Raw genomic sequence first — 57186 nt, 5'->3', positions numbered from 1 at the left:
TTCCGTACTACAGTCGTATTTTTTCGACATTTTGCAGGATAATTCAAAAACTATGATACATAAAAATAAATAAAAATCTGTTTTAGAATGCTCAGGTGAAGACCTTTCATATGAAACCCCACTTGATATAGTTATCTTACTTAGAAAATTGAAAATACTAATTATTAGTTCATGACCACAATTTTTCTTGACAGACCGACAGACAGACAGACAACAAAGTGATCCAAAGTGTTCCGTTTTTCCTTTTGAGGTACGGAACCCTAAAAATCCACGTGGAGGTAGAATTTCTAAAAAATCCTGAAACATGTATTTTGTCTTTTTTAACCGAATTTTCATGGAAATAACTTGAATTTTGGACTTATTACGGACTTTCATACGAACTTTCATCCCCCATTTTCACCCCTTTGCGAGTAGAATTTTCAAAAATCGTGAAATACGTATTTTTTATTCTTAACCAAAACCTTAAATATCAATTTTCATCAATGGGGCTAATTCCTTTGTACACAATCTCTAAACTAAACTAAAATGGCACGTCTAAATCTATTGCTATCCCTTTCATAATGTTGCTTGCGGAAAAGGATAGCACTAGATTTAGACCTGTTAATTTAGTTTAGTTTAGAATCCGAGAATCGGCCCCAATGTAACTTTAAAAATTACGGACTTTCATACAAATTTCCAATCCCCATTGAACCCACTTAAGGGTAGAATTTCAAAAAATCCTTTTTTAGAGGATACTCTTTAAAAAGAACACGCCCTCCATATTTCATGTGTCTAGGATCATCAGTTTAGGCTGTGCGTTGATATACATAAGTCAGTCAGTCAGTCAGGACTTTGAATTTTATATATACCTACAGATTTTTAGGATTCCGTAGCGGAAGGGTGCCAGCGGGACCCTGTTACTAAGACTCCGCTGTCCGTCCGTCCGTCCGTCCATCTGTCTGTCAGTGGGTTGATCTCGTGAACCATAATTTCATGATTGAATAAGACACATGTAGGGCGATTGTCTAAAACCTGCAACAATCATTATTACAATCTCAATTGTTCTGATTGGCTGAATTTGTGCGATTCTTGTTGCAACAATGCATTGTGGCCAATAGTGAGCGAGCATTAACCAATCAGAGATGATTGTGACATTGTAGCTGTCAAACAACGTCGGTAGAGCCACTGAAATTTTCACAGAATGTTTATTTCCATTGCCGCTATAACAACAAATACTAAATATTCCAAAATAGGGTCTTTGACTGTAGTAATATAATGAAGTGATTTTTTTGTTTAGCGGTTGTTTATGGGGTTAGATTTCAATATTAAAGAGACTAATTAAAAAAACATGAATTGTTTGCAGATTTTGATTTTGAATTTTACTTGTAATAATTCCAGACTATGTCCAGCCTATTCCTGGAATCTTCCACGGCTCCTAATCCACCACCAGGTCCAGGCTTAGATGACACGGTCAAAATAGATGAATCCATAAAACAAGAAATCTACAAAGCCATTGAATCTAGTGACAACGCTTTAGCGCGAGCTAAACAAATTATAGCAAGAGCCCAGCTTAAACCTGGTAATAAAGATAATCTAACCGAAATTAGTGCTTGGTTGGACAATTTAGAAGGTATTTCCAACCAACTACACGAAGAAATCAAAGATGCGATCACAACAGGCTCTGTTAAAAGTATCAAGAAAATTATACCAGAAATATCTAATGCTATTGAGCAAGTTAACGCCGCTTTTATTGAATATACTAAAGTACTTAAAGGCAAAATTAAGGCTGGTTTTAAGAAGGAAATAGAAACTATTGAGGCTAACGCTGCTTATGTTAGAGATTTACTGAAGAATGTTATTGCTTAAGAAAAGTTGCCATAGCACGGCTCCCGTTAGGGGGCCGTCTGAAGCGTTAGCTTCAGATACAAAAGTAATTTTGAGAAGCACGCTCGCCAACGCTCATAAAAAAGTAATTTTGAAAAGTACGCTTTAGATACAAAAGTAATTTTGAAAAGCACGCTCGCCAACGCTCAAAGAAATTTAGTAATTTTGAAAAGCACGCTCCCCAACGCTCATACAAAAGTAATTTTAAAGAAAGAAGAGAGAAAATGCATTTATGTGTTGTTAGTGTCACAAATCAAAAGAAGAAATTTACACAGCGATTGAGACTAGCGAAAACGGTATCGAAAGCTAACGCTAGCGAATCGAGATTCGCTAGCGTTAGCTTTCGATAGCTTTAGGTTTAGTTTTGTTTAGCTCGAGAGCTAAACAAATTATAGCAAGAGCCTTACATAAACCTGGTAGTAAAGATAATCTAACCGAATTTCGGTTAGATTATCTGTTGTGATTATCTATTAGTGCTTGGTTGGACAATTAAGAAGGTATTTCCAACCAACTACACAAAGAAATCAAAGACGCGATCGCTATAGGCTCTGTCACAGCTATTAAGAAAATTGTACCAGAAATTTCTAATGCTATTGAGCAAGTTAACGCCGCTCTTATTGAATATACTAAAGTACTTAAAGGCAAAACTAAGGCTGGTTTTAAGAAGGAAATAGAAACTATTGTGGCCAACGCTGCTTATGGTAGAGAATTACTGAAGAATGTTATATGTGTTAATGCTTAAGGTGACGCAGTACGCTCGACCTAACGCGGTGTCCTGCGTGAGCGACAAATACGACGCGACACGACGACGCGACGTAATACGTATATGGCAGTCTGCATGTCGCCGCAGACTGCATATAGGCCGCAAGCACGGTATGCCGTTGAGTTGATCGCGTTCGTCGCGTTCACAGCGTCGCGTCGCCTAGTATTCGTCGCTCACGCAGGACACCGCATAACCTGTTTTTGCTTTTCACTTGAATGAGAAAGGTGCGAGAGGCACAATGATTTTCACTGAAATCAAGGGTTTAGGAAAAGTATTTTTGAGAAAAAAATACTAAATGTATGTTTGCAAAATAAAGATACTTCAACTAATGAATAAATAAAATACATCTAATGTTAAATTGTTTTAGAATTTTCGTACCCCTAATGTTATTTATTTACGCCCAAAGTTGTCATAAATTTAGTGTTAAAATAAGAATCTTTTGATTGAAAAAATATTGATTTTAAAGTGACGAACTTTAAAATCAATATTTTTTCAATGTTTAATAGATCAATAAACCTACCGATATAATACTTAGTTTTGAGCATACAATATCAAAAAATGTAGGTAGTAGGTAATTACCCTCCTACGATTGGATGAAGAAAGCACCGAACTGAGCCCACTTAATAAAAGTTTCTCTAGAACTTCCGATACAAAGGTAATATTGAAAGAAAGAAAGAAGAAAGAAAATGTATTTATTTGTTGTTAGTGTCTTTTTTTTTTTTTTTAATAGATATAGCGAGCAAGCGAGTAGGCGGGTCACCTGATGTTAAGTGATTACCGCCGCCCATGAACATTTGCAGCACCAGAGGAGCCGCCGATGCGTTGCCGGCCTTTTAGGAATTTGTTGGTCCGCCCCTTGAATAACCCCATGTTATAATCTAGTGGGAACACCGCCGGTGGGAGTTGGTTCCATAGTTTGCACGTGCGTGTCACAGATAAAGACAACAAACTTAGCTGTTACTTCTATAAATAAATTGTTAATTTAGTAATATTACTTTTTTATTTTGTGTTAAAATAAAAAATCTGAGAAAATTGTCACTAAGTACCTACCACTCATTCAAATACAGAGTGAAGCAGTATGTATTACCTATCATTACAATAGAGTATTTTGTATATTATATTTATTTATATTTCACATATATTATGCATCATCATCATTATCAACCAATAGACGTCCACTGCTGGACATACGTCTCTTGTAGGGACTTCCACACGCCACGGTCTTGCGCTGCCTGGATCCAGCGGTTCCCTGCGACTCGTCTGATGTCGTCCGTCCACCTAGTGGGGGGTCTTCTAACACTGCGTCTTCCGGTACGAGGTCGCCATTCTAGCACCTTGGGACCCCAACGTCTATCGGTTGTACGAACTATGTGCCCTGCCCATTGCCACTTCAGCTTCGCAACCCGTTGAGCTATGTCGGTTACTCTAGTTCTCCTACGGATCTCCTCATGTCTGATTTGATCACGTAAAGAAACTCCGCACATAGCTCTCTCCATTATTATTAGCTTATATTATGCATATAAGTATTTTATTTAGGTACTACCTAATCCCCGCGGCTTCGCCCGCGAGGATTTAGGTTTTTAAAGGTCCCGTGGGAACTTTTGATTTTCCAGGACTAAAAGTAACCTATCCGTAGTAGCCCGTCCCCGGGATGCAAGATAATATCTCAGTACCAAATGTCGTAAAAACATTTTATCTACACCCATGCTTTAAATCCTCTATAAAATATTCTGAAACAGTTAGCTTCTTGACAAACACCCAATGACGTAATAACCATAAGATTATCCAAACGGGTGTTATTATGTTGTACTGAATTTCATAATAACAGCAGGGCGATTGTCTAAAACCTGCATCAATCATTATTACAATCTCAATTGTTCTGATTGGCTGAATTTGTGCGATTCTTGTTGCAACAATGCATTGTGGCCAATAGTGAGCGAGCATTAAACAATCAGAGATGATTGCGATCGTGACATTGTAGCTGTCAAACAACCGCGGTAGGGCCACAGGTCTATATTACTTTACTCTATGATAACACTCCTTTGTTTTTTTTTCGATCTCTGCGCAAAGGGCCACAGACAACAGACAGCCACATTCTTACTGCTTGATGCGTGGTCTATTTGTATGAATTTCAAAAAAAGAACATCGTCATTGAACGCATCTTTCGCTACCAGAACTGTGTTTTAATACCCATCTTTATACAACAGTTGCATACATAACTATAAACGCATGATTCTTTTAAAATCCCGTGGCATCATCACGATTTAAGAATGCGATTCCTTACAGCATCAGGGATGAGGAGTTGAGTCTTCGAGTTCAACGATAGTCTTCACTTGGTATGTACCTTCAATATCAATTTATAACCGACAGTTTCTAAATCCCATCAGTTTAGGTGATCAGATCCCCTGCAGCATCAGGATTGAGGAGTTGGAATCCAATTTTTTTATAGAACAATGTTGCAAAGTTTCTCTATCGATTAAAAAAGAAACAACGCAAATCGGTTCTGTAATCTCGGAGATTTCGGTGTACATAGGTAGAAAAACACAACTCCTCCTTTTTTAAAGTCGGTTAAAAAAGTAGCCTATGTTACTCCCTGGTTAATCCTCTACTTTTCTGTGAAAGTCCCGTCAAAATAGGTTTAGCCATTCCAAAGATTAGGCCGTTCAAAGGGACAGACTTACAAATTTTTTAAAAACGTGTGATTCAGTTATTGTACAGTTCAAATAACCATAATATTATGAGCTTAATATGAGGTAGTTATTTTGAAATTACAGACAGACAATTTTATTTATTAGTATAGATATAGATGATAAGCGATAGTGAATCAAACTGATGAAAAAAAAAACCGGCCAAGTGCGAGTCAGGCTCGCGCAATGAGGGTTCCGTACTACAGTCGTATTTTTTCGACATTTTGCACGATAATTCAAAAACTATGATGCATATAAAAATAAATAAAAATCTGTTTTAGAATGTACCTTTCATAATGATAACCCACTTGATATAGTTATCTCACTTCGAAAGTTGAAAATACTAATTATTAGTTCATGACCACAATTTAATTTATTTTGTGTGATGTATCGACAAATTCACGGTATTCAAATTTTTCCCCAAATGTCAGCTATAAGATCTACCTACCTGCCAAATTTCATGATTCTAGGTCAACGGGAAGTACCCTGTAGGTTTCTTCACAGACAGACTGTAAGGGTGGTAAATTGGACGGAATAGAAATATACCCGGATACGGAATAATCTACCACCTTACAAAGATTAGAGGAAAAAAAAATAATTTACTTTACTTGATCTATCTACCTAGTAAAGAATAGAAGCTAGCCGTCGACTCCCTTGTAATGTATATGAGGTGTTATAAATGAAATTTGCTAGATGTTAGGCAAAATTGTTTTTAATGTAACTTTTACCGGGGTCGCTTAATACATAGTGATGGCTAATAATGCTTAGTTATTCTAGCTTAATGCCAAGACTTAATTTAGATACATTAGAATGCCTTAGGTAGATAGTACATAAAATCTATGTTTTAAATTTAAGATGCCATTGGCATGGAATAGACAATGACACAGTAAAATTCATAAATTGTTTCAAAATAAAAGGCTCAGTAGTAAAGACAGGGTTCTTACTGTACACATACACTAAGAAGGTTCACTAAACTGTTCCAGGATACAAACATTTGCTTACTTGTAGGTGCGAAGACTGCAAGGTAGCTGGACGGCATCGGCCAAGATCCAAAACTCAATTTATTTGATTCTTCACAACCGAAATGTTTCATTACAAAGATTTTCACCAAGTCTTATCCATAGAAATTAAGTTGCCAACGTGAATGTGCAAAAGAAATAAATACGGAAAACGAAAGCGAAAAACGGAAAACCGAAAACTAAAAACGGAAACGCAAACGGAAACCCTGCAACAAAGAAAACAAGATTATAATTTGTGCTGTGTGAAAATTTCGACACGTGGAATTTTCCCGATCAAACACAACTCACCTATTGAACTCCTGGCCACCAATGGTTTTCAGGAGTCCCCCACAACCCATTATCCTCATTTATTTGGGAAGGTAAAATAACTGGAACTGAAAGGGAAAATCATGAAATTAGGATTTTCTCTAACCAAACCGCCATTTTGTCGAATCCACATTACTTGATTTTTCACTCACCATAATTGATGAAACATTGAAATACGTTAGGATGATTAAATTTATAACTATTGTATTTTCCCAGGCGAAGCCATGGGCGAAAAAGAGTGAGATTTTCCTGGAACGAAAAAAATTCGTCTTCACATGTTGACTCCAGAAAAATTCTAAATCTCACCAATCGGTGTTGCCTGACGCAACCCGAGTGTGGCCGCTCTCATTTAGTTTGATCATAAAGCCAATTCATTTTTGAATATTTGCGGAACCTAAGGATATATTATAAGAACCGTTTTGTTAATGACTTAACAATAAACAAATGATATTATGGTTTTATTTAATTATTTTTGTTTTATTTTTACGACAATTGACAACGAAGCAAACGCCATCTATTGTGGCTCGAATGAACTCTGAACATCGACCCACGCGTAGTTCTGCACCTTGATGCTAGGTGGCACCAACATACTTTGAACAAAATAGATTTTAATTAAAAGCGAAACGCTAATTAGTAGTTCAAAATTTACAACGTCACAATACTTCCCCTCCTACGAAAAGGTTCAACAGGTTGAACCACGCTGCCCTCAGCGTCATCCAACAACTACTAACAATTTGCCTGAAACAAACAAACAAAAAAACACAGAAGTTACGCGTGAACGCACATCTACTACTAACAAGGAAAATTGTCTAACAAAATAAATATACTGAAAACAGTGTAAGGTTTTATACATTATACTTAACTACACAACCCTAACTTCTAAAAAGAATATATACAAAAAAACTTCATGGTGTCTAAGACACTTGAGTGGAAACATCTTGGCATCATTCTTCAGCTGACTGATAGAATGCGTCTAGGCCTACGGTGGTTCACTCTTTTAAACTACCATCGTAATATTTGTTACTCAACAAATACGGAAAATCTGGTTGTGAACGGGTCCATCTGATATGGCAACCGTTCTCTATCCCATTCGGAAAAATAAAACCGAATCAAAATCGGAATATGAGAAAAAAAAACGAAATAACTCTCCTAGAAAATAGATCTCGGAACAGAATCGGAAAAATAACAGAAATGATCCATTATCTAGAAGGAAAACGAAAACAAAACACAAAACCCCCCCCTTTTCGTTATCCCCAAAGTACGATATTTGCATTTTTACTTTCTCAACCGGTTGGTCTACCACAAGCATTCCAATCATCACATATTCATCCCTACATACATCCACTACATTCCTCCTCAACTGAACCATGGTAATGTAACTGTTAACTCAGAACATCACTACACTCATTCAAATTCCTAATTGAATATTGATAACTTAAATATTCAAACAGTTTAGACCAAACTAAGTAATGGCAAATATCTACTTCTTAATATCCTTAATATGCCAAGTGCCTATTGGGTGGTTGTCAGCTACTCTAACTAGTTCGTAAACCAAAGGTGACAAAACCTTGACAACCCTGCACTTTTCATACTTAGGTGCCAGCTTAGCTGTAAAAAAATTTGTAGCGTCGCTTTGTGGATAGGTCTTTTTCCACACTATGTCCCCAACAGAATAGCTTGCAGACCTACGCCTTAAGTTGTAATGCGTTGCATACTCTGCATGAGCCTGAAACAAATTTCTCCTAACCTGACCAAATATGTCCTCCAAAGTTCCAAACTTTCCTGCGTATTCCTCCCTTGGAATTCCGGCCTCGTACTCCTTATCCGTGTCCTTATAGAAGGAACCATTTAAAACCGGTTCTCTAGCGTGGACAAGGAAGAACGGGGAGAATCCAGTGGATTCATTAACCGCACTGTTTATGGCGAACTGGACCTTGTACAGGTTTTCGTCCCAGGACCTGTGGTTATCTTTCACAAAAGCGGCTACAGCAGTCATAACAACCTTATTGTACCTCTCAACAAGGTTAACTTGCGGAGTGTACAGTGGTGTGTAGTGTAATTTCGGAATATTATAACGCTTAATGAGATTACGGAATTCAGATCCTGTAAATTGGGACCCATTGTCCACAATCACAGTCTCTGGAACACTATGGTTCAAAAATACAAAATTCTCTAGCGCTTTAACAACAGCGGCACCTGTGGCACGCCGTAACGGAAACAACATTGTATATTTCGAAAAACAACACGTCACCACAAAAAGAAATGTAAATCCTGATTTAGACCTAGGCAAAGGTCCGACTAAATCAGCCGAAATGACCTGAAAAGGTCTCTCGCAGACTTTAGGCTTCCCTAGCAGACCTGGAGTGGCTGATGTCGTGTGTTTATACGCAGAGCAAGTATCACAATTCTTAACGTACTCAACCACGTCCTTATACATACCACGCCAAAAATATCTGAGGGATAATCTGCGATGAGTTTTGAACACACCAAAATGACCTGCAGTTGCATCTGCATGGTTTTGTTGCATAATTCTAAGGATGTCGTTCTTGTGGACTACCTCTTTCCAGTCGAACTCACTGAGAAGCTGGTATTTACATTTACTGTAACGATATAGTTTATCGTTCAAAATACAAAAATTCGGAAAATTTGCTGGATTGATTTTACAGCCATTAAATGTTTTGTCATACCAGTCATCTACCAAAACTTGTTGACTAGAGTTATCATTACGATCACCAACTACATCTACGTGTATGAGTCTCGACAAGGTATCCGGAACTACATTATCACAACCCTTCCTATGTTCGATAACAAAATTATACTGTGATAATCTACAACCCCATCTGGCGAGTCGTCCTGAGGGATTTTCTAAATTTAAGAACCACTTTAGGGATGCATGGTCTGTGATAATTGTGACTGGCTTGGAACCAAAATAAGCCTGAAATTTCTCCACTGCAAAAATCACAGCTAGAGCCTCGCGTTCCGTCGCGCTGTAATTCCTTTCGTTTTTATTTAGGCTCCTACTGACATACGCAATGGGATGATCGCAACCATCGGTTTCTTGCGTTAGCATACCGCCAACACCATATGCAGAAGCATCACAATGTATTTTGAATGGTTTTTCAAAATTCGGTACCGCAAGAACAGGTGCGGTTACCAACGCATTCTTCAATGTATTAAATGCTACCTCTGCCTGTTCGCTCCACTCAAATTTAGGTGCGTTCTTTCCTTTACTCGTTAGTCTATTGAGTGGTGCAGCGATGGTTGAAAAATTCCTAATAAAGCGCCTGTACCAAGAACAAGTGCCTAGGAAAATCTTTACCTCCTGTGCAGTTTTTGGGGTCGGAAAGTTCAAAACTGCGGCAACTTTTCCAGGATCTGTGCGTAAACCAAATTCATCCACTATATACCCTAAATATTTCAAAGAGTTTCTAAAAAAATTACATTTATCAAAATTTATGGATAGTTGAGCCATTTTTAGTTTATCCAGAACTCTGTTTAATAAAATTAAATGGGTTTCAAAATCAGCAGAACAAATAACAATATCATCTATATAACAAAATACTATTCCATTTTCAATATCACTACAAAAATTTTGATTAAATAACTGGTCCATTAACCTCTGCTGTCGTGCTGGTGCACCGCATAGGCCAAACGGCATGACTTTAAATTTGAATAACCCTCTACCAGGAACTGTAAAACTGGTTTTTTCCTGAGAGTCGTTAGCTAATGGAATTTGCCAGAAACTTGAACTTAAATCAATCGATGATAAAAACCTTGCCTCTTTCAAGCTATCTAGAATTTGTGGAATGTACGGTATTGAGTATGAATCCCCCTTTGTCACTGAATTTAATTTCCTGCAATCTAGGCAAAATCTCCAGTCTCCATTTGCCTTTTTCACTAAAATTGCTGGGTTATTCCAAGGGCTTTCACTCGGAGTAACTACGTCCATTTCCAGCATCCTATCTAACTCTTTACTTAAAGCTTCCTTCTTTTCGGGAGAAAGTGGATATTGTTTTATTTTTATTGGCAAGGCATCACCGGTGTCAATAACATGTTCAATTAATTTTGTTCTACCCAATCCAATTTTCTCTGAAGAAATATCTAAAAATTTATTTACTACAGATTGGGCTAATTCTTTCTGTTGAGATGATAAGTTTTCAAAAGAAGTGATGGTATGAATTTGTTCATTATCAATCGCACAAATATTGTAAAATTGAGAAGGTGCCTTAATTAATTCTAAATTATCAAAAATGCCAGGGGCTAACTGAAATGTTTTCCAAAAGTCACAACCAAAAATAACATCCGCTATTATAGAGGGTACTACAAAAAATTTTATTATGTGAGTTACGGAATTATAAGTAATCGGAATAAACATATAACCCATGCAATCAAGTTTGTCTCCATTTGCCACTGAAAATGTGGTATCAATACTGCTATGCAATTTATAACCGAATCTCAAAAAAACCTTGTGCGCCTGGTTACCCAAAATTGACGCGCAAGCACCGGAATCTAGTAAACCTGTAATCTCAAAACCGTCAACAAAAACCTTTAAATGTGGCCTAAAGTCTCGTTTATCCACTGAATACAGAACTGTGTCAGGTAAAAGGGATGTTTTGTTGTTAATGACCAAGTTCTTTACTTGTGTCTCTGCACAGTTCTTACTAATTAGTTTTTTGAATTTTTGTCCGGAGCGGGTTTACTAATCGCCTTTTTACTACAACTTGGACATGTCTTTACTGTAAAGTTCTGACGTCCACACGAAAAACATCTAATAAATTTCGGAACTGTCCTGCAAAATTTAAAGGAATGGTTACCCTTGCCGCACTTGTAACATAGTTGTTTATTTGTTTTCGTAAAATCAGTGCCTTTACTTGTATCAACCTTAGGTGCAGGTGTGACTGAAAGTGTGTTTATCTGTTTTGTCACTTGTTTGTAAGCAAACTCTGAACTTAAAGTTGCCTTACTGTTAGTAGGCTCAGAAAATAAGGCGGAACGCTGCCTCGCAGCCTCTAGTTTGCGACACTTACCCTTACAAATGGCGCCCGAACGTTTTTTTATATAGTTATTTCTGTATATTTTCTGTAAATTGGACGGAATAGAAATATACCCGGATACGGAATAATCTACCACCTTACAAAGATTAGAGGAAAAAAAAATAATTTACTTTACTTGATCTATCTACCTAGTAAAGAATAGAAGCTAGCCGTCGACTCCCTTGTAATGTATATGAGGTGTTATAAATGAAATTTGCTAGATGTTAGGCAAAATTGTTTTTAATGTAACTTTTACCGGGGTCGCTTAATACATAGTGATGGCTAATAATGCTTAGTTATTCTAGCTTAATGCCAAGACTTAATTTAGATACATTAGAATGCCTTAGGTAGATAGTACATAAAATCTATGTTTTAAATTTAAGATGCCATTGGCATGGAATAGACAATGACACAGTAAAATTCATAAATTGTTTCAAAATAAAAGGCTCAGTAGTAAAGACAGGGTTCTTACTGTACACATACACTAAGAAGGTTCACTAAACTGTTCCAGGATACAAACATTTGCTTACTTGTAGGTGCGAAGACTGCAAGGTAGCTGGACGGCATCGGCCAAGATCCAAAACTCAATTTATTTGATTCTTCACAACCGAAATGTTTCATTACAAAGATTTTCACCAAGTCTTATCCATAGAAATTAAGTTGCCAACGTGAATGTGCAAAAGAAATAAATACGGAAAACGAAAGCGAAAAACGGAAAACCGAAAACTAAAAACGGAAACGCAAACGGAAACCCTGCAACAAAGAAAACAAGATTATAATTTGTGCTGTGTGAAAATTTCGACACGTGGAATTTTCCCGATCAAACACAACTCACCTATTGAACTCCTGGCCACCAATGGTTTTCAGGAGTCCCCCACAACCCATTATCCTCATTTATTTGGGAAGGTAAAATAACTGGAACTGAAAGGGAAAATCATGAAATTAGGATTTTCTCTAACCAAACCGCCATTTTGTCGAATCCACATTACTTGATTTTTCACTCACCATAATTGATGAAACATTGAAATACGTTAGGATGATTAAATTTATAACTATTGTATTTTCCCAGGCGAAGCCATGGGCGAAAAAGAGTGAGATTTTCCTGGAACGAAAAAAATTCGTCTTCACATGTTGACTCCAGAAAAATTCTAAATCTCACCAATCGGTGTTGCCTGACGCAACCCGAGTGTGGCCGCTCTCATTTAGTTTGATCATAAAGCCAATTCATTTTTGAATATTTGCGGAACCTAAGGATATATTATAAGAACCGTTTTGTTAATGACTTAACAATAAACAAATGATATTATGGTTTTATTTAATTATTTTTGTTTTATTTTTACGACAATTGACAACGAAGCAAACGCCATCTATTGTGGCTCGAATGAACTCTGAACATCGACCCACGCGTAGTTCTGCACCTTGATGCTAGGTGGCACCAACATACTTTGAACAAAATAGATTTTAATTAAAAGCGAAACGCTAATTAGTAGTTCAAAATTTACAACGTCACAAGACAGGCAGACAACAAAGTGATCCTATAAGGGTTCCGTTTTTCCTTTTGAGGTACGGAACCCTAAAAATTGGGTGCAAGTAGAGATAACTGTACAAAATAAATTTTATATTATCTGAAAGGTGATGCGATTTATTAACATTATCTATTATTATAAGCCGTGATAGCCTAGTGGTTAGGACGTCCGCCTTCTAATCGGAGGTCGGGGGTTCGATCCCGGGCACGCACCTCTAACTTTTCGCAGTTATGTGCCTTTTAAGTAATTAAATATCACTTGCTTTAACGGTGAAGGAAAACGTCGTGAGGAAACCTGCATGCCTGAGAGTTCTCCATAATGTTCTCAAAGGTGTGTGAAGTCTACCAATCCGCACATGGCCAGCGTGGTAGACTATGACTAAAAGCCCTTCTCACTTGGAGAGGAGACCCGTGCTCTGTAGTGAGCCGGCGATAGGTTGATCATGATAATGATGAAGTAGGTAGGTTTTTTAATTTATTTTTTTACATTTGTTGGTGGTATCTTATCAGTAATCATCATTACTATCACCTGTAATTGCTATACAGGGTGTAACCAGAACGCTAGCAAAAACTTAGCGTTATTGTTATACTACCTAAACACAATCCAATACCAATAACCATTTGCCTCATTTGTAGTTTTAGTGATTTAGTATTTTTTAAACCCGCAATGTATAGCATGCAAAACTTGGGTCAATGCCCCGCCTACGACGCAGCATTGTCTCCAAGTGGCCTACTTACGCAACGTTCGTTTTACTACACAAATTTAAAACCCGTATTTCACCCCCTTAGGAGTTGAATTTTCAAAAATCCGTTTTTAGCGGATGCCTACGTCATACCTATCATAGCTATCTGCATGCCAAATTTCAGCCCGATCCGTCCAGTAGTTTGAGCTGTGCGTTGATAGATCCGTCAGTCAGTCAATCGTTTTACATTTTGCAATTTATGGTAAACTTTTACAAAATCACAGGATTTTTTATGTTTTTTTTTTTCGCGTTTTTTGTGTTATCATACTTATCAGTAATCATTGAGAACTATCACCTGTCTTAGTTCTTGCTAGCGTTCTCATCACACCCTGTATTATATACCTATATATACAGGGCCTACCTATAATTGCTATAAAAAGTGTGCATCGGGTAATGCAATCACTCATTACCCACTAATTATTAAATAATTGAAGTTACCTAATTACCAACTCAGACTGAAAATGAAGAGTGCAACCGTCTTTCTGATGGCAGTGGTAAGATAACTCTACCCCCGTATAGATCATCATCATCAACCAATAGACGTCCACTGCTGGACATAGGTCTCTTGTAGGGACTTCCAAACGCCACGGTCTAGCGCCGCCTGAATGCAGTGGCTCCCTGCGACTCGTGCTGCGATTCTTCCGGTGCGAGATCGCCATTCCAGCACCTTGAGACCCCAACGTCTATCGGTTGTACGAACTATGTGCCCACTGCCCTGCCCATTGCCACTTCAGCTTCGCAACCCGTTGAGCTATGTCGGTTACTCTAGTTCTCCTACGGATCTCCTCATGTCTGATTTGATCACGTAGAGAAACTCCGCACATAGCTCTCTCCATCGCCCGCTGAGTGACTCTGAGCTTTCTTATGAGGGCCATATTTAGCGACCATGTCTCGGACCCATAAGCCTACGTCATAGCAGCTATCTGCATGCCAAATTTCAGCCCGATCCGTCCAGTAGTTTGAGCTGTGCGTTGATAGATCAGTCAGTCAGTCAGTTTTCCTTTTATATATTTAGAAGATTAGGATTAGGATATTTGGATAGATAGAGGTCGTTTGGTCGTTGGAGTTGATGACTTTGATCTCGATTTATTCCAGTCTGTGGTCACTCTATTCCTGGAATGTACCACCGCACCGAATCCACCAGCAAGTCAACTCTCTAACACTAAAGAGGACTTCATCGAAATTGAAGACTGTTTTAAAGAATTTGTCCACAACTCTATCGAAACCTGCCTAGACAATTTAGCGAAAGCTCAAAAAGTTATCACAGAAGCATTAAGTTCCTATACTGGTGATGACAAAGAGGCTCTACTCGAGGCTGATAATTGGTTGAATGAATATTTGGAGCCCGTGTTATCTGAAATACCAGACGCACTTATAGATGCGGTGGATACTGGTTCTGTTTCAGCATTAAAACAAGTTAACAGTGATATGTATGTAGAGATAGATAGAACTACAGCCGATCTGGATAATTTCAAGGAAATTCTTCACGAGGGTGAAGCCAAAGATGGTTTCGTTGATGCAATAGAAACCATTTTGGATAAGGCGACCACAGTTGGTGAAGCAATAGACAACTTACTGGACGGTTATAATATAATATGTTAATACTATTAATAAAAATTCAAAAATGCATTAAAAAAGTGGCTGTCTCAAAATGTATTTTATTCTGTTGATGAGTTTTTAGAATATAAGCACAAGAAAAAAAGTTCCGTACCTATTTTATCTATTTTTTGTATTTTTCATTATTTTTTTACACCGATTTTTTTACGATAAATCAAAAACTATTTATTATACCTAGAATGTACCTACCAGGTAAAGCTCTTTCATAAGATTTGCCACTTGGTATAGTTATCTTACTTTGAAAATTGAAAATACTAATTTTTTTTTTATGTAGGTAATAATTATTTTAATTTTTAGGGTTCCGTACCTCAAAAGGAAAAACGGAACCCTTATAGAATCACTTTGTTGCCTGTCTGTCTGTCTGTCGGTTTGTCAAGAAACCTAACCTACTTCCCGTTGACCTAGAATCATGAAATTTGGCAGGTAGGTAGGTCTTATAACTGACATTTGGGGAAAAATCTGAAAACCGTGAACTTGTGGTTACATCACACAAAAAAAATTAAATCGTGGTCATAAACTAATAATTAGCATTTTCCATTTTCGAAGTAAGATAACTATATCAAGTGGGGTATCATATAAAAGGTCTTCACCTGTACATTCTAAAACAGAATTTTGTTTATTTTTATGCATCATAGTTTTTGAATTATCGTGCAAAATGTCGAAAAAATACGACTGTATTACGGAACCCTCGTTGCGCGAGCTTGACTCGCACTTGGCGGGTTTTTTTTGTGATGTGATCACAAACTCACGGTTTTCGGATTTATTCCTTTACTTGTGTGACAAGACCTACATAAATGCCTACCAAATTTCATGATTCTAGGTCAACGGGAAGTACCCTATAGGTTTTCTTGACACACACGACAGACAGACAACAAAGTGATCCTATAAGGGTTCCTTTTTCCTTTTGAGGTACGGAACCCTAAAAATTAAAAAAGAAGATTAAAAAGAAAGAAAGAAGATAAAAAAAATAAAGATTTGTATTGTTTAAATCTTTGCAACAGTGGACAATATGGCTGATGGATTCCATCGAACTGTAGGCACAGAAGATAATATAATAATACTAACAAACTGTAGGTAGGTAGGGTAGGTGTGAACCTATCCGTCCGTAGTCCGTCTGTCCGTCTGTATGTTTGTCTGTCATTGACAGCCAGATAGACGGACCCGGTCGTGACCACGACTTAAGCAAATGAGCCGAACTATCGGCAAACAAAAATCATCGAATTAATCGTGGCATGTAGTCCTGTAAGTTTCTACAAGTTTCAGCGTCACACAACAAGTGCAGAAGTTTCCATTAATTTAATCTAAATATATAAAACGAAAAGGTGACTGACTGACTGAGTGACTGATCTATCAACGCATAGCTCAAACTACTGGACGGATCGGACTGAAATTTGGCATGCAGATAGCTATTATGATGTAGGCATCCGCTAAGAAAGGATTTTTGAAAATTAAACCCCTAAGGGGGTGAAATAGAGGTTTGAAATTTGTGTAGTCCACGCGGACGAAGTCGCTAGTCTTAATTACAATGCGATGGCAAATAAAATGATGTAGCAGAAAAACAGTCTGCTAGGATAGGGTTGACACTTCGGGGCACCAAGGTCACCTAAATATCTAATGATTATTAAAATAAAATAAATAACTATTCTTTTATTTATGATCAAACACAGTACACAATACAAAATAAAGAATAATTTTTTTTACAAAAAAAAAAACCGACCTCACGTAATATTATTATGGTTATCTATATTATTAATATAACTATGTATATTAACTCTTGTATAAGTATATAATCTAAATCTATATATATAAAAGGAAAAGGTGACTGACTGACTGACTGAGTGACTGATCTATCAACGCACAGCTCAAACTACTGGACGGATCGGACTGAAATTTGGCATGCAGATAGCTATTATGATGTAGGCATCCGCTAAGAAAGGATTTTTGAAAATTCAACTCCTAAGGGAGTGAAATAGGGGTTTGAAATTTGTGTAGTCCACGCGGACGAAGTCGCGAGCATAAGCTAGTTATACATAAATGTAAAAGCCTGTTAATAAAAAATTAAAAAAAAAAAAGTACATAATATATTCGGTAATAAATTAAATTATTTTTGTTTTTGGCTAGGTATTGAAGTCGATTATTATTTTTTTTGTAAAAAAATTTTATTACACAATTTAGTGGCCCCATGGTATTAAAATATCTTATGCCTGGTTAAAAATCTACTGTTGTATAGAAGCAGGCGTTACTTTGCGTAAATCAATTGCGTAAATTGTTGGTGCAACATGCAGCATGCGACATGAACCGCCCGCCCTCCCACTGCTAAACATGCAGGAAAAAGCAGCCACCAGGCAAGCAATGCGAGCCTCAATAGCTCAACCGGTATAGGAGTGGACTGAAAACCGAAAGGTCGACGGTTCAAACCCCGCCTGTTGCACTATTGTCGTACCTACTCCTAGCACAAGCCTGACGCTTAATTGGAGAGCAAGAGGAATATTAGTCATTTAACATGGCTAATATTCTTTAAAAAAAAAAAAAAAACGCACCACCACCACACAGCACCACACAAATCCCAAAACACACTCGACGCACGTTTCGTCCGACACCGGAGCATCCTCAGGAGATATCCTCATAGACCTTACAATGCACAATTGCATTGCAATTGCAAAAGAGGGATCGATCCCGAATACGCATCTCTAACTTTCAGCAGCTTTAACGGGGGAAAATATCACGAGGAAACCTGCGTGTCTCATAAGAAAACCTGCGTGCCTCTCATTCTGAAAGGAACCCGTGCTCAATAGTGCGCCGGTGATGGGTTACCAAGCCATTGACGCTCATGAAAATGATCTAGCTAAGGCACAAAAGGTTGTAGGCGAAGCTTTGCCCAACGCTACTTTATGGAGTGTGGACAGACGATATCAAACTACTTTAGATTACAAAATTAGAAATGAACTAACTAGATTTAATTTAAAAGTAAGTAAGTAACATTTATTTAATTTGTTTATAAATTTACAGGTCAATACAACAAAAAAAAAAGCTAAGCTAAAATCCTATTATATTAACAAATTGTAATGATCCCAATTTTTGTATAAAATGTAATGTAATAAGTGCTTCTATAAGCAATGTAAATTGTTTATAGAAGCACTATTATTATATATTAATAAGTAGACGGAATGACACACTTTTTAAACCTTCGTGGTTTTTGGATTGGATTTGTTAAACATTCTTTATGTTGGTAATTAAAAAAGAAAAAATTGTCTGCGGGAGTCGCTGGATGGCGGCGGCGCAAGACAGAGCCGTGTGGTATTCCCTACAAGAGACCTGTGTCCAGCAGTTGACGTCTATCGGTTAATGATGATGATGTATAAAAAAAAATTGCAGCAGCCCTGGAAAAAAACTGTAAAAATATGTTTACACAAGTGATATAATACTAATATGTTATTGACATTGAAAATTTAATATTAGTTTTAAGTTCTTTTGTTCTAATTGAGTATATAACGTGTTAGCAGCGAGCGGTATTCATTACACTACTGAAAGCGACTACAAGTTTCAACATGAAGTCTGCTACCATCCTCCTAGTTGCTGTGGTAAGAAAATAACTTACTTAAGGTTCCGTATAAGGCAATCAATATAAAATATATAAAAATAGATTTGTAAAAATTCAACCCCCAAGGGGGTGAAATAGGGGATTGAAATTTGTGTAGTCAACGCGGACGAAGTCGCGAGCATAAGCTAGAGATATATGAATCCGTTCGCACGTTCATAATAGCCCAACTTAGGAGTGTAAGTATAAAGTTTGAACTTATTTGTTCTAGGCCGTTTTCACTCCATTCCTGCAATGTTCCAGCGCACCGAACCCACCAAATGAAACCTCCAATGCTGACGTCATCAAAATCCCAGATTCTTTTAGGCAACTTGTGTACCGAGCCATTGATGGTTGTAAAGACGGTCTAGCTAAGGCAAAAAGTGTTGTAGCAGAAGCTTTGCCTAAAGCTACTGGTGATACCAAAAATGTTCTAACTGTATTCAACACTTGGTTGTATGACTTTTTGTCAGTCATTATCGATGTACTACCCAAACGACTTATTGCTGCAATGGACAGCGGTTCAGTATCAGCCCTAAAGCAATTTAGAATTGATAATGCCAATGGTATAGATGTGACTATAGCGTACATGGTTGGATTCAACAAAACGATGCCGGCTGGGGAAGTGAGGGATGACATAAACGTAGCGAAAAACCAAGTTTTGTATTATGCTACCTTGGTTGGGGATGCTATCGAGGAGTTACTCTCTGCGGGTTGTAGATAGGCAGATAGATTTTGACACCTGCTAGGAAAAACATCGTATACTGTATAGGTAAGTCCCGTAAATTGGGTATTTGACTCCAATTTTTTTGTTACTTTATTATAAACCAGGATAAAAAGAATGACGAAAACTGAAAAAACTAATTAAATCGATCAAATAACAACAAAGTTATAAGCATTTAAATATTTCTGATTAGACAGAGATACCGATATAGCATTTTGACGTCACACCTCACTAGTAGCTTCGTGCGGTTTCACACAAATTTTCGTTTTTCGAGAAAGGGATAGAAGGCCCTCCCACTCCAAAATTAAAATGCCTGTAACTTTGTAAATCTTTGTTGGATTTTAATATTTTTTTCAGTGTACGTCATTATTTTTATCCTAGTTTATAATAAAGTAATAATATTTATCAAATTCAAAAGTAGTAAAATACCCAATTGCTATAGCTAGGTACTTGAATAAATTACACCGTGAAATTAAATTTTTTGTTTTATTTAATACCTACTAGTTAAGTAGTAACACCCATTTTGTCCTTTGTCCAAACATTTTAAGTCATTCGGAGCGACGCGACGCCACGACGCGGTCACATGCTGAACTAGAGGAAATAACGCACGAAGCACGCGTCACTCTGCAGAGTGAAAGCACACGAGTAGATATATAGACCAGAGGGGAAGCTTCATACTAGCGGCTGGCTGTAGGTTCACTCACTCTAGCGCAGCTCACGCACACCACGACGTGTCACGGACACTCTGTTTGCCGCCAAACTGGGCGCACGGAGCGTCCGTGGCACGTCGTGGTGTGCGTGAGCTAGTGTGAAGCTTCCCCTCTGGTCTATAATATCTACTCGTGTGGTGAAAGCTTCTAAGAAGCGAGCAAATTTTATACCAATTTTGGTAGGGTTGGCACAGGAGGATACGATTTAATAAACAATAATTATTTGTTCAACAAGATGGCAAAGTTTGTTTTTGTTGTGATTGCCTAGTTTAAATCCCGAGCTAGTGAAGGATTCGAGCTAGGAAGAATTAGGTAAATTAGAATCCTGAGTCTAGTGAGGCATTCCAAGGCACAAGAAACAAAAAACTTTGCTATTGCGTGATACATATCTACAACTTTTCACTTCAATAGCGAGAAAATACAAGATGTAAAAGAAATAGTTATAGAAACATTAAGGTATTTTTACATTTAGGTACATACTACTCATTTAATATTACCTATTAATTTAAATTTGGAGGTTTTTTATGCGTACACTATATTAATAAATATTTACAGTTGATAATAAGTCTAAATAAAGTGCAGATCTTTAATAAAAAAAATCAAGTAGGTAAGTAATAAAAAACCAGCGCCATTTTGAAATTCTTTTGTTCATTGACCGATTTCCTTCAAAATCGATATTTAGGGCTCCCTGGGATCACAAAGCAGAAAACTGTTACCAAAATTTAAAAAAAACGTCGGCGCCACTTTACCTTGTACCGATTTCGTTCAAAATCGATATCTGAGGATTTCTAGAAGTACAAAACAGGAAACTGTTACCAAAATTAAAAAGTCCGCGCCATTTTAAAATTCTTTGTTAATTAACCGATTTCGTTCAAAATCGATATTTAGGGCTCCCTCAGATCACAAAATAGAAAACTGTTACCAAAATTTCAAAATGGCGCCGACTTTTTTGACGGATGGGCCGTGAAAGGCTAGCAGACAGACAGACAGACAGACACACTTTCGCATTTATAATATTAGTATGGATTTATAATAATATAATATATAATTTATATTTTAGCGTTTAAACTACCGTGCGTGCGTTTGACTGCGGCACGTCAAAACTGCGGCACGTGCGCGAACGCACTCCCTTGAAAAAGGACCCCGTATGGGTTCGAAACTAGTCGGGCTAACGTCGACTAAACACGTGAGTACAGCCGGGACAGATATAATTTATATTCACCAAAATACATAAATCTAATCTAATCTAATCTAACATTACAAAGTCACAAAAAATAATTATTTTCTACAATAAAATTTTGTCAAATGCTGGGCAAGATAAGTTGCGCACGAATCGTAACCGAGAAAGTTTGATTTTATTATAATACACACGCACAGAAAACACAAACTAAATAGTTTAAGCGAGCTTCGACGCGAGTTTGCCGACGCTACGGCTGGCTGGCAAACCGCGTGCGTCGTGCGTCTCAGTTTAGTCGAATTAAATGGATGCGGTTACAGAATATCACAATAACATCTAATATGTATGAGGTATCTATCTAACCTATACATTAAAAATAATAAATAATAATCAAGTTAGTACTACTTACCTAGTAGAGTCTTTGGGATTGCTAAAAAATGATGTTTTTTTATTCTTTCTATTATTGTTCATACACACTGTACAGTAAATCATATTTACACTTTTATATTAAAACACTAGGTATTATAAAATTACATTTAAACACGATTTAAATCATTAAATTATTATCATTAACATTAAATTAAATTAAATCACGACGCGCGACGTGTACTGCAGCCCCTGAGCTTGAGCACAGGCCGAGCCGGTATAAACCGATTTCTCTCCGTACGCGACGTAGCGCCTGTGCTCACGCCCACACGCGCCTCAAGCTTGTAGTAGTGTACCTATCGTAGCGCGCTTGTATGAAGCTTTCACTCTGTTCCGTTTCTTTCCTCTGTGCTCTGGCCCCGCCCAATTGGGTATTTTCCTACTTTTGAATTTGATAAATATTATTACTTTATGATAAACTAGGATTAAAATAATGACGTACGCTGAAAAAAATATTAAAATCCAACAAAGATTTACAAAGTTACAGGCATTTTAATTTTGGAGTGGGAGGGTCTTCTATCCCTTTCTCGCAAAACGAAAATTTGTATGAAAACGCACGAAGAGACCTACTATGGCATTAGTAAGGTGTGACGTCAAAATTATAAGAGGATGCAAACACTCGAAATTGTAGGTGCGCTCTGAATCAGCACCAATTATCTAATTAAAATTATATTTTACTTAATGTCACAAATGTTTTTGCTTTTGAATTAGGTACCTATATTTTTCCTGAATTTTATAGTTTTTAAATTAATCATGTAATAATATTATGTCCAAATTAATTAAATAAATAAATTACTTTCATTGCAAATTTTTAGCTTTATCAGCTTTTCCAGCTAAGTGCGGAGTGGCAGTCTTCACACGCCTTCGAGAATATTATGGAGAACTCTCAGGCATGCAGGTTTTCTCACGAGATTTTCCTTCTAGTATTTTGCTTAATGCCTTAGGGGTTCGGAGTTTTAACTGTTAAATTTCTGGTCTGGTCTGATGGTATGCTTCAGCCGTGCCTGGTTACCACCCTACCAGCAAAGCCGTGCCGCCAAGCGATTTAGCGTTCCGGTACGATGCCGTGTAGAAACTAAAGTGGCATGGGTTTAATAAAACTGCCGTACCCCTTCCAGGTTAGCCCGCTATCATCTTAGACTGTATCGTCACCTACCAGTACCACGTGAGAATGCAGTCAAGGGCTGCCTTGTTATAAAAAAAAAAACAAAAAACCGGCCAACTGCGAGTCAGGCTCGCGCAATGAGGGTTCCGTACTACAGTCGAATTTTTTCGTCATTTTGCACGATAATTCAAAAACTATGATGCATAAAAATAAATAAAACTCTGTTTTAGAATGTACAGGTGAAGACCTTTCATATGATACCCCACTTGATATAGTCACTCACTTCGAAAGTTGAAAATACTAATTATTAGTTCATGACCACAATTTTTTTTTGTGTGATCTAACCCTAAATTCACGGTTTTCAGCTTTTTCCCCAAATGTCAGCTATAAGATCTACCTACATGCCAAATTTCATGATTCTAGGTCAGCGGGAAGTACCCTGTAGGTTTCTTGACAGACAGACGGACAGACAGACAGACAACAAAGTGATCCTATAAGGGTTCCGTTTTTCCTTTTGAGGTACGGAACCCTAAAAAATCCTACCAGCGGTTATGCTTTTTACTTTGAAGTATAGCAAGTTGAAAACACTTAAGATCTTTTAAATTTAAAAGTACCTACTTACCTAAAAGGGAAAAAATAAACCCTTTTAGGATCACTTTGTTGTCTGTCTGTCAGTCTGTCTGTTTGTCTTTCTGTCTGACTGTATGGTCGGTCGTATCTGTCAAGAAACCTATGGGGTACTTTCCCGTACCTAGAATCATGAAATTTAGCTGGACGGTAAGTCACACGAAGGGGAAAAATACGAAAACCGTGAATTTGTAGTTACAATGATACTTAAATCACCAAAAAAAATATGTGTTCATGAACAAATATTTAGTATTTTCAACTTTCAAAGTTTTATTATATTTTATTATCAATGGTTAACAAATAAACTATTAATAAACTTAAATCTAAAAAAAAACAACATTAAATTAAAACTAAAATAAATTAAATTAAATCTAAAACGTCATCGAGACCACCGCAGCGAGGCATTGTACCCAAGATGCTGGCAGCATTACCCCTTTGGATGGCCAAACTAATTCTTTGGCCAAGGTAGCTGCTAGCTCTCGGGTCCCCGGTTGACTCGATAACTCTTTTCGCAATTTCAAAGTAACATTAATAATATACAAAGTGGGGTATCATATGAAAGGGCTTTACCTGTGCATTCTGAAACAGATTTTTATTATTTTATTTTTATGCATAACAGTTTTTGATTAATTGTGCAAAATGTCGAAAAATATGACTGTGGTACAGAACTGTATTTTAATGTAGTTTAAATTAATGTATCATTGCATGCCGCAGGGTAGAATTTGGATGTACACTAATGATACCTTTAAGATCTGTAAACTAACCCAAATTCGCAATAAAGAGAATTGAATTGAATTGAACCCTGGGTGCGCGAATCTGACTCGCCCTTTTCCGGTTTTAATTATTTTTATTAAAAGATTATTAGCCGTACTAATCATGACTAGTATTCCCCTTTCCTCTCCAACTAAGGGTAAAGCTTGTGAGTAGGTATGACAATAGTGCATCGGGTGGGATTTGAACCGGCGACCTTTCAGTTTTCAGTCCGCTCCTTTAACTGTTAAGCTATCGAGGCTCTATCTCTATAATTTCTATCAATCTATCTATATCTAAATATATAAAATTCAAAGTCCTGACTGACTGACTGACATAGATATCAACGCACAACCTAAACCGCTGGTCTTAAAAACATGAAATTTGGAGGGTCTATTCTTTGTGAAGAGTAGGTATCTACTAAGAAATGATTTTTCGAAATTCCACCCCTAAGTTGGTTAAATGGGGGATGAAAGTTTGTATGAAAGTCGGTCATTTTTCAAGTTATTTGCATGAAAATTGGTATTTGGGATTTCGGTCACAAATGAAGAAATACGTGTTTCAGGATTTTTGGAAAATTCGCCCATAAGGGTGGTAAAATAGGGGATGAAAGTTTGTATGGGAAAGTTTTAATTATTGATATTATAATTGACTTGAAATTTGGAAAGTAGGTTTTTTCTTGAGGTTAGGTGTCAGCTTTCTCAACCACTGTTTAATGGGGGTTGGAAGGTTATATTATGTGTTATTCGGTGCTGTTCAGGGTGCGCGTCCTGATGTTATAATGTTTGTTTCTGAAAAAAATAATGCCATTTGATTCCTGTAAGCCACGCGGGCGAAGCCGGGGGCAGAAGCTAGTATGTACATATATCTAGAATGATAAAGTACTAAACATGTTGTTTGAGCTTTTGGCCGTTGCCAACTGTACTAAATATGGCTTACGTGGCCTGAAGGTGCAGGTATCTAGAATGATAAAGTAACTACTAAACATGTTTGTACAGGATGCTTCAATGAAAGGCCGCAAATATCGATAAAAGCTCGTCTAAAAACCGTATTTCACGCCTAAATCTGTGAATACGTCTTTTTTCCATTTTCTTTCTACAAATTTTACATTTTCTTTTTTTCCAAATTTTGACAAATCTGACATATGAAATACGTTTTCTTTTTCTGAGCCATTCTTTATTATTTTACAACAAAAAAAAGGTTTTATACGCGTCGCCTACAATGTTGTTTGAGCTTTTGGCCGTTGCCAACTGTACTAAATACGGTTTACGTGGCCTGAAGGTGCAGGTATCAAGAATGATAAAGTACTAAACATGTTGTTTGAGCTTTTGGCCGTTGCCAACTGTACTAAATACGGTTTACGTGGCCTGAAGGTGCAGGAGTGTGCAGAAATGTGGTTTCATGGTCACAAAAACAAGTGCAGTTGTGTCCATTAATTAATCTTAATATAACAATAGGATGGCAAATAAAATGATGTGGCACAAAATGCAGTCTGCTAGGTTAGGGTTGACACTTCGGGGCGCCAAGGTCACCTAAATACCTACCTCTTCATCATCATGATCAACCCATCGCCGGCTCACTACAGAGCACGAGTCTCCTCTCAGAGTGAGAATGGTTTTGGCCATAGTCTACCATACGCTACCGCACGCTCAGGAAAGTCCTCAGGAAAGTCCAAAAGTCATTTGTGGGTATGGGTATTACCTTTTATAATAAAATCCCGCAAACTATTTTGGACTTACCTTTGCACAAGTTTAAAAAATCTATTAAAAATATGCTTCTGAAAAAAGCATATTACACAATTGAAGATTATCTAAATGATAAAAGAGCGTGGATTTGACCTGCAGCTCGTTCCAGCAACGCACAACACTGCAAATACTATTTAATACATGGCATAATCTTGTACCTATATCAAATATTTGAAAAGAGCAACCGCCGAGTTTCTTCCTGTTTCTTCTCGGCAGAAAAGGCATTCCGAACCAGTGGTAGATGCATCCGACTATTCGTAAGCACTTGTAAAAGTTTATACGAATAAAAAAGATTTTCATTTTCATTTTCATTTTACCCATGTGACCATTGGTAGACTTCACACACCTTTGAGAACATTATGGAGAACTCTCATGCATGCAGGTTTCCTCACGATGTTTTCCTTCACCGTTTTAAGCGAGTGATATTTAATTAATGAAAACGCACATAACTCCAAAAAGTTAGAGGTGCGTGCCCGGGATCGAACCCCCGACCTCCGATTAGGAGACGGACGTCCTAACCACTAGGCTATCACGGCTTCTTATAGCTAATGCCTACCTATAATTTATTAATTATTAAAATAAAATCAATATATTCATACTGATATTATAAATTCGAAAGTGTGTCTGTCTGTCTGTCTGTTTGCTAGCCTTCACGGCCCAACCATTCAACCGATTTGGACAAAATTTGGTACAGCGATAGCTTGCATCCCGGGGCTACCTGATTGAGGGACAAACCCACAAACAAACACACTTTCGCATTTATAATAAGGGCACTGATGTATTTATTCAAGTACTTAAACTTTTAAAAGTGCTTTTGAATCGTCAAAACAATTTACCACTGCCTGATTCGGAATGCCGTTCCTACCGAGAAGAACCAGCAAGAAACTCGGCCGTTGCCCTTTTCAAGTGTTCAAATCACTACCTCACTACCCATATTATAAATGCAAAAGTGTGTTTGTTTGTTGGTTTGTCCTTCAATTACGTCGCAACAGAGCAACGGATCGACGTGATTTTTAGGGTTCCGTACCTCAAAAGGAACCCACTTGATATAGTCACTCACTTCGAAAGTTGAAAATACTAATTATTAGTTCATGACCACAATTTAATTTTTTTTGTGTGATCTAACCCTAAATTCACGGTTTTTAGATTTTTCCCCAAATGTCAGCTATAAGATCTACCTACCTGCCAATTTTCATGATTCTAGGTCAACGGGAAGTACCCTGTAGGTTTCTTGACAGACAGACAGACAACAAAGTGATGCTATAAGGGTTCCGTTTTTCCTTTTGAGGTACGGAACCCTAAAAGTATTTGCAGTCCCGCGCATTCCTGGAACGAGCTGCAGGTCAAATCCACGCTCTTTTATCATTTAGATAATTTTCGATTGTGTAATATGATTTTTTCAGGAGCATACTTTTAATAGATTTTTTTAAACGTAAAGGCAAGTCCAAAATACATTATAGTAAAGAGACAAATTCTATAATTTAAAAACTATTCTTTTCAGGGGCTTTATGTCAACATAACCTCAAAGGAGATCGCCCGTGAACGGCCCTCTTTTGTGGCGTCGTGTCAAAACGTAATTTTTTTTTTAATGTGTTATTTTTTTACGATTATGTTTTATAACGACTTTTTTTCACTCTATTATTGAAAATATCCAGAATTACAGTAAGAATCGTAAACATGCATTTATTTTGAAGAAGTATTAATTAAATATAACCTCAATATCAGCAATATAAAAAATAAGATTTCTTTATAACCAGGGTGAATAAATAGAAATCATTTGCAGAACCAATATAAAGAGTTAATTATTTGTCTACAAAATAAAATTAAAACCATGGTGACATAACAATTATATTAGGGGGGGCCCAAAGCTCCTAAGAAAATGGGCAATTTCTTTTTATAATTCACCATGGCAAGTCCACTAGGAGATTGCACCTTATAAGAGCAGCGCTCAGTCATTAGATTTTTAGTCGCAGAAGGTGTAAAACCAAGTGATTTTTTTTCTAGAATATTGATACAGGTAAAAGTTGTATGAACCGTGCGAATTTTTACAAGTGGGTACGATTTAAAAGTGGCCGAACAAGTGTAGGTGATGAAGCCCAATGTGGACGTCCAGTGGAAATTTCTGGTCCCTCGTTGGCATCGAGGATTAACGGAGTTATTCGTGATAACAGAAGAATTACTGTTGAAATGATCATTCTCACAATATCATTCACAATGTCATTCAGAACAATTTAAACCGTTTTTGAGCTATAGCCATTTGTTTCTTTACTTATTGAATGACCCTAGTAGATTGCGGAATTTTGTTATAAAAAGTCATACCCATTCCCATAAATGACTTTTGAACTTTCCTGAGGTGGTAGGAGTAGCATTATATTAATTACTAGCTGATCCCCGCGTCTTCACCCGCGTGTATATAATATAGCCTATGTCACTCAGGAATAATGTAGCTTTCTAGGTGAAAGAATTTTCAAAATCGGTTCAGTAGTTCCAGAGATTACCCCCTACAAACAAACTTAACGACATTACCTCTTTATAATATTATTATTATTATTATAGTATAACTGTATAGATTATTTAAGTATAATTACTATTATTTAATTGATGAATTTTATTATTCTTAGTTTAGTCCGCTCGCCTTCTTGAATTGCAAGAATTGTACGATATGACATAATGCTGTGAAAGTAACTAAAATATTCTTACTGGTCTCGCCGTTTCTATTTCTGCCAACTGGTGAATCTTTTTAACCGCATATGTGGCAGATCTAAGAGAGACTAACTAGCAGTAGACGTCTATCGGTTGATGATGATGATGATCATAAAAGAATTGCAGCAGCCCTGAATGAATACTGTGAAAATATGTTTGCACAATTGATATAATAATATGTTATTGCCATGGAAATTTTAATATTAATTTTAAGTTTGTTATTGACTTCTTTTGTTCTAATTGAGTATATAAAGGGGATGCAGCGAGCGGTATTCATTACACTACTGAAAGCGACTACAAGTTTCAACATGAAGTCGGCAACCATCCTCCTAGTTGCTGTGGTAAGAAATCATTTTTTTTTTGTTTTTTTGTTTTTGTTTTTTTAGCGTTCCTTACTTCAAATAGAAAAAGGAACCTCAACTTTCGAAGTGAGTGACTATATCAAGTGGGGTATCATATGAAAGGTCTTCACTTGTACATTCTAAAACAGATTTTTATTTATTTTTATGCATCATAGTTTTTGAATTATCGTGCAAAATGTCGAAAAAATACGACTAGTACGGAACCCTCATTGCGCGAGCCTGACTCGCACTTGGCCGGTTTTTTTGCATGGGTACAGTTAAGGACCTGGAGAGTGACATAGGCTACTTTTATCCAGGGAAATCAAATAGTTCCCATGGGATTTTGAAAACCTAAATCCACGCGGACGTAGTCGCGGGCATCAGCTAGTAAAAAATAAATAAATAAATACTCAATCGGTTATCAGGTCAGGGTCCATAATTCTTAGCATCACTTTGTTTCTATCTGTCTGTCTGTCTGTCAAGAAACCTACAGGGTACTTCCCGTTGACCTAGAATCATGAAATTTGGCAGGTAGTTAGGTCTTATATAGCACACGTAAAGAAAAAATCCATAAACCGTGAATTGTTTCATCACACAAAAAAAACCGGCCAAGTGCGAGTCAGGCTCGCGCACCGAGGGTTCCGTACTCCCTCCGTAAGGGGGGAATTTCCCAAATTGAATTATACAGATTTTTATTATTTAAAGCTGTAACAAACCATCCGACCGCGCGGCCGCCGAATGCTTTCCCACTCGCACACTACTAACTGCACTGTTCTACAAACACGTCATCGAGTAGCCGCCTACGCAAGAAGCGGGGATCCGCGAGTATAAAAGAGCGCGCCCGCCAGTCCGAAAATCTAACTCTTTACGACCGCCCCATTCCCTGGCAAACTAATACCAAGTACTTGGGTGTAACCTTTGATGACAAGATGAGCTTCGCCGCGCACATTCGTAGAGTCCGCAAGAACGCAGCGTATGTGCTCTCCCGTCTTTACCCCATGATTTGCGCAAAGAGCAAAATGTCACTTCGACACAAAGTCACGCTATACAAAACGTGCATCCGCCCAATAATGTCTTATGCCTGTGTTGCATTTGCACACCTGCCGCCCTCCTCTCTCAAACCTCTCCAAGTCCTACAGAATAAGTTTATGCGTACGGCCACTGGCTCCCCGTGGTACATGCGCAACGTGGACCTCCACAGAGACCTCCAACTCCCGACAATAGCTCATTACTTTAAACAGCTTTCCAAAAATTATTTTGAGAAAGCCATTAGACACCCCAACCCCCTAATAGTTGAGGCAGCGACTTACACCCCTGACCGAAACGACCCCCCAGATAAAAGACGCCCTAAGCACGTCCTTAATGACCCCGACGATCAAATCATGACCGACAATGCACCCTATCTCGTAGGGCTACACAATTCAACCTCATCACAGCGTCTTCGCCGGCGAAGACGAGGTCCCCGATTTCTAACGTCACCCGGACGTGGGCTCACGCCACGGCCTCGGGGGCGTACGGACTAACCAACAAAACCGACAACTCCACCCATCCCAACGTCATCCTAAGCCGAGGTCCGAGCCTCACAGGAGGCGCCCTTAGGAGGACGTTGCCCCCCGACCTCTCGAATTATTTCTTCGAGCCCTAGGGCTCACCCCCAGGCGGAGCTTCGCGCTCGCCAACCCCCCCGGTGACGCTGTAGCGGCCAATAGGGCCTACGCAGCATAGTCAATCCGAAACAACACACACAAAAAAAGTCCGAAAATCATTCCGAGCTTAGCGGCCGGTCTTAGAGCGATAGCCACGCAGTCCTCTAAGACCGGTATGGTTAAGGAGTGCGGTAGCTACCTGCAGCCCACTCTGACAACCAGTTGAGGTTACGAACGCGATAGCCACGCAGTCCGTTCTTCCACCTCCAGCTTAGGATCCGATTTTGTCGTGTACGTTTATTTGTTAACTATTATGTAAGGGAAGAATATAGATTTACTACTCATCCTCGAGTTTTACTTCTACCGCCCCTTATAATTGGCGCCCAACGTGGGGCCCAACGAAAACAACACCCCTTATAAAGCTAATAACCTAAATGTCGATTTTCACGTTTCCCTTAGGATGGAATTTTTCAAAACCGTTTCTTAGCTGATACCTACGCTACGTCCTAGAAAGAACCTACCTTCCAAATTTCAAGTTTGTAGGCTTTACAGTTTCTGAGATTTCGTGATTAGTCAGTCAGTCAGTGAGTGGTATTTCTCTTTTATATATTTAGAATATTATAGTATGTACCTATTTAATTAGAGTGTATGTTTATTTTAACTCTATATATAGCTGCATTGCGACTTACAGTTCTATAAGTTCTTAAGTATGGGTTACCTGGAAGATATCACTGTAGTGATAAGGTCGCCCTTTGTTTTTTTTAGTGTATCCTGTATTTCTTACTGTCTGTAATTTTGTTTACAATAAAGTTGTTTATTATTATTATGATATACCTACTCTCACGGCCGTGTACACGATAAATACATATGAAAACCATCATTTTTATTATTATTAAAAATTGTGTAAATAATTATATGTATTTGAATTTGTCGTGTTCCAGGCGGTGTCCACCACCCTGTTCCTGGAATGTTCCACCACCCCGTTCCCGGAATGTCCCACCGCTGCTGCGGATTCTAAATCATGTAAGGAGACCGTGACAATAGTTGAACCCGTAAAAAAATTCCTCATTGAAGCTCTTAAACACAGTCAAAGGACTAAACTTCGCTGTATAAAAATTACTGACGACGCTTCACCGAAGGCTAAAGGTGATGTCAAAGAAAGGCTAAATAGAGCAGGTATCTGGTCGAAAGGTCTGCTAGCCTTTTGCACGCAATTCGAGCTAGATCTGAATGACGCGTTTAACAGTGGCTGTGTGAAAGAGATAAAAAAATGCTCAGATAAACTTTCCGAAAAAATTGTAGTAACAGAACCCGAATATATACAATGGATCGAAGATCTTAAAGTTGCGCCTAAAGATGTCCGAGAAGGATTCGAAAGGGAAATGAAAACCAGTCTTGATAATGCCGTCATAATAGATATAGTACTTAAAGCAGTTATGGCTGGTGTGTATAATAAACCTGCTGAGGATTCAACAACATGTAAAGACACCGTTACCTTTGACGATTCTGTAATAAAATACCTCGATGAATCTTTGGAACATAGTAAAAGGGCTAAACTTCGCTGTATAAAAGTTATTGACGATGCTATACCCACAGCTGAAGGTGTTGTCAAAGAGACGCTAAATGGTGCGGGTGACTGGGCGGAAGGTGTACTAGCCTGGTGCATGCAATTTAAACAAAATATGGATGACGCGTTAAGAAGTGGCTGTATCAAACGAATCGCAAAATGCTCGGATGATCTTTTCCAAGCTCTTGCAGTAAAAGTACCAGAATTTGAACAATGGATCGAAGCTCTTAAATGTGCGCCCGAATGTGTCCAAGAAGGTTTCAAAAAGGAAATGCAAACCAACATTGATAATGACGTCATAATAAATGAAGAACTTAAACGATTGGTGGCTTGTGTATGATACTTCAGTCGCTTAGCTCATTCATCCTTCTTTGAAGATAAAAAATACAACCGCAGACGAGCGAACATTGAGGATTTCCATAGACAATTTTCTGTGAACTGCGGTAGTTATTTATCTTCAAAGTAAGATTACAAAAAATATATAATTAGATTTACCAGCCATCTACTCTCACGAAACGTTTTTGTTCCACGTTTCTGATACGAACCGCTAACGTTTTGGACTTTGGGACGCCCTTCCGGCGTCCGTGTTTTTTGCCACGTATAACTTAGGTGCCTTCAAGGCAAGAGTAAATAGGCATCTTCTAAGCAAGCGCTCTCCAACTTAGACCTCATCATTGCTTTCTTTCTTTCATCGCGTGACTGTCGCCAAGCGCAAAAAGAACCGGCGGCTTACGCACAAAAAAACGCTTCTAATAAAATCGACGAATAATCAACTTCCGTTGATCAGATCCGATTTTTGAACGGGAAGTATTATAAAGATTGAGTGAACTCGCGCCAAAGAAAACGAAAATAAACTTAGAGTGTCTATATCATTTTCTTTTTGATATTGCTAAAAAAGGACGGAAAATGAATTTTCAATTTGGACTCTAATTTTTAGTGCACTGTCTCACGACTGGCATTCTTCTTGTGTCACACTGTGACTCAAGAGGATTTTTTGCCCCATTGTGTCAGCGTGACTCGATGAGAACAACTCCCTAAAGTCACGAGGTTTGACAGTTCTAAATTAAATTAGGTTAGTCTGTCCTTTTTTATTACATTGATTAAAAAAGATAAGAATACTCTAAAATTCAGTTGTGCTCAGAACCAACGTAAAATGGAACATCGCCGTCTCATCGTCTCAATCGAATAAAATCGAGAGTCTGCGTTAGCTGAAGCCTATTCCTCGTTATATATATTATTATATTTTTCAGTACTTTACGTCTTTCAATAAATATTTCACATAGAATTTTGTTTTGTTAACATTTTGTTAATATCTATTAAGTTGTCATATATTAATCATGTCACTGCATTTTAAATGTCTACTTACACTGAAAAATATTGGAAGAGTACATAAATTATAATATATTGCAAAATTTAATTTGTTTTATTTAACACTATCTTATCCCTACGACTTCGTCCGCGTGGAGTACACAAATTCTAAACCCCAATTTAGGGGATAAATTTTTATAAATCCTTTCTTATGTCTCAGCTATCTGCATGCCAAATTTCAGCCCGATCCGTCTACTGGTTTGAGCTGTGCGTTGATAGATCAGTCCGTCAGTTAGTCAGTCAGCTTTTCTTGTTATGTCCGTTACTTCATCCGCGTGGACTAGACTAATTTCAAGCCCCTTAGGATTTTAGAAAAAGCTCATATCTAAGCTTGCGTTAGAAAGATTCGACGGATAATCTGACTGACTGACACTGACGTGGAAACTGCAAAAATCGTGTACTTTGCCTATTTTCTCAGAAGGTGTCATGTCTTACGGAATCTTGATATGGGGTAAAGCGGCAGATATTGGAAAAATCGTACTACAAAAACACCGGTCAAGTGCGAGTTTGACTTCAGCGTCGCAACCCGCAAAGCAAAGTAATTATTCTTATAAAATGAAAAAAAAAAAAAAACTATGTCGGTTTTGGTAACTCTGGTTCTGCTACGGATGTCTTCATTTCTGATTAAATTATGTAAGGATTAAGGAGTTGGGATCCGAAGTTCAATGATGTAGATTAGGCTTGCTACCTACCTACCTAAAATAATATTACATCATTCGCCGTTCCTGAATCATTATAGTTTAAGAGTGCTGTACACTACATCATCAGGTTTGAGGAGTTGGGACTTGGAGTCCAAGCATGAAGTCGTTGCTTGGTACCTACAAAAAAAATTCTTTATGAACACTTCCTGAACCTAGTAAACATATCTTAGAGATAGCGATGTTTGTTAAAACTAACATGCATCTTTTCATAACTGCAAGGGAGGTATTTCCGCGCGGAACTAGAAATAGGGAAAGGCTGATGTTAAACGAGGCGCCCAGGACAGCCACGTATCTAAAGAATTGTAGTGCCATGTGTGTAAAAATCTATAATGCAATTCCTAAATCTGTAACTGCACTACCTTTAAACAAATTCAAAAATGCATTAAATCTTTGCAACAGTGGACGAATATTGGCTGATATATCCCATCGAACTGTAGGTTAATACCTATCTGTCAGTTGTTTGTCTTCGACAAACAAGATAGACGGACCCGGTCGTGACCACGACTCATACAACTGAGTCGAACTATCGGCACACAAAAATCATCGAATTAAGTAGCATCAAGACCGGGAGCCGCAGCAAAAACAGCTGAAAACGGCAAGCGGCGCAAGTATGCCTCTCTTATAGAGAGTTACATTTTTGTGCCGTTTGCCGTGGAGACCCTGGGGCCATGGAGTCTTAGTGCTAAAAATTTTTTACGAGACATTTCACCGCGATTAATAGCCTCAACTGGTGACAGAAGGGCTGGCTCATTTTTTGCGCAGCGGATCAGCCTGGCTGTCCAGCGCGGAAATGCAGTCAGTATTCTTGGCACCATTCCACGCGGTCATGATTTATATAGTAATTAGATAAGGCTAGCTTTAAGTTTTATTGTATTAAAAAAAATAAAAAAAAATCGTGGTATGTAGTCCTGTTATCTACAACATTATAATGAACTAGCTGATCCCCGCGGCTTCGCCCGCGTGGATTTAGGTTTTTAAAAATCCCGTGGAAACTTTTGATTTTCCAGGATAAAAAGTAGCCTATCCATAGTAGCCCAGAGATGCAAGGATGCAGTACCAAATTTCGTACAAACATGAAAATGCATGGTTCTTTAAAAATCCCGTGGGATCACCACGATTTAAGAATGCAATTCCTTACAGCATCAGGGCTGAGGAGTTGGGTCCTCGAGTTCAAAAAGTCTGTACTTGGTAAGTACCTTCAATATCAATTTATAACCGACAGTTTCTAAATCCCATCGGTCTTGGTGGCCAGGTCCCCTGCAGCAGCGGGATTGAGGAGTTGGAATCTAATTTTTTTATGGGACAAATGTCACAAAGTTTCTCTATCGATTAAAAACACCGGCCAAGTGCGAGTTAGGCTCGCACACTGAGGGTTCCGTACTACAGTCGTATTTTTTCGACATTTTGCACGATAATTCAAAAACTATGATGCATAAAAATAAATAAAAATCTGTTTAAGAATGCACAAGTAAAGCCCTTTCATAACATACCCCACTTGGTATAGTTATCTTACTTCGAATATTGAAAATACTAATTATTAGTTCATGCCAACAATTTAATTTTTTGTGTGTGATCTAACCCTAAATTCACAGTTTACACATTTTTCCCCTAAAGCCAGCTATAAGATCCACCTACTTGCCAAATTTCATGATTGTAGGTCAACGGGAAGTACCCTGTAGGTTTCTTGACAGACAGACTGACTCGCGGGACGGGACCACGACCCGTGCAATTGGGTTGAAATATCGACAAATAAAAACAAAAATTAATCGTGGTATGTGCCCGTTATATACAATAAAATATACCGTAATTTTTATTTATTTATTTCGTGTAGGACATAATTCAATTTTTTTTACAAAGATGTCTTTTACAATAATTATACTCCTTATAAATAATTCACATTTATATTATGCTAGTTTACAAAATATGATCTTGCCAAAGGAGTGCTTAGACACTCATACTCAGATACCTTGTGTTACGAGTGTCGTCGCCGTCCTCCGTACCTTGTTACATAATATTATATTGCATTAACAAATTCTAAATAATATCTGTCCCGGCTGTACTCACGTGTTTAGTCGACGTTAGCCCGACTAGTTTCAAACCCATACGGGGTCCTTTTTCAAGGGAGTCCGTTCGCGCACGTGCCAACAACAAATTGCAATTAACAAATTGTATACTAATCAAAAATTTAAAAAATAATAAATGTTTTCGATTGATAATTTATAATTGTTATAAAGTAATCAATTACCAATTCCAGTATTTAATCTTAATTACAATAGGATGGCAAATAAACTAATGTGGCACAAAATGCAGTCTGCTAGGTTAGGGTTGACACTTCGGGGCGCCAAGGTCACCTAAATACCTATCTACCTATTATCTATTAATTATTAAAATAAAATAAATAAATAACTATAATATCTAATGCGTGTGGCCGCCATTTTAGGGACGTCAGCACTAGACTGAAGTTTCGAGGTATAAGTCCCGCAAATTGCGATTGTGCTGGAACCATGTCTCATTAACATCGAAATGACGTCATTTTGACGTCAGCCGAAATAAAAATATACCATCAGCTCGAAAGTTCAGTCTAGTGCTGACGTCACTAAAATGGCGGTCACGCGCATTAGCAATTTGCGGGGCTTATATATTTTTACTTAAATATACGTCAAATAACGTCATTTCGATGTTAATGAGACATGGTTTCAGTGCAATAGCAATTTGCGGGAATTATATGACCAAACGTAGTACACAATACAAAATACAAAAACAAAGAAAAAGGTCACATATTACTTACGAATCGCTAAGATGTAGGAATGCCCTACTGGCGTCCGTGTTTCCTGCCACGTATAACTTGAATACCTTGAAGGCAAGAGTGAATAGACATCATCTAGGCAAGCGCGCTCCAACCTAGACCTCATCATTGCTTTGTTTCTCAATGACCTGGAGAGTGACATAGGCTACTTTTTATCCCGGAAAATTAAAGAGTTCTCACGAGATTTTTAAAAACCTAATTCCACGCGGACAAAGTCGCGGGCATCACCTAGTAAAAAATATGTCAATCAACTGCCTTCGGCGGTTCCCATTAGATTACAACATGGGGTTATTCAAGGGGTGGACCAACAAATTCCTGAAAGCCTGGCAACGAATTCCTGATTCCTCTGGTACTGCAAATGTAATCGGTATCGACCATAATCACTTAACATCAGGTGACACGCCTGCTCGTTTGCTCGCCATTTTTATAAAAAAAAGCTTGGACCGAGCTCTACTTTTGCTCAAAGACAATGCCGTGTGGACTGTGAAGGTGCCTATAAGAGACCTATGTCCAGCCGTGTACTTCTATCGGATGATGATGATGATAAAAAAAATGCAACAGCCCTGAAAAAAAAACTGCAAAAATATGCTTACATAATTGATAATGGTGTTATTGACATGAAAATTTTAATATTAATTGAATAATTTACTATTAATTAATTAGTTTACTATTGACTTCTTTTGTTCTAATCGAGTATAAAAAGTGTAAGCAGCGAGAGGTATTCATTACACTACTGAAAGTGACTACAACTTTCAACATGAAGTCTGCAACCATCCTTCTAGTTGCTGTGGTAAGAAATCAATTTTTGTTTTTGTTTTTTAGCGTACCTTACTTTAAAAAGAAAAAGGAACTTATAGGATCACTTTGTTGTCTATCCGTCTGCCAAGAAAACCTTTGGGTCATACTTCCCGTTGACCTAGAATCACGAAATTTGGCAGGTAGATAGGTCTTATAGCACACGTAAAGAAAAAAAATCATACACCGTGAAATTGTTGTTTCATCAGACAAAAAAAAAGTAAAATGTGTTCATGAACCAGTAATAAGTATTTACAACTATAAAAGTAAGATCCAGTGGGGTAGGATCAAGATAATACCAAGTGGGGTATCTTATGAAAGGGCTTTATCTGTACATTTTAAAACAGATTTTTATTTATTTTTATGCATACCGAATAGTTTTTATTTATCCAAAAAATACGATTGTAGTACGGACTACGGATCCCTCGGTGCGCGAATCTGACTCGCACTTGGCTGGTTTTTTCTATTACAAGTTAGCCCTTGTCTGCGATCTCACCTGGTGGTAAGTGATGATGCAGTCTAAGATGGAAGCGGGCTAACTTGGAAGGCAAATGACAATTTAATTAAAGGGTTTCGACCCCTGATTGGTTTCTACGCGGCATCGCACCGGAACGCTGAATCGCTTGGCGGCACGGGTTTACCGGTAGGGATGGTAACTAGCCACGGCCGACGTCTCCCACCAGACCAGACCAGAGAAAATTTAGAAATAATAAATTCCCAAATTTCCCCTGCTAGGAATCGAACCCGGGACCTCTCACTTATAAGACAGCGCTCACCACTGCGCCAGGTCTCGTCCGAAGGAAAAGAGGAACCCTTAGGCTAAGGCCACATTACAAAGAACCTCGCTTATTGCTAGACTTAGAGTCAAGCTGCTCGCTTAGTGACCTGCGGCTCCAGACCAATTGGGTATTTTCCTACTTTTGATTTTGATATATATTTATTTATTATAAACTAGGATAAAAATGATGACGTACGCTGAAAAAAATATTAAAATCCAACAAAGATTTACAAAGTTACAGGCATTTTAATTTTGCAGTAGGATGGTTTTCTATCCCTTTCTTGCAAAACGAAAATTAGTATGAAACAGCACGAATCTACTATGGCATTAGTAAGGTGTGACGTCAAAATGCTATATCGCTATCTCTGTCTAATCAGAAATATTTAAATGCTCATAATTTTTTTGTTATTTGATCGATTTAATTAGTTTTTTCAGTTTACGTTACTATTTTTATCCTAGTCCATACTAATATTATAAATACGAAAGTGTGTCTGTCTGTCTGTCTGCTAGCTTTTCACGGCTCAACCGTTCAACCGATTTTGACGAAATTTGGTACAGAGGTAGCTTGCAACCCGGGGAAGGACATAGGCTTTACTACATTACATACTTTTTATCCCGGAAAATTTAAGATTTTTGGAATTCCCACAGGAATTTTAAAAACCTAAATCCACGCGTACGAAGTCGCGGGCATCAGCTAGTTTATAATAAAGTAATAAAAAAATTGGAGTCAAATACCCAATTGACTTTGTATTATATTTGAATTTGACTTGTTCCAGGCGGTGTCCACCACCATGTTCCTGGAATGTTCCACCGCTGCTGTGGATTCTACAACATGTAAGGACACCTTATCATTAGTTGAATTCGTAAAAGAATTTCTCGATGAATCTCTTGAATATAGTCAAATAGTTAAACTTCGCGCTATAAAAATTATTGACGATGCTTTACTGAGGGCTAAAGGTCACCTCAAAGAGACGCTAATTGAAATAAGTATCTTTTTGAAGGATTTGCTAGCCTTTTGCACGCAACTAAGGGAAGATGTGAATGCCGCGTTAGAGAGTGGCTGTATCAAAGATATAGCAAAAGTCTCAGCTGAACTTTCTGAAGAGATTGCATTGAAAGTACCCGAACTTATACAATTGATTGAAGCTCTTGAAATTGCGCCTAAATATGTCCGAGAAGGATTCGAAAGGGAAATGAAGACCAACCTTGCTAATGACGTTTTAGTAGATGAAATACTTAAAGCAGTTTTGGCTGGTGTATATAATGAAACTGCTGTGGATTCAAAAACATGTAAGGACACCGTTACATTTGAAGAATCCGTAAAAAAATACCTCGATGAATCTATGGGACATAGTCAAAGGGCTAAACTTCGCGCTATAAAAATTATTGACGATGCTTTACTCATAGCTAAAGGTGATGTCAAAGAAACGCTAAATGAAGCAAGTATCTGGTTGAAGGATTTGCTAGCCTTTTGCATGCAATTAGAGGAAGATATGAAGGCCGCGTTAAAGAGTGGCTGCATCAACGATCTCGCAAAAGTCACAGCTGATTTTTCCGAAGCTCTTGCAGTAAAAGAACCCGAACTTCAACAATGGATCGAAGCTCTTAAATGTGCGCCCAAAGATGTCCAAGAAGGATTCGAAAGGGAAATGAAAACCACCCTTGATAATGACGTCTTAATAGTTACAGAACTTAAAAGGTTGTTGGCTTGTGTCGATTAGTTCATCATTCATCCTTCTTTGAAGATAAAATAACACATACGCGTACTAGAGAACATTGGCTATGAAAGGATTTCCATAGTCAATTTTCTGTAGACTGCAGTAGTTATTTATCTTCAAAGTAAGATTACAAAAAATATATAATTAGATTTACCAGCCATCTACTCTCACGAAACGTTTTTGTTCCATGTTTCTGATACGAACAAGATTGAGTGAACTCGCGCCAAAGAAGACGACAATAAATTTAGAGTGTCTCCGTCATTTTCTTTTTAATATTGCTAAAAAAGGACGGAAAATGAATTTTCAATTTAGAATTTTTGGTGTACTGTCTCACGACTGGCATTCAGTGTGTCACACTGTGACTCAAGAGGATTTTTTGCCCCATTGTGCCAACGTGACTCGATGAGAACAACCCCCTAAAGTCACGAGGTTTGACAGTTCTAAATTAAATTAGGTTAGTCTGTCCTTTTTTTATCACACTGTTTAAAAAAAGATAAGAATACTCTAAAATTCAGTTGCGCTCAGAATCAACGTAGAATGGAACATCGCCGTCTCATTGTCTCAATCGAATAAAATCGAGAGTCTGCGTTAGCTGAAGCCTATTCCTCGTTATATATAATATTATTATATTTTTCAGTACTTTCCGTCTTTCAATAATTATTTCACATAGAATTTTATTTTGTTAACAATTTTGTTGTTATTTTGAATTGTTAATATTAAATTGTCATATATTAATCATGTCACTGCATTTTAAATGTCTACTTACATTTTAAAATATTGGAAGAGTAAATAAATTACAATATATTGCAAAATTTTATTTGTTTTATTTAACACTAGCTTATGCTCGCGACTTCGTCCGCGTGGACAACACAAATTTCAAACCCCCTTAGGGGTTGAATTTTCAAAAACCCTTTCTTAGCGGATGCCTGCGTCATTATAGCTATATTCCAAATTATAATATGCCAAATTTCAGCCCGATCCGTCCAATAGTTTGAGCTGTGCGTTGATAGATCAGTCAATCAGTCAGTCACCTTTTACTTTAATATATTTAGACTATCTTATTCCTGTGACTTCGTCCGCGTGGAGTACGCAAACCCCTATTTTACCTCCTTAGGCTTTAGAATGACATTTCGGATTTGTAGAGCGTTGTCTCTGTCACTCATACCTATGTGACGTTTTGTCGGTTTCAACGACAGAGACAATGATTTCAAGCTTATTTCGTGGTTTAACGGCATATTTTAATGTAGATAACGGGTACACACCACGATTAATTTGATGTTTTAATCGTGGTATGTATCAGTTATCTACATTAATATAGGACAGAGACAATGCTCTACAAATCAGTTATCTCCTTCTAAAGGTCGATGTACTGTTACTTGTATTAAATAAAACAAATGCAATTTCACAATGTAGGGAATTTATTTAAGTTTTCTAGCAATTTTTATTAGGAGTATAATACCATTGAGCACAAAATAAAAAAAAAACTAAATATAGAACAATTTCTATTTTTTTTTTTTAATAGATATAGCGAGCAAACGAGCAGGCGGGTCACCTGATGTGAAGTGATTACCGCCGCCCATGAACATTTGCAGCACCAGAGGAGCCGCCGATGCGTTGCCGGCCTTTTAGGAATTTGTTGGTCCGCCGCTTGAATAACCCCATGTTATAATCTAGTGGGAACACCGCCGATGGGAGTTGGTTGCTTCTTGCTTGGACTTCTTGATCGTTTCGTTTGTGTGTGACAATAAAGAACGAATCCATGTATCTATTCCTCTCTTATTTACTGTTGTATTTTTATTTATATATATATACCTATGTATTTACTTTATTTAATTAGTACACCCCTTCCGCTTTCTTTAATTTTTATCATATTATCCTCTACCCTAAGGTTGCCTGGAAGAGATCGCTATTTTAGCGATAAGGCCGCCTATTGTACTTGCTATCTTTGTTAAAGTCTATTGTTTTGGTTTTGGTGTACAATAAAGCGTAGGCATTTTACTTTACTTTTTACTTTATCTTTAACTACCAATCTTCCAGTAACTCTTCGAGTAAGTCAGCAACCACTTTGGCATTGTACAAAACTTGATCAAAAATCGCCTCATTCAACTTATCTTTTACATCCCCAGCCGGCATCGCGTTGTTAAATCCCACCATATATACTTCAACCTCATCTATAGCTCTAGAATTATCAGCTTTGATCTGCTTTAGGTCTGATACTAAGCCGCTGTCCATCGCAGCGATCATTTGTTTAGGTAGTACATCGATTATAACTGTCAAATATTCATACAGCCAAGTATTGAAATCAGTTAGAGCCTCTTTCTCATCACCAGTAGCGTTGGGCAAAGCGTCACCTACAACATTTTGTGCATTAGCCAGACCTTCTTTACAGCCATCAATAGATTTGTAGACAAGCTGCCTAAACGGCTCTGTGATTTCTATGACGTCATCAGCATTGGAGGTTTCTAGGAGAGTGAAGATAGTCTGGAACAAGTTAAAATCATAGTCTATATTGAGGCCAATTCTCTTGTATACAATCTCTAAACTAAACTAAAATGACGTCTAAATCTATTGCTATCCCTGTCATAATGTTGCTTGCGAAAAATGATAGCACTAGATTTAGACCTGTGGCCCTACCGCGGTTGTTTGACAGCTACAATGTCACGATCGCAATCATCTCTGATTGGTTAATGCTCGCTCACTATTGGCCACAATGCATTGTTGCAACAATGCATTGTAGCCAATAGTGAGCGAGCGTCAACCAATCAGTGATTGCGATCGTGACATTGTAGCTGTCATTCTCCCGCAATCGCGCAGCTGTTAATTTAGTGTAGTTTAGAGACCTCATCGACCTTTAGAATGAGATTTCGGCTTTGTAGAGCGTTGTCTCAGTCACTCATACCTATATGACGTTTGTCGGTCTCAGCGACAGAGACAACGCTCTACGAAGCCGCTATCTACTTATTTCTAAAGCTGGATGTACAATATTATCTGCTACGCAATGTGCCTCATAAGAAAGCTCAGAGTCACTCAGCGGGCGATGGAGAGAGCTATGTGCGGAGTTTCTCTACGTCATCAAATCAGACATGAGGAGATCCGTAGGAGAACTAGAGTAACCCACATAGCTCAACGGGTTGCAAAGCTGAAGTGGCAATGGGCAGGGCACATAGTTCGTACAACCGATAGACGTTGGGGTCCCAAGGTGCTGGAATGGCGATCTCGCACCGGAAGACCCACTAGGTGGACGGACGACATCAGACAAGTCGCAGGAAGCCGCTGGATGGCGGCGGCGCAAGACCGTGGCGTGTGGAAGTCCCTACAAGAGACCTAATATGTCCAGCAGTGGACGTCTATTGGTTGATGATGATAATGATGATGATGACTGCAATGTATTGCACGAAGTTGCACCTGGTATGGCAACTTCCATAATAAATTACAGATTCTAACGATTCTAGCGATTCTTACTGAGTCGCCGGGCGACTAATCGCCCGTGCGTCTCAGGTCGTGCGTGGTCGGTGGATGTCAACGGGACCCTATTACTAAGACTCCGCTGTCCGTCCGTCCGTCCATCCGTCTGTTTGTCAGCGGGCTGTATCTCGTGAACTATAATAGATAGAGACCTGAAATTTTCACAGAATGTGTATTTCTGTTGCTGCTATCAGTACCTCAGTAGGTACCTATATTATAAATGTGAAAGTGTGTTTGTTTGTTGGTTTGTTGATTTGTCCTTCAATCATGTCACAACAGAGCAACGGATCAACGTGGTTTTTTGCATGGGTATACTTAAAGACTTGGAGAGTGTGTGTGTGTGTGTGTGTATGTTTGTTACTCCTTCACGCAAAAACTACAGGACGGATTTGGCTGAAATTTGGAATGAAAATAGATTATACCCTGGATTAGCACAAATGCTACTTTTTATCCCGGAAAATCAAAGAGTTCTCGCGGGATTTTGAAAAACGTAAATCCACCCGGACGAAGTCGCGGGCATCAGCTAGTAACAAATAAAACCGGCCATGTGGTTAGGACGTCCGCCTTCTAATCGGAGGTCGGGGGTTCAATCCCGGGCACGCATCTCTAACTTTTCGGAGTTAGGTATGTCAATTTTTTAAGTAATTAAATATCACTTGCTTTAACGGTGAAGGAAAACATCGTGAGGAAACCTGCATGCCTGAGAGTTGTCCATAATGTTCTCAAAGGTGTGTGAAGTCTACCAACCCGCACATGGCCAGCGTGGTAGACTATGGCCAAAACCCTTCTCACTCTGAGAGGAGATCCGTGCTCTGTAGTGAGCCGGCGATGGGTTGATCATGATTATGATGTCTCTTATGTTCTCCAAAACAAAAAAGAATCATCGAAATCAGTTCGAGTAGTCGCGTAACAAATAAACAAAAAAAACATACAGTATTGAGGACCTGAGAAGAAAAGAAAGATGTTGGTTTCTTACCACAGCAACTAGGAGGATGGTAGCAGACTTCATGATGAAACTTGTAGTCGCTTTCAGTAGTGTAATGAATACCGCTCGTTGCATCCCCTTTATATACTCGATCGGAACAAAAGAAGTCAATAATAAATTTTGAATTTCAATGTCAATAACATATCAATTGTGTAAACATATTTTTGCAGTTTTTTGTTCAGGGCTGTTGCAGTTTTTTTATCATCATCATCATCAACCGATAGACGTCCACTGCTGGACATAGGTCTCTTATAGGCACTTTTACAGTCCACACGGCAAATTGTCTATCTATTTTCAAGATCTATTTTAAGCGTAAGTCAAAAAAGCAGGTTAAATATAACTAATTTTATAAGTTATTAAAATGTTCCCTCATATAAAGCTTGCACGTGGATATAGATCACAACGCGTACAGGCTTATCGAGAGTTTTAATCTTTATTATAGGTTATATATTATATAACTGCAATTTTAACTTGATTAGGGCACAATTGCTATTGTAATCACATAATCAAAATAGCGACCTAAACACAAAAAGTAGGTATTTAATAGTCGTCGAGTCTCGAGTCGGAACGAGACTGACTTAAAAACCTTCAAACACCGGTATTTACACAAATTTAAAAAAAAAATATTTTTCGTTTTTAGTGGGTGCAGTAAACAGCGCCATCTATGAAAATTTTATGGAACGCTCGCCCTGAAACTTCCTCATTGAGATTGTAATAATGATTGATGCAGGTTTTACTAAATCGACCTACAGAGCAACGATAAGGTCTAGATTGGAGCGCGCTTGCCTAGAATCTAGGCCCTAGATGATGCCTATTCACTCTTGCCTTGAAGGTATTCAAGTTATATGTGGCAGAAAACACGGGGGCAAGAAGGGCATTCCCACATCTTAGTGGTTCGTAAGGAATATATTATGATCTTTTTAACCGACTTCAAAAAACCGGCCAAGTGCGAATCAGACTCGTGCACTAGTCGGTTCCGTAGTACAATCGTATTTTATCCACATTTTGCACGATAAATCAAAAACTGCTTACTCGATTTGGTTCAAACCAATTTTCGGTGGAAGTTTGTTTGGTAATGTACATCATGTTTTTTTTTAGTTTTATTATTCTCTTATTTTAGAAGTTACAAGGGGGGGGGGGGCACACACACATTTTACCACTTTGTCTCTCGCGCAAACTATTCAGTTTAGAAAAAAATCATATTATTAGAAACCTCAATATCATTTTTGAAGACCTATCCACACGTATGGGTTTGATGAAAAAAAATTTTTGATTGTAAGTTTCAGTTCTAAGTATGGGGAACCCCAACATTTATTGTTTTTTTTTTTCTATTTTTGTGTAAAAATCTTAATGCGGTTCTCAAAATACATCTACTTACTAAGTTTCAACAGTATAGCTCTTATAGTTTCGGAAAAAAGTGGCTGTGACATACATCCAGACGGACAGACAGACAGACAGACATGACGAATCTATACATGTTCCGTTTTTTGCCATTCGGCTACGGAACCCTAAAAAAGGAGGAGGTTCTCAATTCGTCGCAATCTTCTTTTTAAAGTATGTTCCCCGATTACTCGAAGACGCCTGGACCGATTTTGAAAATTATTTTTTTGTTATATATACATACTTCAAAGGTGGTCCCATATAAATTTGGTGAAGATCTGATAAACATCTTCGAAGATAGATAATGGAACTCCTCAACGGATAAGAGTAAATTGCTCGCGATCAGTGTAATAGCTTAGTAAACAGTAGATTTTTAACCAGTCATAGCATATTTTAATACCATGGGGGCCCTAAAAATTGTGATTTATTTTTTACAAAAATAAAATTACAACCTACTTCAATACCTAGCCACAAACATTAAAAAATAATTTAATTTATTACCGAATATATTATGTATACAAGAGTTAATATAGTTATATTAATAATATAACCATAATATTATATTTTGAGGTCGGCTTTTTTTGTAAAAAAAAATATCCTTTGTTTTGTATTGTGTACTGAACAGGTCATAAATAAAATAAAAGTTGTTTTTTTTTTAATAATTAATAGATAATAGGTATAGGTAGATGTTTAGGTGACCTTGGTGCCCCGAAGTGTCAACCCTAACCTAGCAGACTGTTTTTTCTGCTACATCATTTTATTTGCCATCCCATTGTAATTAAGACTAGCTTATGCTCGCGACTTCGTCCGCGTGGACTACACAAATTTCAAACCTCTATTTCACCCCCTTAGGGGTTTAATTTTCAAAAATCCTTTCTTAGCGGATGCCTACATCATAATAGCTATCTGCATGCCGAATTTCAGTCCGATCCGTCCAGTAGTTTGAGCTGTGCGTTGATAGATCAGTCAGTCAGTCAGTCAGTCAGTCACCTTTTCGTTTTATATATTAAGATTAAATTAATGGAAACTTCTGCACTTGTTGTGTGACCCTGAAACTTGTAGATAACTAAAAGGACTACATGCCACGATTAATTCGATGATTTTTGTTTGCCGATAGTTCGGCTCATTTGCTTGAGTCGCGGTCACGACCGGGTCCGTCTATCTGGCTGTCAATGACAGACAAACATACAGACGGACAGACGGACTACGGACGGATAGGTTCACACCTACCCTACCTACCTACAGTTTGTTAGTATTATTATATCTTCTGTGCCTACAGTCGATGGGATCCATCAGCCATATTGTCCACTGTTGCAAAGATTTAAATACAAATCTTTTTTTTTCTTCTTTTTTTTTTTTAATCTTCTTTTTTTAATTTTTAGGGTTCCGTACCTGAAAAGGAAAAAGGAACCCTTTTATAAGATCACTTTGTTGTCTATCTGTCTGTCCGTCGTGTCTGTCAAGAAAACTTATAGCCTTATAAACTTATAGGGTACTTCCCGTTCACCTAGAATCATGAAATTTGGTAGGTATGTATGTAGGTCTTATCACACAAGTAAAGGAATAAATCCGAAAACCGTCAATTTGTGGTTACATCACAAAAAAATTTAAAATATTATGTTCATGAAAAAATAATTAGTATTTTCAAATTTCAAAGTAAGATAGGTAACTATAATAAAAAAATAAAAAAAAGCCTTTTATTTCTTCTCTTTACAATAATATTATGGGATTAATTAAATAAAACTTAAAATACTAGACGTTAACATAAAATAGTAATATAAATTTAGTACGATGCTTATTTTTATGAAGATCCCTTTTCAGGTCAAGACCTCCTCCAGAGAAACCCACTTTACCCTGTCTTTGGCTTTGAGCATCCAGTTTGGTCCCGCCACTTTTTTGATGCAACAGATAACTTTGTTGACGTTTCAACCATCTGTCAATTCTTCGAAGTAAAGGCGGACAAATTCAGAAAAAATCTGTGTATGTGAGTGTAGATGTCTTCATTTACGTGCCAGGTTTTCTTTATTATTTTGAATTTTGAAATAATTTTAATACATAGGTGTAGATATGGTTGATATAAGCTCATTTTTTGTAAAAAAATCATTATCTACTTTGCTGCCATCGAAATGATCATTTCACCAAAAAAGTTTCAAAAACTAATCAAATCACTAACGTCGTATTCCGCAAACATAATATTATCATTTTACAAAAAAACATTTGCCAAACATTCTATTAACAAATGTTTTACTTTGCAAAAGTGCTGAACATTAAAATATCATTTATAAATTTATTATTTCACCAAATGATTCGTTTTCCAAATTTGTGATTTTACAAAATGGCGAACTTGAAGTGGGGAGGGGGGGGGGAGAAGAGACTGCCCACTATGCGACAGAGGCCAAGGCGACGGAGCCTCCTTTTTCTGGGCGGTATAAAAAGAAATAACCACGAAGAGGATGGCGGGGTCTTACATCCTCTTCTAACCTAACCCATCCGAGTCGGAGTGCCCCGAGTCCCGAGCTCGCTTCGCTCGCTCTTGCAGCCTAAGTTCTCTGTGCCTGTTTTTCCTATCCTATAATATCATAAACTTAAATAATGCGGGGAGAGCATTTTATTAAAAATAATAATATGCTATTTGTTGTTTTACTAATTAACACGATTAAGAAATGAACTGTTTGTCAAATGGTATTTTATGAAATGACTATTTGTCTAGTAATTTGTTTTATCAAGTGAATTATATTTTGTAGAACCAAAAGTTTTATAACGATGATAAAATGATTCATAATTTTGCCAGAATTTGTTTGCGGAATGAAACTTTGTTATTTGTTTTTGTGAATTGATCGGTCACTGTTATTCATTATTTTACTTTTGATATACATTGGCATTTTACTTTTTAATATTTATTTTAGGCTCCACTATTTATTCCAAGCAAATTTAATTCTTCGTTATTATTGTTGCCGAAAGAGATTTGTTTTCCCAAATAAATATATTTCTGGACATACTCTATGCGTGTGTTTTCTATCGTTATGGGAGCTTCTGTACCGTTTGTCATTAGTTTTGATTTGTCGAAATTTATTTCCAGTCCTGCCTCTCTGCTCGAGGGTACCTTTTTTGTCTGGAGATTAGGCCTCAAAAATGGGTGAAAGCTATGATGGATATAAGTTACTTTCATCCTAAGCGGCAGTATTACTGGATAGCAACACTTTAAGTATTCCCACTATTAGATCAGCATTACCGAAATTAATTTTCATTTCCCTACTAACATCATCTCTGACTTTGCCTTTAGCAAGCGTCTTTTCTAGTCCTGCCCATTCGGCTTTGGCTTCAGCAATGGCTTGAACAGTTTTAACTGTGACTCTCTCGATAGGTTTCACCCAACCAGCGTCAATGGCGACATTTATATCATTGTGGATACTGATAGTAATAACTAGTAAATTCTTCAGCCAGGCATTAACTTGATTATTTTTATCTGCATCTTTAGCTTTAGGGCCTTTAGGCACGGCGTTCTCTGTAATTATTATAGCTCGAGTTATAGCGTTCCGAGCGTTTTCCATGGCTTTGTTAAGCCTTTGTTTATCTGATTCGTCGACGTTGATTCTGTCTTTATTGTTAATGGATTTTATTGCCTGGCCTATGTTGTTTATGATTGTTTCGAAACGATCTTTCAGCTTGGCTATAGCTTCTATCACAATTAAGTCTTTCTCGTTACCAATGGAGGCACCCGCGTTCACGATACCGGTGTCTTCGCTTGCTGTTGAATCTACAGCAGCGGTGGAAGATTCCAAGAATAGGGTGGTAGACACCGCCTGGAATAACACAAATTCAAAATTGTTGACTAGCAAACAATAGAGAGAGAGAGAGCCAGCGCTTGCCAGACCTTCGTTATTTTATAAAAGCTGAAAGTTTCTCTGCGTATTGTCCCCAACACTGGGAGGTACGTTTGTTTGGATTTTGGTTTGGCTCATAGTGGCTTTGGCAGATAACAGGTAGTAAAGGTGTAAAAAATCTTATATATCCATACTAATAATATAAATGCGAAAGTGTATCTGTCTGTCTGTTCACGGCCCAACCGTTCAACCGATTTTGATCCGATACCGATATTTCCGAGCAAGTGGGAGAAAGCTCAGCAGGCGATGGAGAGAGCTATGTGCGGAGTTTCTCTACGTGATCAAATTAGACAGGAGGAGATCCGTAGGAGAACCAAAGTATAACCGACATAGCTCAACGGATTGCGAAGCTGAAGTGGCAATGGGCAGGGCGCCCGATAAACGTTTGGTTCTCAAGGTGCTGGAATGGCGAAGTCGCGCTGGAAGGCGCAGCGTTGAAAGACCCTCACTAGGTGGACGGATGACATCAGACGAGTCGCAGGGAGCCGCTGGATGGCGGCGGCGCAAGACCGTGGCGTGTGAAAGTCCCTACAAGAGACCTAGGCCCAGCAATGGCCGTCTATCGGTTGATGATGATGATGATGATGATGATACGCATCGACGTATCTTACGGTTGACGGCGACCATAAGAGCGGTTACGCACTGCATCCAATCCGAGTCCGTGAAAATACGTTCCTTTTAGTTTTGTATGGGAGCTTATGTCGTAGATAATCGCTGGTATTCTCACGGATGACGGATAGAACTCGGAGACTGAAGTGTAGTGCGTAACAGCCGTTAGAATCTGTGATTTGTATGGAAAGTTCCCGAGTCTTTACGCACGAGATCGGCCGACGGCCAGTGTTTGAAAGAAAGAAATAAAGAAGGAAATGCAGAAAATTTCAACACTTACCAGTGCCATCAGAAAGACAGTTGGGCTCTTCATCTTGAGGGTTGGATGAGGGTCTCAGTAATGATTACTACTGATTACCGCAAGGACTTTTTATACTTACAGCAATGCATTGTAGTTATTTGCACTGAAGTCATATTAAGTGTCATTTTATCACTAAGATTTTAAAGTCAATAGCGTAATGCGTGATGCATTTATAGTGCACAGTAAATATTATTTTCAGGGTTGATGCAGTTTTTGAAATGAAAACTTTTTTTTATTTTTTTTAATTTAGATCCCAAATCCAAAAATTTCCTTCCACCTTCATGTACCTACTTAATCTAAATCTAAATCTTCTTCTTCTCTTCTATATATATAAAAGGAAAAGGTGACTGACTGACTGACTGACTGACTGATCTATCAACGCACAGCTCAAACTACTGGACGGATCGGGCTGAAATTTGGCATGCAGATAGCTATTATGACGTAGGCATCCGCTAAGAAAGGATTTTTGAAAATTCAACTCCTAAAGGGGTGAAATAGGGTTTTGAAATTTTGTAGTCCACGCGGACGAAGTCGCGAGCATAAGCTAGTCTAAATATATAAAAGGAAAAGGTGACTGACTGACTGACTGACTGATCTATCAACGCACAGCTCAAACTGCAGAACGGATCGGGCTGAATGGCATGCAGATAGCTATTATGACGTAGGCATCCGCTAAGAAAGGATTTTTGAAAATTCGACCCCTAAGAGGATAAAATAGGGGTTTGAAATTTGTATAGTCCACGCGGACGAAGGAGTACCGACTCCACTAAGAAAGGATTTTAGTGGAGTAGGTATCCACTAAAATCCTTTCTTAGTGGATACCTACACTTTACATACCTCCAAATTTCATGTCTTTAGGACCAGCGCGGTTTAGGCTCTGCGTTGATAATATATAGGTAAGTGAGTCAGTCAGTCAGTCAGGACTTTGAATTTTATATTTATATAGAAGATATTGGCACTGATTCTGAGCACAACCTAATTTTAGAGTATTCCTTCTTACTAATGTAATATGAAAAGGACAGACATAGTTTGACCGTTTTAAATTTAATTTTTAGATGGTGAAACCCGTGATTTTAGCGCGCAGTCGCAAACCTACTGTTTAAATTTGTATTGTGCACAAATATTTAGAGTCTTTAAATGTGAAAGTCGTGTTCCGTTCCTTTTTTAGCATTAGTAAAAAGAAAAGGATGCCGATACTCTAAATTTAGTTTAGAGAGAGAGACTAGAGAATCGGGGCCAGTTCTACCTATATTTTTTTATTGCACTCAAACTATCAGCCCTACAAAATTTATCATATAAGACGAAAATTCTTCAGTTAATATTTACAAACATTAAAAAGTTTTAAAAAACTAATACGCTAGACATCATGCCTTACATTAATGTAAATATTTGCGCAAATGCAAATATTTACATTAATGTAAGGCATGATGAAGTCGCGGGTATCAGCTAGTATATTATAAAAGGAAAAGGTGACTGACTGACTGACTGATCTGTCAACGCACAGCTCAAACCACTGGACGGATCAGACAAAATTGGCATGCAGATACCTATTATGACGTTGACAACCCCTAAGAAAGGATTTTTGAAAATTCAACCCTTCAACCCCTAATTGGGTATAATAGGGGTTTGTTTGTGCATTTCACACGGACGAAGACGCGGGGCAAAAGCTAGTGCTTAAAACACAAACAAAATTTTATAATGCAATTTATATATTTAAATAAATTTTTTGATGTAGTACATATTTTAAACATAACACGATTAATTTAAAAACAATTCAACAATAATTTATAACAAGTATCAAAATCAAATATCAAAACAAAATTCTGTATACATAAATAATTAATTAATTCACCGAAAAGGATAAAGTACTTAAAAGTTAGTAAAACATTGGGCATCAGTTAACGCAAACAACCGATTTTTGTCCGATTTAGACTGAGAGAAGCTGTGTCCGACGTTACGCTGACTCAACACTCGTTTTCATCTGCAACTTTTAATAGTATGTACAGGAATACGCCTGTAGCTAACTTCACTCACAACTGGGTAGCGTTATATACCTACCTAAGTGCACACATACATGAAGTTAAAGTGATAACTCCGCAATTCGATTTTGATTGGTCAGATTGGTGTCAGATTCAGAAAAATACTCAGCCACCTATCAGTTGAAGATGGTAATATCATAGAGTAGGAATAGTATGTTATTACGTACAGAGATTCGACGAAGCCCTATAGAAACAATAATCGTGCGGTAAGGGAGCAACCCGAGATGGCCCGAGGAATTCCGGGACCTATATTGAAGAGTCGTCGTGCGAGATCAAAGGTGTACGGGAGGGGTGTGCAGGCTCAACCGTATCAAAGGGAGATCTCCGACCGAGCGGTTGGTTGAGCTTGGTAGTGCCAGTTAGGCCGACGGTTGTATCTTGAAACTTCTATATAATGTCCAGATTGCAGAAAACTCCGTTAGTGCGAGTCCTGTCGGCGGTACATTTGTTCGGGACTACGTCATGAAATGTTATCGATTGATTAGCGCCATCTAGTTGCATCTGTGGCAACCGTCACAAAGGCATCGGACTACTGTGTCTCTCCTTATACTGTGGATATAAGTAAATATGTACTGGATGCGGCAGTTTATAGTAACTACTTGTTCCAACGAACATCGGTATCCGTACTCCTTTAATCGTAAGCCGTGGAACACTTATATTATCACTGCATAGTGACGACTGCACTGTCTAAAGTAAATGTTCAGTGTTCCATGGGCGCCGAATTTCGTCAATCCGACTTTCGGTTGTCTGCGATGATCATTAGTTTGCGGGTGTAGTGACAATTTCCGAACCGAATGGGGGCGCCAAATGCTTGTAACAAACAGCGAACAGTAAGCGTGTGGATGGCTGTTTGTCAACGACCTGGGCGGTCTACTCGGCTTCTGGAGCGAGCTTGGATGGCTGGAGTGAAGACTTCAGCGGGGAGGGGCAATGCACGCACAACATACGGAAACGTTTAAGTGCGGAAACCAGCCCAGAGTGAAGTAGAAGAAGATGCTTGTCAACGCTTTGGAGCGTTCCGATTGGCAGGCAAGCCATCTGTAATGTTTGCCGATGCTTGCTGTTTGTTGTTTGCCACAAGCGTGAAGCGCGTCCATAAAGTGAGTGTTCAGTGTTCCATGGGCGCCGAATTTCGTCATTCCGAATTTCGGTTGTCTGCGAAGGTCATTAGTTTGATCCTAATTCTTTTGGTAATCTGTAAATAAACTGAAAATAATATAATAGAATTATTAGTTTTTTGCTGATACATAACATATAATTAGGCTACTTTTTATCCAGGAAAATGTGTATAATACTTGTATTTATACACATTTTCCGCGATAAAAAATAGCCTAAATCACTCTCCAGGTCTTTAACTATCATCATCATCATCATCAACCAATAGACGTCCACTGCTGGACATAGGTCTCTTGTAGGGACTTCCACACGCCACGGTCTTGCGCCGCCGCCATCAAGGGGCCTTAACTATACCCATGCAAAAATCACGTAGATCCGTTGCACCCTTGCGATGTGATTGAAGGACAAACCAATAAACCAACAAACAAACACAATTTCGCATCAGTACCCATATTTCAGTACCCATAAATAAAATAAATAAATGCGAAAGTGTGTTTGTTTATTGGTTTGTTGGTTTGTCCTGTGATTTTTTGCATGTGTATAGATAAAGACATGGAGAGTGACATGGGCTACTTTTTATCCCGGAAAATTTAAGAGTTCCCACGGGAATTTTAAAAACCTAAATCCACGCGGACGAAGTCGCAGGCATCGGCTAGTAAATAACAACGTGTTTTATGTAACGTTTATGTAACTTTATCTATTTTTATGTTTTTTTTTTTTTTTTTTTTTTTTTTAATTCAGATACAAGTTAGCCCTTGACTGTAATCTCACCTGGTGGTAAGTGATGATGCAGTCTAAGATGTTAGCGGGCTAACCTGGAAGGGGTATGGCAGTTTTTATTAAACCCATAACCCCTTTGGTTTCTACACGGCATCGTACCGGAACGCTAAATCGCTTGGCGGCACGGCTTTGCCGGTAGGGTGGTAACTAGCCACGGCCGAAGCCTCCCACCAGACCAGACCAGAAATTTAGAAATTATAAATTCCAAACCCCTGCCAGGAATCGAACCCGGGACCTCCCACTATTAAGACCACAGCGCTCACCACTGCGCCAGGGAGGTCGTATGTAAGTGTATTATATTTCTTCTTGGCCTTTTTATATATATATATATATTTACTAGCTGACCCGCCCCGGCTTCGCTCGGGTGATCGGCGTGGGAGGTAGAATTTTCAAAAATCCTGAAATTAGCTACGTATTTTTTCTTTTGTAACTGAATATCAATTTTCATGGTAATAACTCGAAAAGTGACTGACTTTCATGCAAATTTTCATCCCCTATTTACGGGGGGGTGGAGTTTCGAAAAATCCTTTCTTAGTGGATACCTACCTACTCTTTACAAAGGACACACTCTCCGAATTTCATGTCTCTAGGACCAGCGGCTTAGGCTGTGCGTTGGTATATAAGTCAGTCAGTCAGTTAGTTAGGACTTTGAATTATATATATATAAAGATAATATTACTGATCCATACTAATATTATAAATGCGAAAGTGTGTCTATCTGTCTGTCTGCTAGCTTTTCACGGCTCGTCCGCCCAACCGATTTTGATGAAATTTGGTATAGAGATAGCTTGCACCCCGGGGAAGGACATAGGCTACTTTTGATCTCGGAAAATCAAAGAGTTCCCGCGGGATTTTCAAAAACCTAAATCCACGCGGATGAAGTCGCGGGCATCATCAAGTTACGTATAAGAGCGAGGAGAGCGCTATACTGACTTCTTTCCGTAGTTAGAGGGTAGTGTTTTTTACTTACTTGAACTTTAAGCAGCAATAACGGCCGCTTCCAAAGCGACGGCGACTATTTTAAGAAGCACAGGAACTAAGTACAAGACTTTGCCAACGATCAATACTATGAGACTGATGATACTCTTCAAGTTGTCCGAGAGGAGAGGGTTTTTGGTTTCTTGTAAGAGTTCAGACAGAAGCTCCTGAAGAGCTTTAACGATATGTTCAACTTCTTTCAAGGCTGCATCAGTGCCCTTGGTAACATACACTACAAGAGCTTTGATAAAATCACGGATATGTTTCAATATTTTCTCTACAATTATCAGAATTTTGTTTAGAAGGTCTTTCAGCTCTCCCTTAGTGTCGATCAAAGCGGCCTTTATAGCCTTTATAGCTTCAGCTATCACTTTTATAAGTTCGCCGACAATATCTTTTATTTCACCAACCAGTTTTTCGATGATAGATTTCAAAGCCTTAAGTACTTCAGACACAGCCTTTTTGACTAGTTTGCGAAGCTTCTCTAATAACTCCTTAACATTAGCATCAGCTACTTTTTCCAACAATTCAGTAATCTTTTCTAGAATTCCTGCGATAATTTGACCAATCTCCTTCACATCTGCTGGAGTCATACTAGTCCAACTATCACGCAGTAGACCAAGCTTTTCTAAAAGTTCTCCTACAAGACCTAAAACTACTGTCAACAAATCTTTAACTACTCCTTCAAGTCCTCCAACGATAGTTTCAAGTGGGCTTTTGAGTTTACCTAGGACATCTGTGAGATTTTGAATGTCCTTAAATTCATTTTTAAAACTGACTGTCAATACAAGCTTGATAGCATCCACCAAGCACTTGACTAACTTGAGAA

The 57186-nt window shown here is 38.1% G+C and overlaps 3 protein-coding genes across 3 annotated transcripts in view; 2 read left to right on the top strand and 1 right to left on the bottom strand.

The window, feature by feature from the left end:
* LOC138404399 (uncharacterized) overlaps nt 1–2040 on the top strand; it is a 2167-nt gene extending 127 nt beyond the window's left edge. The window contains exon 2 of the mRNA XM_069508143.1: nt 1378–2040. Coding sequence (XP_069364244.1) covers nt 1378–1845 — 468 coding nt within the window. The 3' untranslated portion in view covers nt 1846–2040. The remainder of the gene's footprint in view (nt 1–1377) is intronic.
* Nucleotides 2041–29396: 27356 nt separating this feature from the next.
* Nucleotides 29397–34008, top strand: LOC138404450 (uncharacterized). Its single transcript, XM_069508424.1, has 2 exons — nt 29397–29441; nt 32029–34008. Exons 1-2 carry the CDS (start codon nt 29409–29411, stop codon nt 32992–32994), a joined length of 999 nt encoding a protein of 332 aa, XP_069364525.1. The 5' UTR covers nt 29397–29408; the 3' UTR covers nt 32995–34008.
* A 14330-nt stretch (nt 34009–48338) lies between these two features.
* On the bottom strand, nt 48339–51467 carry LOC138404406 (uncharacterized). The gene is made up of 2 exons (XM_069508160.1): nt 51424–51467; nt 48339–50453 (listed from the first exon to the last, which is right to left on the bottom strand). Exons 1-2 carry the CDS (start codon nt 51454–51456, stop codon nt 49821–49823), a joined length of 666 nt encoding a protein of 221 aa, XP_069364261.1. The 5' UTR covers nt 51457–51467; the 3' UTR covers nt 48339–49820.
* Nucleotides 51468–57186: the final 5719 nt, after the last annotated feature.

This window comes from Maniola hyperantus, chromosome 28 (genome assembly GCF_902806685.2).
Source record: "Maniola hyperantus chromosome 28, iAphHyp1.2, whole genome shotgun sequence".
NCBI classification, from domain to species: Eukaryota; Metazoa; Arthropoda; class Insecta; order Lepidoptera; family Nymphalidae; genus Maniola; species Maniola hyperantus.
Note: the sequence above shows the minus strand (reverse complement) of the source record. Positions and strands in the feature narration are given on the sequence as shown.

Coding starts and splice junctions, on each gene's coding strand:
- LOC138404406 (XM_069508160.1), bottom strand. CDS start 51,456: ATGAAGAGCCCAACTGTCTTTCTGATGGCACTG. Junction 50,454..51,423: donor CTGTCTTTCTGATGGCACTG/GTAAGTGTTGAA, acceptor GTGTTATTCCAG/GCGGTGTCTACCACCCTATT.
- LOC138404450 (XM_069508424.1), top strand. CDS start 29,409: ATGAAGTCGGCAACCATCCTCCTAGTTGCTGTG. Junction 29,442..32,028: donor CCATCCTCCTAGTTGCTGTG/GTAAGAAATCAT, acceptor GTCGTGTTCCAG/GCGGTGTCCACCACCCTGTT.